This window comes from Miniopterus natalensis, chromosome 19, assembly GCF_054644295.1.
Source record: "Miniopterus natalensis isolate mMinNat1 chromosome 19, mMinNat1.hap1, whole genome shotgun sequence".
NCBI classification, from domain to species: Eukaryota; Metazoa; Chordata; class Mammalia; order Chiroptera; family Miniopteridae; genus Miniopterus; species Miniopterus natalensis.
The window spans coordinates 5,460,696-5,529,679 of record NC_142099.1 but is presented as its reverse complement, the minus strand read 5'-3'; the positions used below and the strand labels follow the sequence as shown (position 1 = coordinate 5,529,679).

The 68,984-nt window shown below is 56.5% G+C and overlaps 2 protein-coding genes across 4 annotated transcripts; both read right to left on the bottom strand.

Moving 5' to 3' along the window:
- Nucleotides 1-17,445: 17,445 nt before the first annotated feature.
- On the bottom strand, nucleotides 17,446-36,565 carry KCNC4 (potassium voltage-gated channel subfamily C member 4). Of its 2 annotated transcripts, none has more exons than XM_087828271.1 (4): nucleotides 35,101-36,565; nucleotides 25,004-25,940; nucleotides 22,946-23,149; nucleotides 17,446-17,597 (listed from the first exon to the last, which is right to left on the bottom strand). In XM_087828271.1, exons 1-4 carry the CDS (start codon nucleotides 35,776-35,778, stop codon nucleotides 17,536-17,538), a joined length of 1,881 nt encoding a protein of 626 aa, XP_087684397.1. In that variant the 5' UTR covers nucleotides 35,779-36,565; the 3' UTR covers nucleotides 17,446-17,535. The 2 variants fall into 2 exon arrangements, with proteins under 2 accessions (XP_087684397.1, XP_016078926.2); XM_016223440.2 differs by having other exon boundaries at nucleotides 17,520-17,656.
- A 9,688-nt stretch (nucleotides 36,566-46,253) lies between these two features.
- Nucleotides 46,254-61,309, bottom strand: SLC6A17 (solute carrier family 6 member 17). 2 transcript variants are annotated; one of them, XM_016223451.2, is made up of 11 exons: nucleotides 60,991-61,309; nucleotides 58,841-58,998; nucleotides 57,790-57,916; nucleotides 56,851-57,032; nucleotides 55,264-55,374; nucleotides 49,864-50,105; nucleotides 49,422-49,614; nucleotides 49,087-49,279; nucleotides 48,677-48,836; nucleotides 47,069-47,231; nucleotides 46,254-46,622 (listed from the first exon to the last, which is right to left on the bottom strand). In XM_016223451.2, the coding sequence occupies exons 1-11, from the start codon at nucleotides 61,274-61,276 to the stop codon at nucleotides 46,254-46,256; spliced, it is 2,184 nt and encodes a 727-aa protein (XP_016078937.1). In that variant the 5' UTR covers nucleotides 61,277-61,309. The 2 variants fall into 2 exon arrangements, with proteins under 2 accessions (XP_016078937.1, XP_087684285.1); XM_087828159.1 differs by having other exon boundaries at nucleotides 49,087-49,270.
- Between the last annotated feature and the right edge of the window lie 7,675 nt (nucleotides 61,310-68,984).

Here is a 68,984-nt window from a genome sequence, read left to right as displayed (position 1 = left end):
TGGATTCTGGGATCCACCAGGGGTGTCTGACTTCATCCCCCGCATGAACTTCCTGCACTTCAATTCCATGTCGCGTAGGCTGACCCTGCTTTTTCATGACCCCCTCTCAAAAACCTTTCCTCACGACCTGGCAACACATCACTTAAGAATATTGTCAGGAAGCACTGCACCGGGAGAAAGCCCTGGCGTGGGTTCTCCGTGCCCCGGGTCACGCCGCGTGCTGGCCCGCAGTTCACTCCTTAATGATTTCCACGGAGGTGGCAGGAGTCAGGGCGTGTGGGCTCCAGCTTCGGTTTACCGTGGGGCTCCTCCACATCCGTGACCCTCCTGATGGGTCCTCGAGGACAGTCCCAGTTCCTGAATAACCCGCGCCACCTGGGGAGGCTGTGCGCAGGCTGGGCCTCCCTGGCGGCCGCAGCGTCACCCCTGCGTTCAGCAGGACTCCAGGCAAGAATGTGGCCGGCGGTCCAGCAGCCCAGGGCTGGGTTTCAGGGCGGAGGCGGCTGTGTGTGGGAGGTGCTCCCAGGCAGGACACGCTGGGGACTGGAGGCTGGCCCGGGGGCGGCTCAGGGCCGGGGAGCTGGCTTTGCATGAAGCTCTGATTTTCCCCAGCTCCTTGGATTTGCCACTCCTGCTCCCAGCCTCTGCCAGGGAGCTACCTACAGGGCCTGTAGATTCCATTCACAATGGACTGACTCGCCCTAGCAGGTGTGGCTCACTGGTTAGAGCGCCAGCCCACCCTCCAAAGGGCTGCAGGGTCGATCCTCGGCCTCAGCCGGGGCACATGCGAGAGACTAGATGCTAAGAGCTTCTTTGGGCTCTCATCCCTCTGAATCTATGGACTGGACAGACCTGAGTGCTCTTCTGGTTCCATCTCTTACTAGCTCTCTAACTATAGGTGTCTCACTTGGCCTTTTGGAGCCTCAGATTTTTCATCTCAGTCGCCTAGTGTATCAGGAGCACAGGGAATGCGGGGACCATGCCACCTGTCGTGGCTGCCTCGCTGGATGATATCAAGGATAAAAAAGGATAATCCTGCACAGAGCCATCCAGAAGAGCGGGTTACTGTAACTCCATGGCTCCAGGACTAGGCTGACCCGGGCACCTCCAGCCCCACACAGAGCCTGTGTTCTAGGCATTTGCCAGGACTGGCTTCCACTACGAAATGGCCCCGCTACCTTCCCCCCTGATTCTTGGACGGCCAAAGTCCTTGGGCAAAGGAACAGGGAGAGAACCAACCCAGTCCTGTGGCAGGTGTGTGAGGACGACATCGAATCGACCCCTCCCTGAACAAAGTCCCAGACACAGCGTCCCCCACCCCCAGCCGACCCCTTCTGAGGGCCCAGGACCTTCTGCCACCCTCTGCCTTCAGGAGGGGAAGCTGTGGCCTCGCAAGGAGCCCCTGGCTCCCCATTGGCCCAGCCATCTACCTGGGCTGCTGTTTCCCAACAGGAAGTTCGGTTGCCCTGGCACTCAATCTCCATGGCAACCCTTGCTTCTGAGACACTGAGTAGAAGCTGCTGGTGTGGGGAGGCCAGTAGCGGAATACTGATTTGCCCGGGTGTCTGTAACGACAACTGCATCTCAATACCTTTCCAGATACCCGAAGAGCTAAAAATACACCCGGCTCTGTCTAGGGCCCTCCAGCCAGGCTAAGCATCTTCAAGTGCATCTGGCTGACAGTGACCTGCTCCTATTAGTTATGTTTGGCAACTTGGGCTCGGGGAACTTGGAGTGGGGCGCTACATGTAAAATCACAGAGCACAGGTCTGGGGCGGGGATGTTGGAGAGAAGGTGGAGAAGTGAAGAGGCTCACCTGAGGGGAAACTGAGGGCCTCTGGAGGGACAGTCACATTGAACCCTGACTCCCCGCAGGACTCCGGGGAACATGCTGGTCCAACTCAGATGACCCAGGCACCTGTTCATTTACTCATTCAACAAATGATATTGAGTCCTACTCTGTTCCAGGCTGTGCCAGGTACTGGAATGACAGGTGTGACTAAGAAAGCATGTATGTTCCTTGCTCTCACCAGAGTTTACGAAATATTTGAAATTCAGCGTTATTTCTGAAAGTGCAGACATACTGAGCGTGTGCCCAGATGTCTTTTTTGCTATGCAATGAGTCCCCCAACATGATTATTTTACTTATAACCCTGGCAGTGTTTCAGCACACAGTAGGTGATGAGCTAATGCGGAATGGACAGGGACAGGACGGAGTTGAGTGACATGGCTGTTGGCAGCTGTGGCCTGTGCCAGCCCAGGACAGCGGCCCTCTCGGTAGGCCTCCTGGAGGCTCCAACCAGCCCTGCAAAGGGCGTGCTCAGGCAGTGAGGTACTGCATTTGGGATAGAAGAGGTGACTTCTCCACTGACACCTGCTCAGGGAGCTCAGTATAAAGTGACAGGTTGAATTAATTCCTAGGCTCCTTGGCAGGATCGACAGACAGCCCTTCCCCACCCCATCTCCTTCCCGTAATACTGCACATATCATTCAATTAACTCTGCATTTCCCAGAGCAGGAAGCTGTGCAAAGTGTGGAACAAGCAGTTCCTGCCAAGCTGCTCGCAAAAAGCAGGTGTCACACATTCAGCTCAGTCCCAGCTCCAACCCTGGCCTCGTCCACGAGGCAGGAGAGTGACTGCGACTCTTTGGGACTGTTCTGGGATACATGTAGGTACATGAAGATCCCACGCATGATGCACCGGGTCACTTGAGAGTGTTGTCATGACCCTGACCCCCCCCCCCCCCGAGCCTCAGGGAGGTCAGATCCTGCAGCTAACTGGTTGGCTTGGAACAGAGAGAAGGGGCTGGGCTCCTGGATGCACCCCAAATCCTTTGGGCTGCCTGACTGGGATGGGAATGGTTCCATGCAATCTAATCCTCCTTTTTGGTAAAAGATATGCCCGGTGGGGGCACCCACTGCCTGAGGGGGCACCCATTGCTCTGCTTCTGGTTCCTTCCTGCTATTCTGTGGGCAAAACAATGGCCCCTCTGTCTTCCCTGACTGTTTCCTCTTCAAGTTAGGCAGGAACAGGTCTATGAAGGTTTTCCTTTCCCCTCTGCTGGAGGAAGGATGCTGTGGCTACCTGGGGACTGATCTGTAACTGATCACCTGTCCTTACTGGTGGCTCCCTGCATGGCCATGGGGTGAGGCAGGGACCCAGGCATGAACCCTTTGGGGGGAACTGGGAGGATCAGCTCTTGGACCAGGACCTCACCTTGCCAGGTGCTGGACTCATTCAAGGCTTCACCTGAGATGCTTCTGACCACCCCACCCGTGGACTCAATCTGCCCTCAGAGCCATGTTAGGCCCAGGCCCCCAGAGTGGGCGCTGCTGAGTCCATACATCAGGCTCCTTGAGGGAGGCCGGCTGTAGGCTGGGTTGGGCAGAGGGAGGAGAGTGGAGTCGCATTCCCTCAGTGTCCACTGTGTGCCCGGCAAAGTGCTCAGCAGGTGCCAGGCACACAAATAGCACGCTTCTGCCCTCCAGGAATTTGCAATCAACTTTTACCCCTACCTGCCAGCCAACCATTCCCGCTGTGGAGGCAGCAGGCAGGGCAAGGGGAAGACACGTCGTTTTTGTAATTGTCTGCCTGGACCCAGGACCCAGAGGGGGCCCTGCAGCCCCTGAGGCCACTGCTCCTGAGGCCACTGCTGCTGAGCTTCAACACAAACTGCTTCTGGGTGATCTTGAGGGGCAGTGAGCATTGTCTGGTGGGACCTTCACAGTGTGAGGCTGGCAAGAGCCCAGCATCCTGGGGGGAGCTGGGAGGACCTCCTCTTGAACTGACTGAGGGACTTGCCTTGGCCAGCATCCCCTTGAGATTACAGGCCCCCTAAATCGGGGACTTTTCATGGGGACCACCCAAATAGTTTGGGGTCCTAAAAAGAGGTTCTCATCATTCCTACACCCCCCTGACCTCCAGGCGTATAGCAGAAAGGTATCCCACCACAAACTGTGGTTGGCAGTTTAAACATAAGGTCCTGAGAACAAGTGTTTTTAATTCATTCAATAAACATTTATCAAGCCCCTGTTAAATACAGGTACATTAATAATTCAGTCTCTGCTATCAAACTGGACAGGAGGCAGAGATCTGTCAGAGCATAATTTCCAAAAAGTTAAAAGCATGAGTCTCATACAGATACAGAATGATCATGTGTCAAACATTTTATTGAACTCATTAATTAATAAGAGAACCAATGAGACGATAAAGCTGGTTCAGAGAGCATTTAAGGAACTAGGATTTAAAAGAAAGTCACATCAAAATAATTTTTAAAAGTCCAACACATCCAATAAAACCGGAGTGATCTCTCCCACTGGACAGAAACCACTTGAATCTCTACCGGACGGAAATCTACAAGCTCACAGGTAACTTCGCAATCTGAGCCCTTCATGAATAATAGCCAGTGACAAAGTCAAACAACAAAACCATCCTCTGGAGCTGTCCAGTAGATATACAACGGGAGCTGCATGTGTAATTTAAATTATTCTAGTAGCCACGTTGAAAAGTGAACATGAACAGGCAAAATTTATTTTAATAGGGTATTTTATTAAACCCAACCTGTCCAAAATATTGTCATTTTGACATGTGGCATTTGCCACATTTCAAGTGCTCAATAGCCATATGGTGAGAGTGCAGCTCTAGGGAATTAAATAATGTTGGTGTAGGTCCGTTCAGCAAAGCTTCAGTATGACATTGAAGGAGCAGACAGCCCTCCTCTTGGCCTTATGTAAATTTTGGACCACTTTTCCTAACATATCTGCACAGGTCCCGGTGACCTAGTTGGCAGGGGCTCAGGAGAGGTGAGTCCAAGCAGTGGGTCCAAGGCAGTCAGGTACAACAAACGCTCCGGTACAGGTGTGTCAAGGACACAAGTTCTGCCGGCGGGATGGGGTGGATCAGAAAAGACTCCACAAAGGATGAGTATTTTTCACTCAGGGCAAAGGGAAGAGTGTGACCCACAGCAGGACAGCGCACAAGCTCCAAGGACACTCCTGCTTGTGTGTGTTGGGGGCTGGGGCGGAGGGACAGGGACTGAGACCAGCTGGAACCCTATGGTCAAGGGCCTTGGAAAGCTACATGGAGGCATTTTACTGTTATCGGACAGGGAGCCATAGAGGGTTTTCAGAAAAGGAGGGACATGGTCAAACCTGTCTCTTAGGAAGACCCGTCAAGGAGCTTTCGGCCCTGTGGCCGGTGAAGCCTTCCAGTCTCCTATCCTCTCACCTAGTCGTGAATTGTGGATGAAGTTTGCGTCATGTTTGGGAGCTAAAAATATTATATAGGCATCAGGTTACAGATGCGATGCCCAAATCCAGAGTGAAGAAAACATGGGGGCAAGGTGGCTCCTGAGGTCAGGACGGAGCGAAGATGACTTTTATGGGTTGGTGGTTTGGTAGCTGATACCCTGGCAGCCTTGGGGCAGGTTAGCACAGGGTAAGAGAGCTCTCAGCCTGGCATGAACTCAGCTGCTGGCCGAGGGAGGCAAGAGGGAGCACGTGCTTGGACTGCTCTGATCTGTCATCTGGATGGAGATAAGAGCCGGCTTTGATTTCTCTGTCCCTTTACTTCTGAGAAGCTCGGAACACTTTGGGGCATTGCCTAAGATGCTGGTCTCACTCCCGCAAGCGGGGGGTCAAACGAGGGCAGGCAACCCTGGAACAGGCGCACAGAGTGCGAAGAACCAAGAACTCCTGAATTTGGGGAAACATCCCCTTGGCCGCCCCCTCGTCACTAACAGAAAGGAGGAACCTGACTTGCTTTACTTCTAGTTAGGCCTCCCCAACATGCACAGAACCAGCTACTTTAGGCCAAGAAGAAGGGGAGAGCCAGTGTGGCTCTCCCATCAAGCATCCCTCCGGGTGATGGGCACACGCATGTGCCAGGGGGCAGGGGAGGGGGCGGAGGAGGCTTCCATCAGCTTCCTTACGGCCGATGTGTTTCCAAGCAGCCAGTCTGGGAAGGCAGCTGACCCTAGGGTCCCATTTCCACTTGGGGGTTATATAATCACTGTACTTAGGACTAACCATCCAGTCAAAACAGGAAAACTCTGATCTAATCTCCGTGGAGATAAGACCTCCCCTAGCTTTTTGCCATGAACTGATCACCAGCTGGGGCTTCGTGTGACTCTTCTGATGAAAACTGAGGCCTAGAGTAGCAGAGGGAACCAAGTTGGAGCTTGGGGAAGGGGCCCAGGCCTGCCAGTCCCCAACCTCACGTCAGATATGTGGTTAAAGCCCAAATCCAGCCTGACATCAGGTGTGGATGTGGTCGCCTCTCCGCCAGTCGAGACCTGCTCACTCAGGTCTCCCTCTCCGGTCCTCCACCAGATCTAACCCTCCAGCCCCAGCCCCTCCTGGGGAGGCTGCGGAATGACCTGTGTTTTTTCTCTTCCCAGTTTAGGCTTCTGCAAAGGGCCTCTACCTGCCCAGCGGAGTCTACCTATCAATTTAGAAAGGGCCTTGGAGTCTCTCTGGGAAAGAAGGGAGCGAGGAAGGAAGGAAATGAGGCTTTCATGAAATGTCAGTGACTGGGCTGAGTAGCAGAGACACGGGATCTCACCTGAGCTTGAGAGAACCTGCTACGGTGGGCAGCGTTACCCCCAATTTCACAAACGGGGAACTGCCCCTCAGCCAAGTCAAGCAAGCGGCCCAAGATTCATGGCCAGCGGTGGATGCCAGGCCATAGTTCCAGCCCCTGACTCCCGTCCACCTTCAGTCCCACGTCAGAGCTGATCTGAACTCTAGGGAATCCCGTGATGAAGCAGATGTCCCAAAGTGAGGAGGACTCCTTGGGCCAGGCGAACGAGCAGCCAGGGGCCATGGGTTCCCACTACCTTCGCAGCCTGTGTGGGCCGGCCCCTAACGTCTAGACACTAGTTCTTCATATAGGAGAGGGGGTGGGGATGGGCACAAAACCCTCTGCGGGTCTGATGAGAGGGCTGGATCCTGTCTCTAGAAAGTGTATATTCACGCACACATACATAAGCTGTTGGCTGAAATTTTAGGGGTTTCATGGGCCCTGAAGTCAGTGAATTCTCTTTGCCACCCAGGAGTCTCCATGGGGGCCTCGCTGGGCAAGAAAGTGTTCGGAAGAGGGACAGGGGGAGCAAAGAGGTGTGGCCGCTGGTGGTCAGGGATGGAGGCTGTGCATGGCAGAGCCTCAGGTGGCCGGGGCACCGGCCAGGGTGAAGTTTGCTGGAGTGTGGGCATCAAAAGGTATAGAAGCCCTGGGAGGCTGAGGCGGGCAGGTCCCCCCAGGCCAGTCCCGAGCCTTCCTTCAGGGAACTGGGTTTTGTTCTAATAAGGGAGGTGATAGTCCATCACACCGCTCAGATTCCTAGTCTCCTTTCGGAAAGGGGATTAAGAGTCCTGCCCCTGAAGTCAGCAGCTTCCACAGTTAGAACAAAAACCCTGAGTGGTCTTAATTTCACAGTAACCCAAAGCTCCCACCTGCCAAGGCTGGGGTGGCACCAGGCTAATCCAGCCACCGAACCAGCCTGTTAAAAATAATAATTACATAAAGAAAACATCCTCAGAAAAAGCGACAGGCCAGTCTGGGCTGGGCTGGAAGGAATGCCCCCTGCTCTGACCCACCTCTGCGGTGAGACGATCCGTTCCTTCCTTGAATTGCGCCCCCAGTTCTGTTCACGCACATGCTCGCTCTGCAGACACCCAAACACAGTGTTCTGGGCTTGCCCAGCTGTTCTATTTCCAGCCTGTTTGGTTCATTTTAGGTCCCACTGCCCGGATGGCCCCTCCTCCTTCCCCCTCCTTCCCTCCCAGCCTTCCCCCTCCGCCTTTTTTGCTTTTTTCCCTCCTCCTGCCCGGTTTCCCCTTCCACACCTCCACCTTCCAGTCTTCCTCCTCCGTGCACGCCCCTCCCCTCTCTCCCCCCTCCCCTTCCCCCTCTTCTGAGATCCACTCTCTGTCTCTGCTTTGGCGCTTTCTTACCTCATTGCCTCCCGCTTGCTGTTCCCAGGGGCTCCCAGGTGTGTGTGGAAAAGACTTGGGGGCAGCTCCCCACCCCCAGGCCTCGGGGGAGAGAGGAGTAGAATGTGAGACGGGGGTGCCCTGAGGCAGGTGGCAGCCTGGGAAGCAGGTACACAGGTGTCAGGGCTTCTGAGTCACCAAGAGGGAAGCGACACTGCCCGTGAGTCATCTCATTCATGTCCCAGGGCCCTGCTTCGAGCAGGACACAGCCACCACCCGGTCATCCGCACAGTGAATGGCCCTAGCAAGGGCATCCTGGACAAGGCCTGCTGGCACTCTCTGCTGCGGACGTCAGGCCTGCCGACCCCACTCCCCTGGCAGTTTCCCTAAGTAGACCTGGGGAAGGACTTGCACGGTCACCATCACCCTCCTGAGTCTGCCTGGCTGCTTCATGTACTCCTCCTGGCAAAATCTGCAGGAGATGGACAATTTTCCCCGTTTTACAGATGGAGGACCAGGCTCAGAGAGGGTAAGTCTTTCACCCAATGTCACACAGCTCATAAGCGGCAAAGCCAGTGGCAGTACATCAGCGAGAGTGGCGCTAAGCGCCAGCTCCTACCTGTGCCTGTGTGTGGCCACTGAGCCAGCGCCCAGGGGCACAGGGGCCAGAGCCAGGAGGAATGGGTTCCGGTCAAATCAGGCTGTGAAATCTACTGTCTCTGAGATCTCTGTCAAGTTCATCGCTGTGCCTTGGTTTTCTCATCTGTGAAATGGGAGTGATTACAAGAGCCCTTACCTCCCAGGTTTGTTCTGAGGATGAATCCCGGCCTGCCGTAGGCACTGTGTCAGTGATTACTGCTTCCTGAGGGGCCAGCTCTCCGGCATTAGAGGTCCCTGAAGACCGGTCCACCTGCTTTCGCATTTAACCTTCATATCACCTTGGATAAGGGCCCGGGAGATTTAATCCCCATTTCCCAGATGTGGACCCTCTAGTCCAGCAGTGTCATGAGACTGGCTCGGGCCCCATGGGAACGACCCTTCCAGCCTCTCTATCTCTGCGGCCGCTTAAGCAGCAGGAATTTTGCCCAAGAGGGCAAACCTGAGCAACCACACTGGTACTTGGAGAGCTGGGGAGGGCACGAGGCTCTTAAAAGAACACCCTCGTGGAGACAGAGGAGGAGAAAGATGGAGAAGAACCCAGGACATGAGCCCCTGGTGTTCCGGGTGGACTCCGATGCAAGTCTGGAGCGATTAACATGAGGAAAGAAAGACCCAGCCTGTTAGGGCCTGGGAAGCTGAGGGGAGTGCCAGGCTGTGGATGGGAATGCTGATGGTGGGGGGTAGATTGGCTGGCACACGCTGGCCAGGTGGTAGAGGGAAAGGCCCAGCAGCCCAGGGATTGTTTTGGACAAATGAGACCCAGACATGGGCTGAAATGACAGGTATGAATGACAGGTATTTTATTCCTAGAAAATAAAATATACATGGGCCCTAATTTATACTAGAGTGTGGTTGACTGATATGAGATACTTTCCTATGCATGGATTAAAAAATGAAGGGGGGGAAAGAGAACAGAAGGACCCTGGAAATGGGTGTATTTAAGGGTCAGTAAGGTGGTGGCAGTTAGTGAGAACCCCCGGCAAGGGGAGAGAAAAACCAAGGAAGAGAGATGAAGAATACTAGAGACCAATTTCCCAGTCCTGTCCAAGGAAGTTCATTATGTCACAATCCAGCACACTGAGGTTAGAGGGAGAGTGGTACCACTGAAGCCTTCTTACCTGCCCCCTACCCTCAGCATTCCACCCCTAGGACCCCTGGGAGCTGGCTGCCACCTCTAATGTGGTCCTGAGAGAACCAAGGTCCCTGATTAATTTGCCGGGACTACAAACAGAATTGCCCTCAGAGGTGGGGACAGTCCTGAGGCATAAGGCTGGATGCAGCTGGGGTGCTGGGGCAGCTGGGGCTGGTTCTGACTCCTGTTCCTTGGTTCTGTGGTCACCTGGTGCTCTGAGAGGATGTCACAGGCTGGTGACCAAGCATCTGATCATCCAGACGCCTAAGAAAGGGTTAAGCTTCTCTGGGGGGGGGGGGGTGACAATGGCACAACTTTGCTCTCCATAGCAACTTGGGAGCCACCACTCCAGGGAGGGCCACCATGGTTACAGCTAGTCCTGGAGCAGCACCTCTGGGCCTTGGGGCCTCCTGGGCCCGCCCTGGTCTTCCAGCGGGGCGTCTGGCCCGGCCTAGGCACTGAGGATGGGGCTGAGCATTTTTGTTTGTTTCCCTTTGTTTGCTCTGAACTTAGATCGCTGATACTGAATTTGAACTAATTGTCCTTAGACCTGGGGCCTAAATATGAAGAATTGGAAGGAGGTGCTATAGGGGAGTCTCTAGGGACATTAGGGATGGAGTTGTGCCTGGGGTTAAGGAATCTCAGCTCTGGTCCCAGCAGAGGTCTCCTCAGGGGCAGTCACACCCCAGAGGCCCCAGGGTCTGTGTGCTGAGGGTTCAGGATGCCACTGGAGGAGCCTCAGGGTCCCACCTGGAGGCCTGCGCAGGATCAGGAGGCTCTGAGTTCGGGAAACACTACATGGGTGTGTGTGCGCACACCTATGTGGATTGAGGGGCTGGCTTGAGGGCCAGGCTGGACCAGTGAAGTCCTGGCTCCAGGTTTTCCTTCCTTCTTTCCCACACTCCAGCCTCGCTGCCCTCCATCCTTTCCTTCATCACTCCCTTCATTGTCCCTCGCTTTCTGCCTCATCTCTTCCTTTTCCAGCACTTTCTTCATTCCCTTGGACATTTCTCTGAGCACCTACTGTGCTTGTAGCTGCGGGGCCCTGAGGGGGAGCAGGATGAATCAGCTCCCTGGGGAGCTCACCGTGGGGGAGGGGGCTCTAAAAGTACCCAACCTGCCAGGTACAAATGCTAAGTTCCAAAGGAAGGGAAGGGAAGGGCCATGGGAACTCCCCCCACCCCTCCTCCTTCTGACAGTTTCTCAGGCAGATGCACAGTGGGTAGAGGGGCTTTCACGTGGTTCCCCAAGGGCTCCCAGGAATGCCCTAGGAGCGAGGTGCAAAAGCCAGCTGGAGGCAGAGCTGCAGAGGGAGAAGGGAGGCTGAGTTCAGCAGGGCCATCTCTGCCTGGTCATTCATTCATAAAAGATTGATGGGGCCCTGAGCGCTATGCTAGCCCGGGTTCTTCCAGGGAGGCAGGCAATAAACAAATATGCCATTAGGAGGGGTCTAAGTACCAAGGAGAAAATGAGCCAGCTGCAGGGACAGAAAGCGGGGAAAGCGAGGAGCCTCACCAAGGAAGTGACATTCAAGGCCAGGCCTGAAGGGTGAGAATTGAACCAAGTGAAGGAGTCAGGGGGAGCTGGGGTTTGGTGGTCCGCATGGGGGATCAGTAAAGGTGGAAGAGACGCTGAGAAAACCGCTCAAAAGGCTGGGGGCTGAGGGAGGGGGCAGGAGTGCTTTGCCTGGGTCGGAAGGGCCCTGCTGAGCCTGCTTGGGTTTTATTTGAAATGCAGTGGAGATCCAGCCACAAAGGGTTTCAGCTGGGGTAACACGATCCGGGTTCTGTTTTAAGAAGCTCTCTGGCTGCTGGGTAGAGGCTGGGTGATATAAGGGCAGATGGGACCCAGGGAGACCAGGTGAGAGGCCGGGTTGGAGTGAGAACAGGAGATGAAGGTTATGTGAATGTATTTCAGAGCTAGGAATGAAAGAACTTGTTAATGGGTTGGAATGTGGGTAGATGTTATGGGTTCTTTTTTAATCGACTCATCTTTTGGCCTATCTGTCCCATTAGACTGTAAGCTCCATGAGGGCAGGGAGGATCCTGTTGGTCTTGTTCACTATTGGTTCCCCAGGACACAGTACCGGCATTTAATAAAGACTTAACATGTGGTGAGTGAGTTAATGAATGAGAGAGAAGGCTTAATGACGACACCCCAGTTTCTGGCTCAGCCTTGGGAAGGACGGTGGTAGGACATGGAGAAGGAAGGACTGGGGCAGTGTCAGGGAAGTGGTGGAGGTGCCAGTGAGGGGCCAAGCAGGCAGTGTGAGTGGGCATGGGGAGCAGGGAGGGGAAGGGGTTGGCTATTTGGGTCACTATTGTACCCCTAGCTTGGAAAGCAGTATCTGGAATAAAGAAGAAGACCAATTATGTGTTTGCTGAATGAATGAATGAATGAATGAGTGAGTGAATGAGTGAGTGAATGAATGAATGAATGAAGTTGAGAGGAGAGCTCTGGGCTGGAACTATAAATGTGGTTGTCACCAGAGCCTGGAAGATGTTTAAGGCTGTAGGAATGAATGAAGTGACCTAGGAGAGTGTAGAGAGAGAAAGGAAGGGACCCCTGCTAGCCACCCATCTCTCCAAGCCAGGTATTGGTTTAGGAAGCAGAGCCCTGCAGTTCTGGAGATTTTTATGGAGTAGCCCTTAGAGGCAGGCAAATATAGCAGAGAGTGGGCCTGGCCCCACAGCCCGATAGAGAAACAAGTAGCTTCCAGCACCAGCAGAGAAGGCCTCTGACCCCTCTGACCCCTCTGACCTGGAGCCATAGGCCTCCTCCTGGCTCCCTCTCCTCAGATTACGATGCCTAACCGAGGTTGCCCAGGAGACAGCAGGTCTTAGTCCCCGGCAGCCCTTGCTGGCCTCCAGAGCAACGCATGCTGTCAGGGGCACAGATGTGGCTACCACAGGCCCAGGTGGCTGAGCCAGCTCATGTGTCACCTACCTTGCAGATACTAGAGTGTGCACACACAGAGGCCTGGAGCTGGGACATGAAGGCAGGTGCTCACTGTGATGAGACTGTAGGGGGAGGTGCGCTGGGTACAGGTCGTCAATCCAGGCCCGGGGTATCCAAGTCCCTCGGCACTAGACATACCATCAATGCCAGCCTCCACGCGAGCATACACCAGAGCCTGGCTGGGACGAGGCCAACGGGGAGTCCAGCAGGGAATTCAGCCTAGAGTTAAAGACTCAGGAAAATCCTGCTGGGAAAGACCTCATCGGAGTCCTGCTCACACCTGGGTTCTTGGCCTGCCTCCACCGCTAACCGGCTGGGCGGCCCCCACTGGAAGAGGTCATCTAACTCTACCTTCCAGGCTGAGCAGAAATTCTCACAACCCCCTGGCAAAGGATCATCCAGCGTCTCTCCAAACTTCCAGGGACTGGAACTTCTCTACCCACAGGGCAGCCTGTTCCTATTTGTTAAAAAGCATCTTTGCCCGGCCGGAGTGGCTCAGTTGATTGAGCATTGTAATGTACACCAAAGGGTTGCTGGTTCGATTCCCAGTTGCACTAGGTCTGGATATTTCTTTCTCTCTCTCCCTTCCTCTCTCTACGCATATCCTCGGGTAAGGATTGAAAAAGAATAAAAAAGAAAGCATCTCTTTCCCTAAAGGCCTGGAAGGACCCCACACCAGATATCAACAGTGTCACCTCTGGGGAGGAGAGTGGGACTGAGGGACGATGGTGGGGGCTGCCCTGTTAATTTGGTATAGACGCTTTTGATAGCATGTGTTAAATTCACAGTGGCAAGGAAAACAGAAAGTAAGGTTCTTTATAGAACCCAGTCTGCCTGCTTAACATTTCCACCTGGGCCCAGGTCTGCTCTCTGGGCCCAGAGAATAATCTAAACCCACTTCCCCTCGATGCCCTCCGAGTACCTGAAGGTGAGCATCACGTTTCCACCGAGTTTCTAACTTGGTTTCCAGTCAGGTCCCCACCGGTCATCCCCTTCGGAGCACAGACAATAGAACTCAGAGGGCTGCAGGAGGAAGCAACCAATCGCTCCTTGAGTTGAGTGTTACCACCTGATAATTAATTACGGAAGCCTGAGAAGACATCCTCGCCTTTCTTTTTTTTTAAAGTACTACTTTCTTTTAAATACATCTTCATTGATTTCAGAGAGAGGAAGGGAGAGGGAGGGAGAGATAGAAACATCAGTGATGAGAGAGTCATCATTGATCGGCTGCCTCCTGCCGCCCCCGACTGGGGATCGAGCCCGCAACCCGGGCATGTGCCCTGACCGGGAATCGAACCAGGATCTCCTGGATCCTAGGTCAGTGCTCAACCACTGAGCCATGCCCTGCCGGGCGACATGTCCTCACTTTTATGTGTATGTGGGGGGGAGGGGAACAACATGATCAGATCGCTCACTTTCTCAATCCTTGGTTTCTTATCTATAAAAGGGGAAAACAGTACCTTTGCTATGACAATCACCTGATAGGAAGAACATAAAAACATTAAAAAGCACACATCCCTACCCTAGGGGGTTATATCTTAGGTACCCCGTTCCATTCAGACAGCAGCTTAGCATTGGGCCCGTAGAGCCAGACTCCTTGGGCTCAATCCCACTTATCGGCTGTGTGACCTTGGAGAAGTGACTTGACGTTGCTGTGCTATTTACTCTGTGGAACAAGGATGATGACACCTCCACCCTTGGAATGCATTTTCAGGAGCATCAGTGGTATTGCCCAGCACCCAATGTTAGCTGCTTGGTATCACCCTGAGTCTTAGTCGTTCACCAGGAGAAGAGGCAAAGTCATAGCATCTACATGAAAGGTGAGGCCATCCCACCGCACTGGCCAGTTGTTATTGGGGTGAGCTGTCCCACGCCAGCCCCCCTATTTGTAAGCAGCGATGATGAGACAGGCGCTGTGCTCAGGGCTCTACAATCCGGCCTCACTGCTCTCCCAACAGCTCCAGGACATCGACAGCATCGTTACTCCCATTTCACAGACGAGGAAATAGAGGCTCACAGCTTCAGTAATTTGTCCAAGGTCACACAAGTGGTGGAGCCAGCACTCGAACCCGAGTCTCTCTCACTGCCGGTCAGTCTCCATCACCACTGTCCAGCTTCGGGGACCAGAGGAAGCAGCACCTGGTCCTCCTGGACAGAAATGCCTGGTTTCCAGTCAGGTCCCCACCGGTCATCCCCTTCAGAGTGTGGTGGGAGGAGGGGCGCTCTCCTGCTTCTCACTGAACTCTCCCCTCCAGGGGTCACGGGGACCCCAGCTGCATCTCCTTGGGTCCCCTCTGGACCACCCTGGCAGCTGGTACCCCACACTGTTTGTTGGGCCCTCTGCCCCTGATCATGAAATGGTTCCACATGATCTACAAAACACACACACAAAAACAGAAAACGGGAAAAAAAAACCAGCCATTTTGGACGTGGGCCCTGGTGCGTAACATCATTACGGAGCCGGCAGTGCGTCCCACCCCATTATCGCCTGGCCAAGCTTCTCCAGGCGAGCTGGCTGCAAATGGCTTTCTCCTGTCTGCGGGGGAGGGTCGCGGCCCCCACTTGCCCTGCGCCGCCGGAGGAGAGGCTTTATCTGTAATTGACAACTGGCAGCCTGCCACGCCGGCCTCTGCGGGCCCAGGCTCCAAGCCCAATTTTCCCTTCCGCTTCAGGAACAGGCTTCCCCTTGCATCTTCCCTCCCCTCGGCCCTGCGGTCCTCACCCCTGCTCCCCGGTGTGCTCTGTCCTCTCTCAGTGTGGCTGGGCCCAGAGATGGCAGAAATCTGGAGAGCTACAGGAAAAGGGTGGGGCAGGAACACAACGGTGCATTTACCGCAGGTCCGCATCGAGACACAGGACACGGCCAGGTCTTTACACCCTGTCTCTGAAGTAGGAGCTACCATTAACCCCATTGTACCCATAGGGAAACTGAGGTTTGGTGAGTTGTCCCAAGTGACCCACCTAGTAAGTGGCAGGTCCAGACTTTAAACTGAGGCCCTTATGACTCTATGATACCTGGAGTAGGAGTAAGACGAGAGTAAGAACAAACATGCACCCAGACCTGGCTACGTAACTCACAGGGCCCAGTGCAAAATGCAAGCCTAGGGCGCCTTCGTCAATAATCATCAGTCGTTTGGAGACGGCGACAGCTGAGCTTAAGTCAAGTGTGAGGACCTTTTGAGCAACTGCCCAGGCCGCATGCCCGTGAAGCCAGCCCTGCATGTGTGCCATGTGAATGACAGTGAGGGACCACAGCTGACTGTCACTTCCCACTACCCCACCCTCTCTGGGCCCTGGAGGCGTTTATTCCCCAGCCCTAAGTGGTCCCGGTTGTGCCACCAGTCCCTTGTAGGCCTCGGTTCGTCAGCCATCCAGGCATCGCATGACTCGGGCATCCCCAGGGCCCTGGCCCACATAGAAGTGGTGCGACTTCAGGAGGAGGGAGGCCCCTGCACAAACAAGCAGGAACACAGTGACTTCCCTAAACAAACAAGTCTCTTCTTCCATGTGATGGTGGGGGGTCACCTGGCACAGGAGCTCAGAACACTGCCTGGGAGGGGTCCCGGTTAGTGTGTGGACTTGGGGCAGATCACTCTTGCTCTCCGAGCATCAGTGTCTAGCTCCAAACGCACACTTCCTGGTGGTGGTGGTGGGGGGGTTATGATAGGAGGGTGTTTTGTTTCTCAGGTGTTGGGATGGAGGCCCAGGGAGGTCCCCACAGACGCAGAGCTGGAAAGGAGAGGCGAGGCAGTCACTCACACAGCAGGAGCAGCTAGACGCTCCAGATGTCTTTATTGAGGGTCGAGCACAGCATGACAGTCGAAGGCATGCAGACAGGGTGACAGGGCCCTGGCCTAGCCTTGCCTCAGACACACGAGAGGGGGACAGCTTTAGAAAAGGACTGACCAACACCAGGACCGACAAACACCAGGGAGGGGCAGGGCTGGGCTGGGAGTGGGGAGGAAGGGCCGAGGGAGGGGCAGAGGCCAAGGTTGAAGGGGTCACCCGGCCTCCGCTATTGCACGCGTCCTCTGGCCACCGGCCAGGAAGTACAGTATTGCAACTGGTCTCCACTCGCCCGAGGCTTCCCCTTCTCAGACCCCTGAGCCTGGTGGGCAGACAGACCCCCTTCCCTGCTCGTCTGCCCAGCAGCATCTTTGAAAACAAACGGACAAGGGAGACAGAAAAACCAAAAAGAAAAAAAAGGCAAAACACTCCCTCAGTCAAGGACACAGGTAAGGTGGGGGCGGGGGCGGAAGAAGCTGCAGAGAAGCCCCTGGAAATCCCCCCACAACTGGGGCGTGGGGTGGGAGGTAGAACCCCAATCTGGGGTGGGATGGGGCTAGTGGAGCAGTGACCCCGGGGGGCAATGTGGCCCTTCACAGGCCACCAGCCCACAGGGGAAACACCCCCTGGAGAGTCTAGCCTGGGACCACCCAGCTGGATGGGTAGTTCCAGGTACACTTTTCTTGGAACATTCCACACGCTGCACGTACAACACAGACAAGGAATCGGTGAAGGGAAGGGAACAGGGGCCTGGGGGAGGGGCAAGGGCTTGGGGAGACAGCCTCACGAAGACAGACCACCAATAGCACGTGCACTACACACAAGAGTATAGTATGTATGAATATAGATACTATATGTGCATATATATCTCTTCAATGTACAACAGAACAAAATGTCAGGCCCAGATGGCCCCAGGCCCCGAGGGTCGCACGGGAGGTTTTCCGTCAGTCCCGCGCCAACAAGGATCTCTGAGTCTTGCCCAGCGAAAATTCTTGCCTGGGTTCCAGAGTTCCCCTAAGCCTTTGGCTTTCTGTCTGTCTGCCTGTCTCTCTCGCGTTGGTGCCGCTTTAAGAGAGGGTGAGGACTTCAGCCTGGGCATAGTTGGACGAGAGGGCGTCTTGGCAGGTCTCTGTGTTTAAAGAGCACAGGTGTGAGACACTGGGACGCGCGCTTTCGGCTCAACATTGCCTTCGGGGGGTGGAGGACAGGAGTTCAGCAAAAGAAAGGGAGACACAAAGAACGAGACGTTAGAAGGAAGGCAGCTGCTGACTGGCAGGCTGTGGGGTAGAGAGCAGGCCAGGAGCAGAGCTGGACAGCATGAGCCCCGGGGCTGAGACCAGGAAGGGCAGGGATGGGGCAGGGGATGGGGTGAGCCCCTTCATCACCCCTCTGCCAACCCAGCTCTGGGCCAAGGTGACTCCCAGGTGACGTTACAGCTCATCTCTGTACCTGCTCAGGTAATGAGCCCCAGGAACCACCAGCCCAGGAGAGAGGGACCCAGCTCTGCAGCATGCATGAGGCAGTGGGGCTTCCTGCCTGGTAACCCCCGAGCCATCACCCGGGCTGCTGCCTGCCCCCTTGGGATCCCCCCACAAGGCTCCATCTGCTACTGCCACCTGCGGCGCTCCCACTGTTCCGCAGGGCTGAGATTGCTGCATGGCCTGCCCGGCCCCCATTCCTCAATGGGGCAGGAGCAGAGTCCCAGGGGCTGGAGGGGTGAAAGCTGCCGACCAGGAGGGTTGGGGAGCATGAATAAGCTCATCTCAGAACAAAAGGCCGGAAAGCTGCATCTTATTGAGAAATCAAACCCCTCTGGCTCCAGCTCACAGCCACTCCTCTCAGAAGCCCTGGGGGCTGAGAAGCGGCCACTAGGGTTGCCTGTAGGCCTGGTACAAACAGGAAGGTAAGGTTAACAACTCCTACCAGGCTTCTTCCCTGCTCTGCAGGGAGAGGCTGGGCCCCACCAATGGAGGGAAGGCTTCTAGGAGCCAAGTACAGGCCCAAGTCAAGATCCAAGGTGAAGTGAACTGTGCTTTCAGATTGCGGGGGAAGGGAGAGTCTTCCCAGAGGAGGGAGGCCCAAGGCTGGGCCAGCCTGAGGCCCTGCAGGCAGCTGCCTCCCCAGGCAGATCTGGGGTGTCTGTAAGCTCAGAACATGTTTTGCTTTTCCCCAGGGCCCCAGGGAGGCCGAGTTCCTGAGACGTTGTGGGGGAGCTCTCCCATTAGCTAGGTGCTGGTTCTCCCCTACAGAAGCCAAGGGGTTGGGAGGGCCATGTGGGAGCCCCTCTCCCAAGGCACCAAGGGCTCCAGCCTGGCACTGCTGCATCATGTCGCCCAGAGACATCTGTGCCCACCGCAGGGGTGCCATGAGCAGGCCCATCCCTGTGGGCGGGAAGGAGGCGGTGGGTGCCGTGGAAACTTGGGCTCCTGACAACTCGAAGGCTGCCACAGAAATAGCCGCCTCAGTTCCCTGAACCAGAAACGCAGTCAGAGGAGAAAATAGCTGTGGCGCCCGTGCTAAACTGGACACCTAGGTCATCATGTCCCCATCAGGGCCAGGGCCCTGGTGCCAGGGAGCCCCGCAAGGGCAGGACTGAGCTTGTCCTCTCGAAGAAGCAGCTGGGCCCTCGCACTCAGCTGCGAGGCGAGAAGGGAGAAGGTGCCTGGCATCTCCATCCTGATCCCAGGGCTTTCCCCTCCCTGTCTCTTAAAGGGACCTGTTCCCTCTGCAGGGTGGCAACATGGATACCCCTGTATCTTCTCAACTCTGAGGAGGACATTTCATTCTGAGAAAGTGGGAGACAGGCCCCAGAGACCACAGCAGGGCTGGGCTCTCCCAGCTCCCACCTGGAATAGATGCTTCTGGAAGGCACATTCCGGGTCAGCCCAAGGCTGAGGAAGACACTGACATGGATGCTCCCAGCACACCCGGAGATGCCCTGGCCTTTCTTCCCAGTCTGCCTCTCAGGGTGTTTTCCCAGCATCCTCCCGAATACTGTCCTGCCATACCTCTCTCTGCCCACCCTGGAGGAAGCAGATCCGGCCCTTCCTTAGTCATTCCCTCAACAAAGTTGCATAATCTGACTCTAAAAATTGCCAGGCGCACGGCTCCACTGTCAGGTCTCATTCCCATCAGGTGAAACAGGGAAGGACTGGCCTGGTGCTCTGTGGCCCTGGGCCCTGGGCTGCGGACGGCCCCCCTGAAGAGCCCTGCTCTGTGCGCTGCTGGGGGAGGGCCCCTGCGGCTCGGCCCTCCCCAGGGGTGGCCGTGTGCCCTGCCAGTGGCGGGGGCAGGATGGCTCTGTCCTCACACTACCCCTCCGCTGCCCCTGCCCAAGGTGCAGCCTTGCTCACACAGTGACTCACAAACCTGTTGTGCTCCTGGGCTCGTTAGGTAAATGAATACACTTAATTATAGAAATTAGATGAGTCTCCGGTTCTGGCAGCAACACAGTGCAGAGGCTGGGTGGGAGCAGCAGGGCCTCAGGCTGGGTGGGAGTGTGAGGCAGCGGAGAGGGAAGGAAAAAGCAGCATGGAGAGAGGTGCTGAGGCTCAAGGCGCAGATGGGATGCTGGGCCCCGCAGATGGGTGTCACCGGGAGAAGAGGGCCTCCCTGCACCCAGGCGACCAATCCTGGGGCTCGACTCTAGGAACGCCACCTGCACCCCAGGCCACAGCTGGAGAACAGCAGGCCTCTTCTCCTAGAGTGGCACTGCTCCCCTCGGGAGAGAAGCCCCACAGGACAGACTTAGTCTTTGCTGGTCTGGGCGTGGGAGGGACAGACAGACAGACATTAGTTGCAGGCTGTTTGGTTACTGGTTGAAGACCACAAGGAATGGAAGTATATTTGCTGTGATTAAGGCGGGACTCTGTAGGGGAAGCAGGGCTCAGAGACACAGGTCCCGGGGGTGCGGGCCCCTGAGAGTAATCCCCTCTGCTCTCAGGCCCAAACCTGAGCATTGTGGGGATCTGGGTCCTGTGGAGGAGAGGCTCAGGGGGCCTGAATTCTCCTGCACCCCACCAGGCTCCCTCAGGCCCCAGGAGGAACAGGGGCTGGCGGACATGAGCGTGCCTGCTTGTGTGTGCGGCCCAGAGCAGGAGGGCTGAGGTGCAGCTAAGGGGCCAAGTGTCTGGGAGGCGGGCTGGGGAGGGGGAGCAGAAGCTTTCTCGGAGGGTAGGGTGAGCTGTATCGGGACGCCAGTGGAGACAGCCCCAGACTGGTTCCGGCCACTCCGGCTATGTTGTTTAGACTCCTGGACTTTTCACGGCCTTGGTAAAGAAAAGGCACAGGGGTCAGAGGGCGTGCTTCTCACCTGAGGGGCTCGCTCCAGGACATCTGTGCTCCAGGGGACCATGCAGGGCAGGTGGTCCAGGTTGGGTGGAGGGTTGGCCTACCTGGGAAAAGCTCCCTGCGTCACCTGGGCTCCTGAAGACGGACTCCAGGGCCACACACCCAGCTGACCTCTGCCCTGCCATTCGCTGTCCCCAAATTCCCCTCCAGCTGCACAAAGATCCCAGCACCCTCCTTTCTCAACCCTAAGAAGTCCTAGTTAGCATCTGCCACCTTCCCTGGCTAACAACGGGGTCTGCACTGGTGACAGGAGGAGGCCTGTGCCCACTCACTCCTATCCTAAATGAACCCAAGTGCAGACACATGAGTGCAGCAGGGCCTGGCACAGGGAAAAGTTGCCGAGAGCACACCGCATGGCCTGTTTCCCGGCAACCCACCTGTTCCCTCTCGAAGGTCACTCTAATTGGCTGAGTTACACGCTTGTTGCCAAGAAGCAGTGTGGAGGCATCTTGAAAATAGAGCAGCCGGTCCTCATGAGCACCCAGAGAATGGTGGTGGGACGCAGGCCCCATGCACGCACACGTGTGACTCCTTCCCCCGGAGCCACCTGCTTCCCACACCTCATGGGCCTTCCCGACCTGCACCCTCAACCCTCTTCCACTGAGCTCCTCACCACACTGGAATGAAAGCAGGGGGCTCAAGTCCTATAGGAGGGTGGGGTCCCCTCCTCATATTCTGGGCTGGCCACTTAGTAAGCTCCAGCCAGAATAGGGTCTGGGTCTGACCAGGACACAGTGGAAGTCACAGAGGATTGGGGCACACAGAAGCCAGGGGTGACCAGAGGGGCACAGAAGAGGGGCAGAGGTCAGAGCACAGCCATCTGCAGCCCTTTGGCTGGCGCCTCTGGGCTATTTCCTTCCAGCTGCCAGATCATAGCTCCTGCTTCTGACACCCAACAGGACTTATGCTGACATATGCCTCTCAGGGCCTGGTTAGGGCCAGGGCACCTGGGGATCCTGTGGGAACAGTGGCACTGAGAGGGCCAGGAACAAGGCCTGAGCAGGTGGCTCTGGAGGCTGCATGGGCTGGACAGGTAGGGAGACATCCTTGGGGGGACTGAGGCATCACAGGCTATTCCTGCAGCAGCCACTGCCCCTGCCTCATTCAACCCAGACTTGTTCTGGGGTTTGGGGACAGTGGGAAGTGGCAGGAGGGATTGGGCTGAGGGAGGGCTGGTTAAGAAGTGGCCCAAGAACCAGGGCAAGGCTTTGTTTGCAGGGAGTCACGGTTGATTCTGAAACTAGGCAGGGTGTTTAAGGAGGTTAGGTCACAGGACAGGGCAAGAAAGACCAAAAAAAAAGTCATTAGGGATTGGGCAGAAGAAGCATCTGGTCCTGAGGTCCCTGGTCCCCAGCCACACTGGCCTGCAGCCACCACTGATCATTCCTGCCGCCCTCCCAGGCCAGGAACCCTAGCTCCACCGCCCACTGATGCTGGGGCCTGTGCAGGTCTGAGGTCTGCTGATGGCATTGCAGCCTTCCATGACCAGAGGCCATGAGCTGCCTCTCTGCACTCTCCAAACCCTTCAGAACCCAGCTTAGAGGGGACCCACTCTCCCAGCCCACCCTTCCCTGTCACCTCTAGCTTTACTCAAGTCACACCCCAGGGGCTTGCAGAGCTGGGTAAGCCCCTCCTGGGCTCCAGGCTCCCCCGGAGGTGGTAGGCCTGCACCAGGGGACCTCACACCAGCACCCCATTCGTACCCTGACTCCTGAGTGCTGTTGGGACTGCTTACTTGGGAAGCCTTAGCCATGTTTAAGGAGGCCAAAAGAAAGATAGGCAGTGACCCTGGGAAGCCAGGCCTGAAGGTCACAGCAGGAACCAGAGGAGAAGGTGACAAAATGGAGGAGAGGGGCAGAGACCCCTGATCCTACGTCTCCTCTTAGTCAGCACTTGTCTTCCCTGTGGGCACCTGCAGAGTGGTCTGTGTGTACCTTCTCTGGGCCTTTCTAAGGAAATCAGGGGCTGGGAGATCAGGGTACACATCCTAAAAGTGGGGGCGTGTCCAAGGCAGAGGAGATGATGGCCACGGCCTCAGGGGATGAGAGGACTTCAAACTTTGTGGGGGACACTGGGGAGACCCAGCTCTGCGGGGGCTCCCCGCCTGCCCAGCCCGGGGAGCCATACCTTTCCGGACACTACCGTCGGCACAGGCATAGTCCCCGGCGCTGAGCAGGAAGCAGGCGGCTGCCTTCTTGTTTCTGTCGCGGGTGCCGGAACGTCGCAGGGCCCGGCGCTCCTCTGGGGTGGGGGCGGAGGCCAGGGGCTGGGTGAGGCCAGCTCCCTCCTCGTCAGACAGCATCGCATTGGCATCTCCGTTCTGCTTGGAATCTAAGGGGTCAGACAGGAAGGACGCATGTGAGGGCTGCCCAGGCCTTCCTCACTGGGTCACCTGGGGCTGTCCAGATCCCAGACCTAGCATGTCACTTCTCCAAGGGGACGCAGGGAATGGGCCTCAGAGACTGACTGCCTTGTTGGGGTGACAGGTGCACTGCCAGGGTTACACCAACAGTGGCTCTTACAGCTATCTGCCAGGACCACCCAAAGGCAGTTCCTCTGGTCCACCAGGCATCCAAGCTAGAGTTGAGTGCCTGAAGGATTCAGAGCTCTCTGTGCCTGGGGCTAACCTGTGTCTGGGGGACCCTGGCAGGGAAAGAGGCTCCAATTCAGCTCCTAAAGCAGCGGGCTCTTCGCCCCAAGCTCTGCTCCATTAGGCAGCAGCCCAGGTGAAGCTGGTCCCTTGGATCTGGAGAAGGGGGGCTGCTCGGTCTGAAGGCAATGGCCCTGGCAGTGGCCAGTAATGCCCTCACTGTGGCCAAGCAGTGAGGGGCATGGCTGACGGCCCCAGGTTAGTGTGTGCTGAGCGGCTGGCCTACAGACTTGCACACTGTGATATTAGGTTCCCTCTGAGCCCTGGATGGGCCTCGGGGTACAGCTGCCATTCCCTCAGGCACCGGCTGGGAGATTTATACTCAGGGATGGGGATGGGGGTACCACTTTGGTGGGGGAGAGAAGAGACCATAATGGGTGCTGTTTCACCAAGGTCTATGGAAGACCCGGGCCCCTGAATGGCCCCAGGCAATGAGTGGCTTCAGCATGTACGCTGGGCACCCACCAACAGGCCATAGGTGAGTGTCCCAAGTCAGGCACCTGCCGAGGAGGACAAGTCCCACTTTGCCCACAGAGCCTAGCCAGCTGCTACCTTAGTGTCCTGGCCTACCTCCAACTCCCTGATGGCCTGGCACCCAACGGCCAGGAATCCCAACTTCCCTTAGAAGCCCGTCCCATACGCAACAGTTAGGCTCCCATTCTCTGGCCTAACTCCACCGTGCCAAGGGTTAAGCCAATCTCCTTTCCATCTCCTGACTCAGGTGGCAGCAGCTTTCCTGGTGGCCTTTCCCATCCTTGAAGAATGGGGTTCAGACCCTCAGATCCTCCCCTTCCAGGACGCAGACACCAGCTGCTGCAACCTTTCCCAACACTGCCGGGCCACTGCCTCTGGGTTCCCTCCCATCCGTGTCAAGCCCTAAGCCCAGGACTCAATCCAGCTTGTGCTGACAGAAGGCAGCCTCCCACTGCTGTTACGTTATCACATTTATTAAGCCAAGAGGCAGCAGCCTCAAAGGTTTGGAGAAATGATTCATGTGTTGATGCACCTTGGAAGAACAGCTGCCCTGCTCTCCAGCTAATCATGGCAGCGCCTGATATTTGTAAAGTGGCTTTAACGTCTCAAAGGACTTTTATTTGTCATTTGTTTGGGTCCCATCAAAATCCTGGGAGTAGGAGATTAATGTCATTCCCATTTTACAAGTGAGGAATCTAGACCCATGGAGGGTGAGTGACTGGCCTCAGGGCACACCAGAGTGGTCAAGACCAGATTAGAAACCTAGAAACCTAGGCTTCTAACTTACAGCCCCATGCACGCCCCCCCCCCCCCCCCCCCCCCCCCCGCAGCCTAAGTTCACAGGGATAGTCACTCCACAGACCCTGCTGCTCAGGACGCTGTCAGAGAACCAAAGGATAGAGAGATTCGGCCTCAGTACTTTGCCCTCATAAAGGCACGTGCCACACTTAGGGGAGCCCAGAGCAGTAAAGCACAATCCCCGGTTCTGAGGGCTGAGGAACACCTGGGGCTCCCTGGGCCACTGCAGGGAGGTGGCCTTCTTTCCCAAACTCCAATCTCACCTGCCCGTTTCCTCTCGACCATGCCCTCCTCCTGGGCATGGGGGCTGGTGTCACTGTAGGTGCTGTCCCGGGGCGAGGTCTCCTCAGACTTGCAGTAAATGGGCGACTCCAGCTGGGGTGGCCGTGGCACGTGCTTCTTCCGTTTCTTGGGCAGCTTCTGCTTGGCCATGGCCAGGGAGTAGTACATGCCGAAGTTGTTGACAATGACGGGCACGGGCATGGCGATGGTGAGCACCCCGGCCAGCGCACACAGCGCCCCCACCAGCATGCCCGACCACGTCTTGGGGTACATGTCCCCGTAGCCCAGCGTCGTCATGGTGACCACGGCCCACCAGAAGCCGATGGGGATGTTCTTGAAGTCGGTGTGGTCGTTGCCCCGCGGGTCGGAGGGCCGGGCGCCAATGCGCTCGGCGTAGTAGATCATGGTGGCGAAGATGAGCACGCCCAGCGCCAGGAAGATGATGAGCAGCAGGAACTCGTTGGTGCTGGCCCGCAGCGTGTGGCCCAGCACGCGCAGCCCCACGAAGTGGCGCGTGAGCTTGAAGATGCGCAGGATGCGCACGAAGCGCACCACCCGCAGGAAGCCCAGCACGTCGCGCGCCGCCTTGGACGACAGGCCGCTCAGCCCCACCTCCAGGTAGAAGGGCAGGATGGCCACGAAGTCGATGATGTTCAGCAGGTTCTTGACGAAGTCCAGCGTGTCCGGGCAGCACACGATGCGCACCAGGAACTCCAGCGTGAACCACAGCACGCACACGCCCTCGATGTAGGTCAGGATGGGCTCCGTCTCCACCTCGCGCCGGAAGCGCACGCTGGTGGTGTTCCCCACGCGGTGGATCTCCGTCACGTTGCGGTCGATGTTGAAGGCCTCGTGGGTCTCCAGGCAGAAGGTGGTGATGGAGACCAGGATGAAGAAGAGAGAGGCAAAGGCCACCACCTGTGGGTGGGGGAGGGGGGGGCAACTGTCAGATAGGGACCTCTGCTTGTAGGGGGGGGGACAGGGGCCACCAGGCAGTCCAAGAAATACATGGCGACAGGTGGGGTTCAAGGACGCAGTCAGGAGCTAGAATTCCCTCCTCACAGGGTCTTTACCCATCTCCTCAGGTGCTTTAAGGCAATACTTCCCGCCCGGCCGGGCGTGGCTCAGCGGTTGAGCGTCGACCTAGGATCCAGGCAATCGGGGTTCGATTCCCGGTCAGGGCACATGCCCGGGTTGCGGGCTCGATCAATGACTCTCTCATCATTGATGTTTCTATCTCTCTCTCTCCCTCTCCCTTCCTCTCTCTGAAATCAATGAAAATATATTTTTCAAAAAAAAAAAGAAAGAAAGGCAATACTTCCCAATCTTTGTCACACTGCCTAGAAGTTCAAGGCTGCTCTTGGCTGGAAGCAACTGACTGTGGCTGCCCCACTCTGCTCGCTGCCTAGCTCTGCCCATCTCTAATCCAGCTGTGTTTTAAGGCTTCTCAAACTGGCATGGGTGTGTCGATCATTGGGGAATTTGTTAAAATGCCACTGCTTCTGGCGCTTGGGGCAGGGCCTGGGATTCTGCATTTCTAACAAGCTCTCAGGCCTGGCTGCCTGTCCACTGGCCGTGCTCTGAGCAATGAAGCTTTTCAGCAGTCACTGCTCCTCCAAGTGGGGTGCAGGACCAGCAGCACAGCATCACCTGGGAATGCATTAGAAATGCAGATTCTCAGGCCCCACTCAAACCTGCTGAATGAGAAATGCTAGGGGGAGGGCTCAGCAATGTTTTAACACACTTTCCAGATAATTCTGAGGCACACTAAATTTTGAGGCCCACTGTACTGTGGGATAAGCCGAGGCAGGGGGCTGGAGGGGATGACCCTGGACCCTTTCTGTTGCCTGAGCCTATTAAGCTCCAGCCATGACCCACATCAGGAAGCCCCAAGCCCAAACCCCTCTTTCTTGCCTCTCACCTTAGGATGTCCCAGCTGACTGCCCCGACAGTGAGAAGAGCCTGAAGGAAGACGGCACAGTCCACAGCAGGAGACAGGGTGGTCTGCTCAGAATAACCACCCGCCCCCTCCCCAGAACTGACATTGCCTGAACCCTGAGCTCCAAAGAAAAATGAACTGCACCCACTAGGATCAGAGCGTGCCAGCGGCTGGTCGAGACAGCTGCTGGGATCACGGCTGGAGCGACGACAGCGGCACTCGGCAGAGGATCGGCTGGGTTTAAGTGTCCCGTCATTATGAATGGAGATGAAATGCATGTGTAATAACACCAATTAGGGAGCCTTCGTCGGTTATTCATGCGCTGCCACTCACCACTGTCTGGGTGCCCGTCGCTGGGGTCCAGGGCCCATGACGCGGCCTGTTCTGCTTGCTGGGTGAGGGTGGGCTTCCTCCCTGAGCACGGGGCTGAGCCAAAATCAGTGGGTGAGAGAGGACCACGGCCCCACGACCACTTGGCAACTGCATCTGCCTCCATGCCTGATTTCCACCTGCCCTGTCTAATGATGCCTCTCGGAGCTGCTCCCCTCCCTGCGAGTCTGCACCAGGATAGGGGAAAGGGGGCCACATTAAAACACATTAAATCCCCTTGTGGAGAACACAGGGGGATCTGGGAAAATGAAGCCAGCAGGAGCAGGAGCCAGTCTGAGGAGGGAACTTGGAGAATGAAAATTCATCAGCTGCCTATTCTGTGCCTCGCACAGCGGGGCACTCTGTCCTCCCAGGGACCCTGTGAAGCAGGCCTCGATATCCCATTTTATGAAGGAGGAACTGAGGACCAGAGAGGTTCTATACTTGCCAAATGTCACACAGCCTGCAAGGGGTGGAAACAACTTGAACCCAGTACTGCTTAGCTTCAGAGACTGTACCGTCTCTTCACGTCAGTCTGCACCACCTCCCAGCCAGGGTCAATTCACAAGCCCGGGAAGTTTTCTCTGAATTGTCAGTATTGCTCCCAGCCAGCTCCCTAATGACTATGTCACCCTTAGGGATGTGGTCCTATGGCTTAGGACAGACACCCATTACACACTAAGAATTATTTAACGATTTTAGAGAGGGAGGAGAGAGAAACATCAGTGTGAGAGAGATAAATTGATTAGTTGCCTCCCATACGCACCCTGACCTGGGATCGAACCCGAAACTTAGGTACATGCCCTGACCGGGAATCGGATCCTTGACCTTGGGGTGCATGGAACGACACTCCAACCGAGCCACACCAGCCAGGGCAAGACTTACCTGATTTACACTTGGATATGGACGGGCTGATCAGACAGAGCAGGGAAGGACACGGCGGGTAGCCGACCACAGACACACTTCCCCACCTAACAACTTTGCTGGAGCTTCTCCTGCCTGCTTTTTCCCCACGAAGGTAAATTTCAAGTTCCTTTCCTGACCTCAGTGTTCTTCCCCTGAAGAAATGGGATGTCAGGGTGACACAAGCTGGTTGTGGGCATGGCATTTGGCAAATGGCTCCAACCTATGAGCTCTCTGTGGCCATCCAGAGATGAGCTGTCCAGTGGCCATGGTGATGTTGGGAGCCCACAGTCCTGGTGCACCCCTAACCCCAGAAGCAAAGGATGTTGAGGTAAGGGGTGGGGACAGCACATCTCAGCCCTGCCAAGAAGCATGGGAAGCAGGAGCTTGCTCTCTGAGGGAAAGTGAGCCAGGAGGATTGGCCCACCTGGGAGCCCAGTGTGAAGGTAATTAGTGATTTGGAAAAACAAGTTTAGGAAGAGCTGCCAAGGGGCGGAGCAGAGGGAGCAGAGAAGAGGAAGGGGAGGGAGGACCCTGTGGCCTAGGCCACGCTTACCTCACAGGGCCAAGGAGCCTGCCTGGTGCCTCCTCCCCTGCTGCCCCAAGGTCCTTCTGCAGCAGGCCCAGTGAGTGCAAAGCACCCCTCCTGCATCGGGAACTGCCCCCTGAATTCCTGCAGTGTGCACTCACTTTAGCTTTTTTTTTTTTTTAACACAAAACTATCCCATGTAGTCACTTCTACCCCTCACCTTCACTTTTCAGAAGATGAGGGCAGGTAAAGGGTAGCCACATGTGCCCATTTCTCAGGCAAGGCCTCAATGTCAAGGTGACATCTAAGCAGAGACTGAAGGAGTAAGTTATGAGATGATCCAAAAAGGCTGAAAGGCAGAGGGGACAGGCAGTGCAAAGGTCCTGAGGCTATTGCATGCTTGATGTGTTAAGGGGGATGAGAGTAGTACTTACCTTATAGGGTTGTTTTGAGGATTAAAAGAAATATTGGTAAAACTCAGCACAGAGCCTAGAGTGTCTCAGGAATCTGGCAGAGGCCAGGGGGTGGTTGGGAGGTGACAGACACCAGTCATTGGGAACTGAATACAACCAGTTAGGGCAGGGGAGTGGAGCCTAAGGAGGAAGGGCCAAGGAGACAGATGGACAGATAAACATAAGGAGATTCATGCCCAAATACCTATATTAAGGATGAAGTGTAGAAGAGAAATTTGAGAACACAGCCCAAGAGACTTGCAGAGGAAGATCTGTGGGGATGAGATGAAGAGCTGAGCCTTTTGGGGAAGCAAGAGCCTAGTACCCAGGAAGTGCTGGGAAAGGAGTGGGAAGCCCTGAGGGCTAAGAGGAGGCAAGTAGCTACAGCCTGCAAGGTAAGGCACCTAAGCCATCCCTGGGCTCCTGGGGACGGGCTTGCACTATGAGGCCCAGGTTTTAGCCAAGAGACCCTCACTCCCCTAGGAGCAGAACCTGGCCCTGGGCCCTCCCATCCTGGCCCAGGAGCCACTGGTTCCAGTGTCCACAGCCAGCCTCTACCTGATCCCACCCTCTGCCAAGCCAGCACTTGGGGCCCCTCAGGGCCATTGAGCTGCCTACAGCCAATGAGTCCCTGCCCCAGAAGGAATTCAGTCCAACCCGGACCACTGGCCCAGAACTTATCCAGCCAAATATTGCCCATTGTGTCCCAAGCTGTCCTATCTCTGCTCCAGCTGGTCCCCTGGCCAGGAAGTTCCCCTCTTCCCTAGCTTTGCATGGGTAAACACTACCCACATTGAAGACTTACTTATTTATAACCTGCCTCCTTCTAGAATTTATTTCAGGGAGTTAAGTCATTACCCTGCAGGGCCTCCCCAGGGTACCTTCTATTTCCTCGTAGAAGCTTTCTTGCACACACACCCCACGTGGCCCATGTAGAGGTAGAACTTACCACTTCCTCCTCTTACCTCCACTGAACTTTGATTTTTAAGATTACTGGACACCTCTCCTGACCTATCTTGTATTACATTACTATTTCTTGTCACCTAATTTCCCCCAACTGCCACCTACTGTACCTAACCAGGCTCTTTTCAGGAATAAATACTACCTCTGACTCGTCTTTATATTCATAGAGCCTAGCTTGGTGTTGGGCTCGTAATAAGTGCTCAATAAATGTTTTCTGAACGAATGGAGCCAAGGGGTCTGCCTGCTCCCTTTCCAGATCCTGGGAGCCTGTCACAAGATGGTCAGCCCCACTAACTGGTGCTGCATGGGACCCAGGTGTGCCCAGGAACGCCTCCAGGCCCCTAGGCTCTCAGACTCTGGCTCTCCGAGTTGGGCCAAGTTTACTGACTGATGGGGACCCTGCCAGGGGCAAGGTAACCATCAGCAGCCTAAAATCTCCCCCAGCAGGGAGCTGGGCAGAGGTCGTGGCAGGCGGGCTACCCAGGCACAAGGATGGTATGAGAGCCCTGGTGCCCAGCATCCCAGGCCGACACTGTTCATGTGGAGGGGAGGGGCCTGGGGGCTCCCTGTTCCCGAGGCCCAGCTGCCTGACTGTTCTTGCCTGCTCTTCCCCCAACTCCCCAAAATAGCCCGACTTTATTTAATCCCCTCCCCCACTTTACACCCAACCCCAAACAGTGACAGAAACACCTCATCACCCAGAGACAAGATGTTCAAGTGGCAACTGTTAGGCTGTGAGAACCAGCAAGGAAAACACAAAACCAACCCAGGAGGACATGGAGGCTACCTCGGGGCTGAAGGTGGGGGCTGTGGCCCTGGGCCTGACATCACTCTTCTTCCTGGAGGAGGCAGAGGGGCTGCCCTGAGGCCTGGAGCACTGCCCTCCTGGGGGGCTGGGGAAGGCAGGGCAGCCAGCACCCAGGCTCGGGCTCGGCTGGCTGGCTCTCCTAGCCCAGAGGGCGAGGGACCAGTGAGTCCTGCCCTCATTCTAAAGCTTGTCACGTCCACTGACCAGTTGGTCCCAGGCAATGCCTGGGCTGAGAAGCTGGGAACCTCAGCAGGGGCGAGAGAACCGAGCTCTGTTTCCTCTCTAGAAGGCCTCGGTTTCAGTCCTCTGCCTGGACCAGGGACACCTAGTCTCCTTTCTTTTTGTCCTATGAACGCCCTACAGTGAGAGAAAAGAGAGTGAGCAAGCTCAGAGGCGAGGAATTCTGGGGATGGAGGGAGAAGTGAGGGAAGGGGTAGGGGACAGCAGAGGGGCCCCTCTGAGCCCTCCTAAGTCCAATGCCCAGAGGAAGCCCCAGGAAGAGCTGAGGCCCTGGTATGAGCAGGCGGATTCATGAGGTCTGGCTTTGGATCCTAGTTTACCACCAGCTGCGTGACCTTGAGCAAGCCGGTCAGGGCCTCAGTTTCCTTCTCTGTAAACTGATAATAATTCCTGCCTCACAAGGGCCAGATGAGACATTAGAAGAAAGCAGAAGTGACAACACCTGACACAGGATGCTTAATCGATGTGAAAACGCAGCTCCAGCTGCCTTCCTGGGCAGCGGGGGTCCTGTGCGTCATGTCCTCCACTTAGGAGGGAAACATCCTGGGAAAACTCAATCCAGGTCCTGACTTAGCCCAAGGGCTAAGTGAGCTAAGCCAGCCCAGCCCCTGGCACCTCTGCAGACCGGGGCGAGGGAGAGGAGTGTCCGGGTCCCATTCATCGGGCGTCAGGTCTGCCCTGGGAAAAGGAGGAAGGCCCGATTCTACCGCTCCAGATGCTGCCAAAACCGCCACTGGTCCCTCTCAGTCTGAGAAGCCACCCTGGCTGTTGCTGAGCCCCACTCTACCTGGGACTGAGGGCAATGAGCAGGTGGGGACAGGACCAGCTTGCCCCTTGTGCCCCGTTCCTAGGTCAGGCCAGAGAAACAGAACCATAAGACAGCTGCCCATGGGCCTGGCCACAGTGAAGGGAGCAGGGTGCACACCCCCGGCCTGGACTCAAAGGCTGCCCGGGCCAGGCCCGAAGCTGAGGAACAGGCTCCCACAATCAGCTCAGTTTGCTGTTCCAGTTGGTATCTGGTTTGCTCCTGTCATATGCACCACTCAAACCAGATGCTGGTGCAGAGATGCCTGGGGCAGAGTCCTGCTCCTGGGCCCTGTTGGCCCTCAGTGAGGAGCCCAAGGCCACTGCAGGGCATGGTGCTGCAGGCCCCTGCCAGGGAAGGTATGCACACAGACCCAGGTGTCAGAGTGGGGAGGGCAGAGCCCCAGCACCCCTACACCTCAGGCTCTCAGGCCTAGAGCGGTATGATAATAAGAGTCACTTCTGATGTCACCGTCCACCCCGGGGAGTTCTGATGTCATCCACAGGAGGTGCAGACCCTCAGAACGCCTCCCAAGCCAGAGTAAGAAAGGGGCCACCTCTCTACCTTGAAAACAGCCTCCTCCAGTGGAGAAAAGATGTTGTAATGGGAGGAGCTGGGCTTGAGGGTCGGGAGCCCTGGCTGATTCACAGCCCGCCGCTATCTGGCTGTGTGATCTCAAGCAAGGTGTTTACCCTCTCACAGCCTCAAGCTATTAAGCTGGGATAATACTGCCACTGTAAATTCATTGGGGGATTAGAGATTAGTGCAGAGGATATGCATGGAGCGTTCAATAAATAGCAGTTGTTTAATTTTTAAATTATTATTAATTTTTAAAAATTTTGTATTTTCATTTGAGTCCCAGGAACAGCTGATGGTTTGCCTTTGCCTGGGCTCCCTCACAGGAGGCACGTGCTCTCTGGCAGGGCTGCCACCAAAGCCCCAGACAGCTGTGTACATCAGTCTCCAAGACCAGAAGGCTGGAAACCGAATGCAGGGTGGGTTGCTGGCTCAGCTATTGGTTCAGTGTCTTTGAGGAGACACGGCTCTGAATCCTGGTTCTGTATTGCTTCAATGGGGAGACTGAACCCTGCCTGGCCCCAAATGTCCACCCTCAACTGGATGCCCTGCTGATGTGGCTCTATACCAAAAAGGCAAAGGATGTTGGGCTCCTGGAGGACTTTAAGGGGCTGACCAGGCTCTGAGCTTACACACAGCTCCCTGGCTGGGCCACTCTTCAGTGAGTTGAAGAGGAAATAAACTCACTGATGGCACGGACCCTTGGAATCCAAAAGGGAAGAACCTGAGGATGTGGAAAGTCTCCAGAATGCTCAGGAATAGGGCCTAGCTCCCCTAACCTCCATCCCATCCCCGCCTCCTTGGCTTGTCCCGCCTCTATCAAGCTAAATCTGCCTCCAGCTCCCCCGCCCCTCACTTTGGAGCCTGAATTTTCTGTACTTGTCATCTCAGCGAACAGATGACACTAGCAGGGTCAGGGAACTGCATCGAGAGGCCCACAGAAATCACAGCAGACCCAGGCTGGGTCATGGCTGTGCCCTCACCTTCTGAGTTGGTCTCGGGGCTCCAGGGGAAGAAACAAGGGCAGCTGCCCCTAGCTTCACTCTCAGTCCCGAAGAAGGTCCCTGCCTTCCAGGGGCTGCCCTGGGACACCTACAGCCCCAGCCTGGCATGCCATGGCCACTGAGACCTCTGCTCCTCCCTCCTCTTCCAGGCAGAAGAGCCATCTGGCCTGGTCTAGCAGGCCAGCCTGGCCCCTCCCTGTACCCCACTCCCCATCTCCTGCCCTCCCCTGGAAGGGGTGTGGAAGGGAACTTTTCCCTCCATGACCAGGTTGAGGCCCAGCACAGGAGGTGCTAGGGAGGGCAGCAGAGCGCTGAGGCTCATCAGCACCACAACTTGGGATGCCAGAGCTGACAGAACCAGCTTCCACAGCAGTAGGCAGTCCCCGGACCCAACACACTGTGTCCCAGACAGACCCGGGCATGCTTCAGGATGACAGCCATAAGATCACATGCCAGCCCCCAGGGATCCCTCTTTCAAAGAATCTAAAGCCATCCTTTATGGTTGTTTTTTAGCTGCCCAAGCATATCTCTCCCCCCACCACCCCCTTCCACCTAAGGGGGTTTGGGGAAACTGGATTGACTTGGGGAGGGTATGGTGGGAAGGGACTAAGCTGCCCCCCACCCACGCCATACACCCATCTCAAGCAGAACCCTGAACTAGGCCTTTCTGGGAAACCAAGCGGGGCTGCGGCAGGAATTCGCGTCAACAAACCTGGGCTCATCACCAGGCAGCCTGTGGCTGGCCAGGGGCCGTGGGAGCCTGCAGGGCCCAGCCATCAGGCCCTTCCTGTCTGACTCTCCGCTCACCCCACCTGAGGCCAGGACAGCCCAGGTGTCCAGGAGGCCTTAGGGGCTTGGTGTGGGACAGGCATCCTGTCACCCTGAAAAGAGGCCTCTCCTAAACCTGGACCATAGGCGGGAGTTTTGGTCCCAGCTCTGCCTTTTCTGAGCAGAAGAGGCCGAAGCTGGTGTCCGCCTCTCTCAAACTCCTAGTTCCCAGCACTCTGAGTTGCTGGAGCATTTAAGTGAGGTGGCCCACCTGGAGGCGGCTGACCAAGGGCCTGCCACAGGGTTATTAACACTCTAGTTTTCTTCCCCTAGACCCTGCCTGACCCTGGCAGAAGGCCTAACTGCAGCTCTCCAGGACTTTGACCCTGTGGAGAAGTGGGGGTAGATGAAGGTAGGGAGCCTGTGCAGAAAGAAGGGGCTGGAAGAGCTCAGCTAAGGGCACCCTATTTGCTAGGAGGGGGTGCAGCAAAGCAGGCTGGCCCAAGTAGTAAGTCAAGTGTGTGCAATCTCCTGATGAGTTATGCAGGGGAGACAGGGGTGGGGTGATATCCCTGGGGGCCCACGGAAGGCAGGGGAAACTGGGAGGGAAATGGGGGGGGGCAGGAAGGTCAGTTTTGCTCAGGCTCCTCCCTGCGCCTACCCTACCACCGCCACGCGCCCCCTTGCAGACCCGAGAGTTGACCTAGGCTCCTGCCACTCACCCTGGCCGCTCGGGAGGAGTAGGGATCCTCGAAGAGTGCCCACATGCGGGGTTGCCAGCCGCGGCAGCCCCCGGACCCAGCGCCGGAGCCCGCGCCTCCCTCGTGGGGCCCCAGGCGCTGCAGGGCCAGCTCCCGCTCGTCGTCGCCAGCCTCGTCACCGGGCCCCGCGCCGCCGCCGCCTCCGTCCGGGTTCTCGAAGATGTCCAGCGCCTCCTCGGCGTCGCGGTGCTGCCGGTAGGTCATCCAGCAGCAGGGCTCCACGTCGGTCTCGTCGATGCCCCAGAAGGTGAGCTCCTCCTCGAAGAGCGGCCCGCACACGTCCGCAGGGCAGTGCAGCTTGCCCGTGCGGTAGTAGTTGAGCACGTAGGCGAAGACGCCCGGGTGCCGGTCGAAGAAGAACTCGCTGCCCCCGCCGCCGCTGCTGCCGCTGCTGCCCGCGCCGCCGCCATCGGACTCGGGCCGGCCCCCGCCGTCCGGATCGGCCAGCCAGGCGAGGCGGGTGCCCGGCAGGGTGCGCAGGGTGCTGCGGTAGGTCTCATGTCGCGTGCCGCCCACGTTGATGATGATCTTCTCCGACGCCTCGCCCTTGGCCATCTCCTCCTTCAGACATGTTTTGGATGGAGGCTTGTTCCCCGACTTGCGCCCGCGGTAGGAGGAGACACACACCGAGCTGATCATAAGAAGCGCTGCGGGGCTTCGGCTTGGGGCGGCCGCTGCCCTCCAAACACCCTTCCCGAGGAGGCAGCGTCAGACCGGGGAGGGGGAGGAGACGGCGAGGAGGCAGGAGGCGGCAGCGGCCCCCTCTGCGGCTTGGCCCTGCCCCTGCCTTCCCCCGGGGCGCGGAGCGGGAGGAGTTGGGTTTCTCGGGTGCACAGGTGGTTGGGGTTTGGGCACGCAGAGCCGGGAGGGAGGCAGGGGGGGAAGGAGAGCCGAGAACCCCAGCGAGGGGCCGAGGGGGCGGAGGGGCAGCAGGGGCCAGCACACACACGCTCTCCCGCTAGGACTGGACACTCGGGCACTCCGCGCCCGGGACACTCCCCCCTGCACCCCCCGGGAGAGGAGGCGGCGCACGGTCCAGGCGCACGGCGAGGCTCCGGGGCGCGCGCGCGCTCACACTCACTCGCACGGGCCACGCTCCGGCTCTCCGACCGCGCCGAGCCCTGGGCGCAGCGGCTTCCCCGCGGTGGCAGCGGCAGCGCAGTAGCAACAAGTCCTCCGAGCGGCTGCAGGGGCCGGGAAGACGCTCTCACGGCAGCCGGAGCTCCGCGGGCCCGGGCTCGGTGCGGTCAACACGAGGCGGCGGCGGCGGCATGTGGCCTCTTCCCCCCATTCATAAATCCAGCGCAGGGCCCCGAGGCCGGGCGGGGCCGAGCGGAGAGCCGCGACCGGGCGGGCGGGGGCTGCCCAGGGCCAGGCGGCGGCAGGAAAACAAGCGCGCCCGCAGGAGCGAGCCTCGGGTCCGGCGTCCGCGGCTCGGCGGCGGCTGCGAGCGGCGCTGGGCTGGGCGCCGCGCGGCGGGGGCCGCGCTGGGGCAGAGGGGGCCTCCGACGGGGCGTCCTGAGCTGCGCCGATCCCGGGGGGCAGGGGTGCTTCGGGGAGCGGGGCTCTGGGCACCGGCGAAGGAGTCTCCCGGGCGGCGGCCGGGCGTCCAAGGACACCTGCAGGCTTCCCGGGCTGCGCCGAGCCTGAGTCTCAGCGCAGCGCCCCGGCACCGGGCTCCTGCGATCTGGCGGCGCTGGGAGCCACGCCATCCACGCGTCTGCCCATCTCCGGGCGGGGCGCCGGCCTTGGCTCGCGGCAGGGGGCGGGCGAGAGGTGGCCTAAGGCGGGGGGAGGGGGCGCCGCGGCGCCGGGGGGCTGGGGCTCCAGGGGCTCTGGGTCTCCCTCCCGTACAGCTAGCAGACACCCCTCTCCCGTGGCGCCTTTTCCTCTCGGCCCCGCCTCGCCCGGGCGCGCCCTCCTCTGGGCGGGGTGGGCGGGGCGCGGCGCCCGGCCGACCGGGCCCACCCGGGCGGCCCAGACCTCAGCCTTTCTCCGCGGAGCCGAGCCCGGCAGAGGCGCGTAACCCCCTCGCCGCCAGCGCCCAGCCGAGCGCGCCCCCTGCGCGCCTCCGCCGCCTTCCCCTCTCGCCCCCTCCGCTCTCGGCCCCCCTTCTCCGAGCCCGCAGCTCCTCCCACTGCAGCCCGGGTGACAGCGAAGCGCTCTCCACCCCTGACCTCTAACCTCCGCTCGCCCCTCTGGCTGCTTCGGTCGCCCCCTCCCCGCCTAGCTGGTCGCTTTGTTGCGGTTTCATTGCGGCTGCCTGGAGGCGGGGGGAAGAAAGCGAATGGAGAGAGTGTGTCGAGGAGGAAGCAGCCCCCTCCTGCTCCAGACGCGGTGTTGGGGCTTCCTGACCACCCCGCCCCCATCCTGGGCCTTCCAGGCCCATCCAGGCCCAAGAGGCCCTTGGTATTGACGCTTAGCTCGCCTGTCACATTCACCGAAGCCCCCCGTGGTGGAACGGGTGACCTAGCCAGCTCCTGATGGTGGGTGGGCCTGAAAGATTATGAAGTTAAGCCAGGGTTCATTGTTGCCTGGGACACACAGAAGTGCCCTCTCCTGCCTTGTGACCTGCTCCTGGTTCCACTGTTGTTTCACTCATTGCAATTGGACTTTGCCCTTTTTTATGTCTTATGCACCTCTCTGACCCTGAGCTCTTCCAGGCACTGCTTTTTCATCTTGATAGCTCCCACAGTGCCTGCCTCTGAGAACTTGTTTGCTAAGTGATTGAGAAGCTGCCATGCCCAAAACATTAGGTACTGACCGACTTTACTGGCCTCATCCCAAGAGCAATGTCCAGATTCATTTGTTTTTATTTGTTTTTAAGTCCAGAACCTCTTCTACATCTTTAAATTAAGCCTCATTTTTTTTTTTAGCAGTTTCAGGCAGCTTCCATATCCGTCAGATGATGTGAGGAGGATCATAAGGCAGAAATGCAAGGTGACTGGCACACCTGCCCTGGACACCTGTGCGCCATCGATTTCCAGATCAGGAGTACCTGGCGATGCTGGGACAAATGAGACAGGGGCCTGGGCGTGCTCTGAGGAAGGGTCAAAAGCCCAGTGCCAATCCAAGGGATTCTTATAAGCAAAAGTCTTACCTAATAATGAGGTCAGAAAACCAAAATGACAATGATCTTTGATAATCTATACTAATGTGCAGAGGAGGTGGGTACCATCTGGACTGTAGTCAGAAACACATTTACTGGCACCCCTTTTGTATCTAGTCCCCCCACCTCTTGGACCGGATGTCTGCATTTGAGTTTGCTGCAGCAAAAAAAAAAATTCCAAATATGACTGGAAAGAGAAGACCCAGGCGTGGCCAGAAGCTGGAGTGAGGAAGGAAGAACAGTAGCGAGGATATTAATGAACCGACTAATGAATAGCTGTAAATTCCTACCTGGTCAGATACTGGCAAACTCCCTCGGGATCTCTCCCGGATTTCAGTTCTTCAGGCTGCCTGAACTCAGTCATCCTAAGAAAAGGAGAGGTGGGCGGGAGAGGTGAAAACCCATCCTACTCCTGAGTCATTTGTTCATTCAATTAGTATTTCTTGAGTGCCTACTAAGTGCCAGAAGCTGTTCCGGGCACTGGAAATCAATCAATAAAACAGAGCCCCAGCCCCATCCTTGCCCTAGGAAATCTCTGCCCTCTTGGTCCTTTCATTCTGCGAGGTTTGCAGGTGGTGATAGACACGTGGGGAGATGGGTAGAGGGAGAAAGCTGCCAGTGAAAAAGGAAGCCTGAAGGGGAGGTCAGAAAGCTGGGGCTGAGGGTAAGGGAGCCCAGGAAGAGCCAAGGAAATCAGAGGGCCCCGCCTGGAAGACACAGCCGGATAAAGGTGCCCTGGGTCGGAGGGCCCCTGACTCAGGGCACTGAAGAGCTCCTGGGTTGGGGAGCTCAGCCTCAGGTCACAGGCCCCAGAAAAGGCCTCAGCACTTGCTGAATGTTTTTTCTGGGCTAACCTGTTACCTGGGCCTTTCTGGAGTTTTCGGGGGGTTGGGTATATCGCAGCTGGCGTCAGAGGGCTTGTCCCCATCAGTTCTGTGTATCTGAGGTCATGCTATTTCCTCAAAGCCCGAGACCCAGGAAGGGGAGGAGGGCCCGGTCTGCCTGGGGTGAGAGTCTACTGTGGATGTGCGGGTGCTGCCCCCTGGTGGTGCTAGGAGGCCCTGCGCCAGATCTCACCTCGGCTCTGGGCTGTGGCGGTGAGAAAAAGAAGCTAATTGGCGGGGGTGACAACTGATTCTGGACTTCCTGTCATTGCCAGGGCCTCCTGTATCTCTGGCAGCATAATTCTCCCATCTGGGACTCTGCCTGCTGAGTTCATCCCTCCTGCCTTCCATTCCTCCAAGACCTCGATAACCAACAGGCTTAAGCAAGACTGAAGCAATTACAGTTGGAAATTCCTAAATCTGCAAGTTTCTTTTCCTCCGCTATCACCTCTTCTCCATCATTGTCCCCTGGGTGTCGTGGCATCTTCTGGCTGTCAGGAACATCTGTCTTGGAGCCAGTTCAGGCTGAAGTGTCAGCCACAGCTGGCTTCCCTGGCCAGGAAAAAAAAAGTCTGACCAAAGGCTAGGAAAAGGTTTGATTCCAGAGTGACACTGATGGGGGCTTTTAGCACCTGTAGCTTCTATAGAGCCCTTCAGATAAGACCCTTGTTCTCAGAGCTGAGGCTGATCCCCTGGGGGGTGGGGGCTTGAGAACCTGACATCAAAGCCATTTCCCCTCCCCCTTTCCCCATGGGAGCTTGGTGTGGGGTTCAGCTGCTATGGGGTGACAGGAGCCATCCAATCTCTTCTTTAGACTCTGCTTGTTTTGAGGGGCTCCAGGCCTAGGAGCAGTCCCCACGGCTGCCAAGGCAAGGTCCTATCCATTGCTGCTCATGCCTCCCCCTACTGGCATTCTAGCTCCTGCCAGGAACCAACCCCTTCTTCCTCGGGTCGGGTCAAGGAGCCAGCATCCTTTGTAGGCCTGCCCTGCTCCCCAGCTGGTTAATTGAATTGCTTTATCGGTCATCATCACTGAGGGGAAGAGATAGGGCCTTTACCCTCACAGAAGGAGAAGGGAAGGGGGGGTGAGAGGAGGCTGCAAGCCTCCAGTTTGCTTATCAGTGGATTTAACCCTGCATCCCACCCCCACCCCCAGGCAGCCTGCAGAGACAGGTGGACTCCAAATCAGATGCTGAGAGGTTTCCCAAGAGGGGCCTGGGGAGGGCCCTGCATAGAGAACAGCCCATGGCCCGTGGAGGTCAGCCTAGAGTCAGGGTTTGGGTTGCTGTGAAAATCCTAGTGAGGGTGCATCTGGGGCTCTGGGGAACTCCAAAGATGGCCTTTGATGGCCCAACTCTTCAAGGGAAAGGACCAGAAGGGTGCAGGCCACAAGCTCAGGCCTGGCCAGGACTCAGAGCCTCAAGAACCATGGACCTGGAATCCAAGGACTGTAAGGGACCTGAGTGCCAGCTCACAGGCACGTTCTCCTCAAGAGATTTCAGCTGAAGGAGCAGCAGCAAGCTCTGGGAGACAGAGCTGGGCTTGGGATTGGGCCATGGGCAGAGAATGATGCGGGGCCCATGTGGCTTCTGCATGTAGAACAGTGTTCGTGGGAATCACAGAGCCAGGGCCAGCTAAGTGGACCCCCAAAGCCCTCTTGCTCAGGGCTGCTGGGGTAGACTACGTCCAGAGAGCATGCGCACACACTTACGTTAGCTCAGGGCCCAGCTGGCAAGACTGGTTGGCACTCAGCGTGTCTCCATCTAGAGCTGTACAGATTCCTCCCACCTGGGCTAAATTCCAGCAAAACTGGTTCATTGCATTAGAATAGTTAATTAGTCCCGATGGACCCGGGCCCCTCCAGCACTGTCCTGGGGAAGGGGAAGCCACGGTCTGGAGGGGAAGGCAGGGCTCTGGCTCCTCTGAGTGCGCGTGAGGTCCAGGGACTCTGCCCGGCTGGGTCAGCCTGGGAACAAGGGAGACTCAGCACCCACCAGCTCCCACCCAGGGAGCCACGCGTGGATCAGCACTGTCTTCCGGCTCCACGGCTGGCACTGTGCCCGGCATGGAGTAACCTTAATGGTGTGCTTGGTGTTGAGGGACAGATGTAGTCTTCCCCTCATTTCCCAGGTTTCTTCCTACGTAAGACAGTGTAAGTAAAGGCGACAGTGTGCCTAGCACCCGTGGGCGTGAGAGTGGCAGGTTTTGATGTCAGGTCACGACGGCCTCTGCAGGGCAGGGGCCCCTGCCTGATCTTTGTATATTCTAAGAGATTCGCACAATCCTGGGCACTCGGAACAGGAGGGTTGACATTGCAACCAAAAGCATTACCTTCAGCCAAAGGGTTGAAGAAATTTTCAACAAGTGACATTTCCAGCACCAAGATACTCCCGTTTGAGAGCTAGATGAGGAGATTTGGGGTCAGGGTAGGGGGGTGGGGGGAGGAGGGGTTGCTCCCTTTCCCATTCTCAGGACAGTGGGGGATGGTTTACTTATCTTTGTATATCCATCGCTGCCACAGAGCCTGTCACGGTGGATGCTTAATAAATGTTTGTTCAGCCCTGGCCGGGTAGCTCAGTTGGTTAGAGTGTCGTCCTGAAAAGCCAAGGTTGTGAGTTCGATCCCTGGTCAGGGCAAATCCCAGAATCAACAAATAAATGCATAAATAAGTGGAACAATAAGTGGATAGGTCTCTCTCCCTCTCTCCTTCTCTCCTCTCCTTTTCTCCCTCTCTCTCTAAAAAAATAACCAATTAAAAAAATAAAGTTCCGTTCAACAAACTAACTCACAAAGGAGCAAGTAGAGGGCACAGGGACCAAGATCTGGATAGACGGGGTTTCCTGCCACCTGCTGGCCATTCCTGAAACAACACTGTCTCCTCTGGCAGGAGAAGGAAATAGAAAGTTCTTTGGGGGACCTTGGGAGCAGCATCTTTCCAGGCTGAGGAAGGGTGCGGTGGGGGTGGGGCCTCTCCCCTTCCCCAGAAGCCAGTGTCTGTGCTCCTTGAGGGTAAGGTGAGAGGAAGCACTTCCCCCTACCACCAGCTCCTTAGGTGCTTAATAAACATTTGAGATTGAAATTTGAGAAAATAGGTAATAACAAACCCCATATTTCTTCTTTACAAGTTAGAACATGGCTGGTTCCTGCGAACCCTTGAGTCCCCTGCTGTCCCCTGCCTGGCTCTCAGGCCTCCCCAGTCCCCAGCCCTTCCCAGAGGTGGGCCTCCCCTCCCCACCCCGGCAGAGCTGACAGGTAAAGCTCTTCCAGGCAGTAAGGCAGGGCAGGAACTTCCCCCTTAAGGCCCGGCAAGTGGACACCAAACATCGTCCTCACATCAATGGAGCCTCATGTTCCTCAAATAGAAAACCTGGACAAAAATCTGGACGCCAAGCTGACCCTTGAACAACGCAGTCAAAAGCTCCTGAATGGTCGGTTCCCTCATAGAAAATGGCATAGGCCAGTGCAGGCTTCCCAGCAGATGGAATATTCTGTCTTTGACCATGGTTGGTTGAATTCATAGATGTGAAACCCACGGATATGGAAGGCTATTTATTGGAAAAAATCCATGTATAAGTGGTGCCTGCCGTCCAGTTCAAACCCACGTCGTTCAAGGGCCCACTGTACCTTCCTCAGAGAGCTGCTGAAACCCTCACGAGATTGAATGTGTAGAGGACTTGGAGCCCAGTGACGCCTGCTACAAGGACCAGACAATGCCTAAGAGAATACACGTCCCTCCTCATACTCCCAAGTCCCCAGCCAGCCAGCCACTCCCACAGCTCCCAGAGCACCCCAGCCAAGCTTTCACCCCCACACTTCCCCCACGCCCTCTCCCTGATCCCGGCCGCTCAGAAAGGCAAGAGGGGTTGGTAAGAACAGACGCTTTATTGCACACCATGGGGGGAGTAGAGAGGAAGAAGGGGCTCCAGGGTGACAGTGCCTCCTCCCCTCCTCTGGGCTGAGTGGTCTTGACCTCCCCAGGGCTCTGGCTGGTCATGAGCACATGGATTTGAATTGCTCTGAACTTGCGCCAGAGCTCACTGTGTGCACCCGGGTCCACACAGAGCAGTGCTTGGGATGAGGGGGACCCTGGGCCCTCCTCCCCAGCCCCAGTCCTTAGGCCCCAGGGAAGGGGCAGCAGACCCCCAGTTTCAGGGCCGAGTGGACGCTCAGGGAGTCAGGTGCCTTCCAGTCTACTGAGTCTTTTCTTCCACTGGGGGGAGTCTTCTGAGGGGCAGTGGCGGGGGGCAGCTGTGAGGACACGCAGAAGGGCAGCCCCTGCCCAGAATGCTGCAGGCCTGGCTGGCCTGGGACCACGTGGCTTCTGGCACCCAGCCTCACGGCCTGTGGCAGGCTGGCTCAGGAGGGCGTCTCCTGGCACTAGGAAAGCAACAGTCTCTGCAGATTTATTGCTGGAGGGCAAAGCTAACCTCACTGGCATCAACTTGTGTGCCCCACTGTCTGGCCCCATCAGGCCTCAGGCTTCAAGTCGCCTCAGTGGAGACGGCTCCCTGAGCAGGAAGCTGGTGATCGGGCTGGAGGGCAGGGACCCGGGGACTCTCAGGCACACCCCTGCCCTGGAGTCCGCTGTCTCCTATGGCGCTGGACGTAGGCCACCTCCTGCTCCCCCAGGAAAGCTGGGGCTGGATCTTACCTGTCTGAGGCCCCACCTGCCCTGGCCTCGCCCCACTTCCAGCTCCCAAGGAGTAAGCGAAGGCGAGTGTGTCAGAAGCACATGCGAGGACAGTGGTTCCCTCTGAGCACTGTCAGAACTGTCTCAAATCTCAAAGACAAGTGCAGGCCACGGCCCTGGGAGGGATCCTATAGGGGGGCCTCAACATCTTAAGAAGCCCCGGACTTTCCTCAGGATGGAGAGCTTGTGACTCCAGCGGAGACAGCAAGAAGGTGCCTGGAAAATAAATTTGGGGGCTTCCCGTAGGCCCTGCCCTGAGACCTGGCAGAGAGGAGGGGGAGGCAGGGAGGATCGAGGTCTTCAGGAACAAGGTGAGCACTGGGGTTCACAAATCAGCACCCTACACACACCCACGTATGTGCACACACCACATACATACACGCACACACGAACACCAAGCTCTGGGCCCTACGACTAATAGCAGAGACAGAGCCGGGACAGGCCCGGCCTATGGCAAAAGGCTCAGAGCACACCCCAGCCTGCGGGGACCAAGAGGACACCCTGCTCAGGCCCTGTTGCAGGCTGTCAGGCTGGGGCCTGGCCTGACCACAAGCTACAAAATTAAAAATATATCAAATATACAATGAAAATAGATCTGTGCAGCACTGAGGATGAAAATAGTCCAGCAGCCACAGTGTAATATTGGGCTTGTCATTTAACAGCATTTACACTCACATGTACAGATTGAATATACAATAGAAGTAGAATACACAGAAGAGTATATAGTAGAGTCTCTCCTGGGGCCTTGCCCTCCTCTTGCTAAATCAGTGGGACTAGGCATGGGGCCCAGCAGGAGGTGTTCTCAGGTGAGGGGGCCTGTGCTCCAGAGGCTCGTGTCTCTGGGGAGACGTGGGCCTCCCTCTCCCCTCACACTCAAAAGGGCTGATAGGGCCGAGAGGGCCAGGAATGGGAGGCGTGAGGAGGGGCAAGTGAGAGAGATTGTGAGGTGGGGGATGGATCCCCAGGTAAGGGGGGCAAGGGACTAAGGGGTGAAGGAGGGAACCCTGGGCCTAGTCTACCCCTACCCCAGTGCTGAGTGCAGTCAGAGTCACAAGTGACTCAGGACCCTCTGTCAGGGTACGAGGCCTAGCCCTGTGCCCTCCCCGCCCACTACAGCTCTCAGAAAGGTTTGCTGTCCCAGCCAGTCCCCCTCCCTCCCTTCCTTCCTTCCTTCCATCCATCCATCCATCCATCCATCCATCCATCCATCCATCCTCCATTTACCCACCATCCATCCACCCACCCTCCATCCATCCATCCACCCATCCCTCCCTCCCTCCCTCCCTCCCTCATTGGTGTGTCCAACCACCCATCCTTCCATTGGCCCATCCATCACTGCAGACGTTTGTTCTCTGGTCAGGTTCTAAGCCTCCCAGCCTGTTCTGAGGGCAGCCCTATTCCAGGGTAGGCCGGAAAGTAAGAGTGGGGGTGGGGGCGCAGAGACTCAGTCCATCCCTTTGGCAATCTCCAGTGTCCACAGCACTGCTGTGACCCCGACCACCATGGGCCGGATAGCTGGGCTTACACAACAGAGGGTGAGTGGCGGCCCAAAAGGGCAGTGGAATTATCTCTTTCCCCAGGTATGAGGCTTCCTGCGCAAGGGCCCCTGAACTCCAGGGACCCTGTTCCAGGGGAGAAGCTGCCGCTAGAGAGAAATTGGGTCCAGGTGAGAGGAGGGGGATGTGCTTTGCAATTGTGCTCCAAATCATCCAAATTGTGCTGTGGACAGTGTGCTCTGGAAATCTCAAGAAAGGGGCGGAGGCCACCACTCTGGGCTCCAGGATGGACTGGGGATGGGGAGAGGACAGTGGGGAGACTAAGCCCTAATGGAGGCAGGAAGGGTTCAAGCCTAGTCATTGCCCTCCCAAGCAAGATGCAGGAGCAAACCCCACCCACATGGGCAGGGCCTAGGACAGAGGAGGTCCCACTTAGAGCCGAGGTGGAGGAGCTCCCCTCCCCTCTGCTGCCGGGGCACCATCTGCCTCTCACAGCAGAACTTCACCCCAAGCCTGAGCCCTGGGGCCTGGCACATCTGTCCCATCCTCAGCCTTAAATCAGGCAGCCTCTGGGATACCCCACCCCGTTCCGCCCCAGTGGCTGTCACCACCACCACCTGGCAGCACAGAGGGACCTAAGAACTGCAGGTAACAGGTAGGGGAAGAGGAAAAGGGTGGGGTGACCCCGAAAGTGGCCACTTGGAGTCTCCCTTGTGCTGGGAATCAGAACTTCTAGATTGTTCCAGTTATTTGGCTGCCATTTGCTGAGACGATCTCGGAGGGTTAGACGGCTCGGCCCCACTCAGGTCTGGGGAGCAGACCGGCTGGGACTGGGGTGGAGGCTGAGGCAGGGCAGACCCCTCTCTGGAGGAGTGGCCAGGCTGGGACGGGGGCTGGCTGGGTGTGGGAGAGGCTGGCAGGGGTGGGGACGGTGGTCACAGCTCCGACTCCGGGGTGCTGGCCAGGAGGTAGCCGCTCCCATAGCGTCCATTGGGGTTGCCACTGGGCTCCAGCGGCGACGTGCCGCCGGGCCCCAGGTAGGAGCGGTGGGTGGGCATGGGGGAGGGCGCCTCGCTGGGCACCTTGCTGAGGATGAAGCGGGTCTCGTCATTGTCCTCCAGGTTGGAGATGTCCTTCATCATGCGCCCTTTCTTGTAGGACACGGAGAGGGTGTTGGAGCCGTCGGAGAGCAGGTGGCAGTGCCTCAGGAAGAACACCACCGGGATGGGCAGGATGGCGACCACGATGAGCGTGACCAGGAGCGCCATGGCCCAGTTAGGGAAATACAGGTAGCGCTCGGCAGCCTGGGGACGGACAGGGGTGAGCGCTGCCGGCCCCCGCCACGGCCCCGCCCACTCAGGGCCACCGCTCCCGCCCTCTCCCCAGCCCGCCCACCGTCCTGGCACTGGCAGAGCCGAGGGGCAGCAGGGGTCGCTATTTGAGTTAGCTGTCACCTGCGTCCCAGTTTCTACACTTGCAAAAAGGGTGGGTGATTCCACTCCGTACACGGAGAGAAAACATGGGTTAGGAAGACTGGACAAATGTGTTAGCCCTTCTGACTGTTTCCCTGTCTGTACGACAGGGCTAGTGCCACCTCTCTTAGCTGTAAAGGTTACAGGTCAGGTGTGCAATGCCCCCAGCAGGGCCTGGCCCATAGCAGGTGCCCCATAAGGGTTTATGTCTATCACTTGTTGCATTAAAGGCCTGGGAAGGTGCCAGTCCCTGGGCCTCCGGGGCTGCCACCCCTCACCTCCTCTTTGATCCAGGCGCTGTAGCCCGGGGGCGTGACCCCCAGCTGGATGATGCTGGCCGTGGTGAGCACGGCCATGCACAGTGGAGACACGAACTTCCACATGTAGTAATAGAAGCGGTAGGGTCGGAAGCCCAGCATCTCCGTCAGCTCCTGCATGAACCTGCCAGGTGCAGCAGAGGGCCCAGAAGTTGGCACCCCGACTGTGCCTGCGCATTGCCCATAGCCGCCTCCACCAGGAAGCCTCCCCTGACCATTCCATCCCTCCCAGGCTCTTCCATTCTTCATGTTCAATGCTCCTGATGTTATCTGTGGACCTGCCGGCCTCCCCTCCGCTCGCACCGGCCTGGCTCTAGACTCCCCCTGCTGGAAATGAGCTGGAAGTGCACCTCCCGGGCGTCCAGAAGGCGGCCCTGACTGGGGGGTTTCTAACTACCCCGCCTGGGGGTGGAGTTCTGGCTGTGTCCATAAAAATCATCTTTACCTCAACACCTAACTGAAATCTTGCATTTCTTCCTATTATAAATGCAAACCACCACAGTAGTACCTGTGACTGCCGGCAACTGATTAAATCTCAGATATATTCCCATCACATTACAACTGAAGATACCTACAAGCATCGTTTATGCTCACAGCTACTTTGAAATTACCATTGTTATTAGGCCCATAGCTAGATCTTGTAACCGAATGCAGTAAAAATAAAGTACACAGATATTACCACATCTCAGATTTGAAACATAATTTTGCTAACTTTCAATATAATGCGTTGCCTGTACAATGCTATATATTTTATCATATGCATTTAAAAATAATATTCTGAGAAGGGGCCCAGGGGCCTCACTAGACTGCCAGAGAGTCAGCACCGAGTTCCAACCCTGGCTCCGCAGGCTGCTCTGCCTTGTCACCTGTCCGTCCCGCACTCTCCCAGGAAGGAGGACCAGGGACAGTGAGAGCCTGATTCTAAGGCCAGGTGCAGACATCAGGGGAGGGACAGGCTGAGCGGGTCAGTGGAGCCCTGGCCTTGCTGAGCGAGTGAGGACCTAGTCCCGGGGCTTTCTGGGGATACAGAGTGGTTCTCAAATGAGGACTGAGACCAGGGGCTGACAATCAGTATAGTTCTGCCCTAGGGCTCAGGCCAAGGGACCCGATCGTTTCTTATTGCTGAATTCTCTGACGCAAACCACACCCTGCCTACGCCCCTATGTAAATAGCCTTAACGCTGTGAGTTAGGCTGCTGAAGTCTCTGAGTGCTTGGAAGGCTGGGGCCTTTGTACACCCACTAGGTGCTGAAGCTCCACAGAATTCAAGGAGTTGGTGCCCAGGGAAGGTGTGATAATTCAAGGCAGTTTAGGGTGAGGTGGGGACCTGAACCCAGGAGACTTGTGTCCTCAGCCTGGCTCTTCCTCTCACCAGCCGAGCATTCCTGAGCAGTGATATCCTCTCTGTGAGCCTCAGTTTCTCTAAAGGACCTATGAGAGTACTTCCGGCTGACATTCTGACTCCGTGATCCCAGCCCCCCTGGCAGCAGGCTTGGGAGTACAGCACTCTGGGGGCAGTCAGCTGGGACAGGCTCCTCCTCTCCCCACCTCTCCCCAACAGCCCCCTTACTTCTTGGTCCCATAGATCCAGGCCACAGCGATATTCTCAAGGATGACGATGACCGTGAGCGGCAGGGTGGCCGAGTAGTCATCAAACATGGTGACAAAGTAGTTTCCGGAACGCTGGACGAACAACAGCCCCACGAAGAATGCAAAGACACAGCAGCCCACTACAGAGAGCCGGAGGCCGGTGTGGGGGCAGGGGTGCAGGTGGGCGGGGCCCGGGGCTCTTGGGGGCACCCAGGCCCCTTCCATCCCACCCCTCCCCCGCCAGCAGGCCTACAACCCACCCTCCAGCGGCCCGACCCTGGGGGTCAGGAATGACGCCAGCAGAACCCAGTGTTTCTAAGTCAGAGCCACAGCCCTGTCGCCATCCCCAAGGGCAGCCCACAGGCAGGCGGAGGTGGCAGGAGGCGTTACCTGTGAACATCTCCTTGGGCACCTTGAAGGTGTCTATGATAGGCGTGGTGATGCCCGCCATGGTCCCGATCATGCTGCCCAGGCCCAGGTTGATGAGCATCAGGAAGAACATGACGGACCAGAACGGGGAGGCGGGGAAGTGGGTCATGGCCTCGGTGAAGGCGATGAAGGCCAGGCCTGTGCCCTGCACGGACTGCGGGTGGGGGCGGAGGTCAAGGGCTCAGCGAGGGCCCACAGCCACCCCAGGAGCCCCTTCCTTCGTTATCTCTGCCTTCAGGGCTTTAGAATCGACCGCCTGCCCCCCAGCCGGCCCGGGAAGGGCAGCCTGTCCCCACCTTGTCCAGCTCGTCCTCCAGCAGGCAGGGGTCGAGGCCCAGGGCTGAGAAGTGGCCCTCCTTCACCGTCCGGATGACCTTGTACATCTCCGAGTAGTCCTTGGTGGTCAGGTGGGAGAAATTCACGTGGGGAGGGATGAGGTCCTGGCTCAGGACGTTGGTGTGGAGGTACCCCAGGATCTTCTCCGCATTCCTGCAGCATAAAGCGGAGAGGACCAGGTAAAAAGGCAGGGAGGGGCGAGCACGATCGTGGGGGCACCTCCCTGGCACCCAGGCAGGACCCCCCTGGCCATCAACACAGACATCTGTGAACCTGTCCTTGTGCTTCAGGGCTGACTCCCATCCTTCAGCCTGGGGAGACAGGGATGCCCCATGCACGGCCCGCCTGCCCCCCTGGGTGGGGTGCGCAAGGAGCAGAAAGGACAGGAGGAGAGGCACCTACTCAACCACACATTTCTCATTCATGATGTTGGCCTTGAAGCCCAGCACAGCGAACACCACGAGCGTGGCCAGCACCGAGGTGAAGAAGTTGATCAAGGACACCAGGGCGGCATCGAAGTGGCAGTTGTTGTCCTGCTTGTTGTAGCTGGAGAAGGCGATCACGCCCCCGAAACCCAGCCCCAGCGCAAAGAAGACCTGCGTGGCCGCCTCCCGCCACACCTGCGGGTCCAGCATCTTGTCCAGCTATGCGGGAGGGCGCCGCGGCAGGGGGGAGAAAAGAGACACACAGTGATAGTATTATCCAAGTGCCATGGGGTTCCCACCTACCCCCTCTCCTCAGCCTCACCAGGGCTCAGAGGCACCGTGGCACAGTGGCAAAGTGCTGTGGCTGTGTGACCTTGGGCATGTCCCCTAACCCCTCTGTAACTGTTTCCCCACGTGTAAAACACACATACCAAGAATACCAACTTCAGAGGATCATGGTCGGGCTTCAGAAAGATAAACACTGCAGGCTCGCATAGTAAGTTCTCAGTTAATTTTAACTGCTACCATTGCTTACCACGGAGCTACCATACAAGGAACATCTCCAAGGCCATCAAGTATGATGCGTAGGGCACAGCTCTAGGGAGTGCCGTTCACTTAGACTAGAGTGTGAATGGTGCCTCCTAAAGTTGTCCAGTGTACAGGCTGCACAATAGTACAAGAGAATTGAGAACATCCAGGTCTCCCAGAGACCTCATCCACAGAGGAGCCCCACCTCGCCCCACCCAACCAGACCCATCCTTACTTAGCTGAGAAGACTTAGGCAAGTGGTAGTGTCTGTTTTACGAACCTCAGTTTTCTCATCTGAAAAGTGGGAATGATAATAGAGCCCCTCCCAGAGTCGCTGTGAGAATCAAATGTACAGCCAGCAGTCAGGCCCGCACATAGGAACATTTAATCCTGACAAAATGCTTCTGCCCTAGTCGGGACAGAGGAGTTTTGGTGGGAGCATGGTTTACGATTCACATTTTGAAAGAGCAGACTGAGGTGCAAAGGTGAGATGAGTTGCCCAAAGCAACGGAGCTCGCTAGTCAGGGCAGAGCAGTTTCTAAAATATCGATCGTCTCCCGCCAGGCCATGGCGCCTTCCTACCACCGGCTCCTGATTCGGGTGGCCTAGGGAGCAGGCCACAAAATCACCTGCCGGGGTCCAGTTGTGCTGGGAGGGGTGGTCTGAACGTTCAGACAGGTGGATGCGGTTTAAAATGGTCCCAGGGGAGCAAGGGGAGCGAGGCCACCAGAGACACGGAGCAGGTCACCTTCATCCCCAAAGCAACACAGGCCCACATTTCCTCACTGAAGCGCTCCAGGGCCAGTCTGGAAATCGGGCTTTCATTTCTAATTTTATTGTTGAAAGGTAACATGGTGTGTATGCCACATAGTGACATGGCACCCCGAGCGGGGTCTGGGACAAACCTGTCACCAAACACATTCGTGTTTCTGCCGCAGAGTATGACTGTTCACAGCAAGTGACTCAGTGAGGACTATAAATAGGCTCACAGCTGCTCAGGTCATTTTGCCTCAAAATGAATTCCCGGAGAAAGAAAGAAAAAAAAATCACTCTTTTTTGCTTTCTGATTCAGGCTTTGAGAATTAGGAAGCCAGCCCGGCCTAGGGCGCTTGCTCCTATACGGGCTCCTAATAGAAAACTGAAGATTAGAAAAAAGAGAAAGACACAGTAGGCCTCACTTATCCATGGTTTTGCTTTCCATGGTTTCAGTTACCTACGGTCAACTGCGGTCTGAAAATATTAAATGGAAAATTCCAGAAATAAACGATTCATGTTTTAAACTGTGCGCCACGCTGAGCAGCGTGATGAAATTTCAAGCCGTCTGGCCTGGGATGTGAATCACCCTTCACCCAGCGGATCCACACTGGGCACATCACCTGATGGTTAGCCGTCTCAGTTACCAGGTCGACCGTCACAGTATCACATATTCGTGTTCGAATCACCTTCATTTTGCTTAATAATTGCTCCAAGGGCAAGAGTAGTGATGCTGGCAATTCGGATGTGCCAAAAAGCAGCCATAAAGGACTTCTTGTAAGTGCAAAGGTATGTATGTACGGGGGAAACTATGGTATAGACAGGCTTTGGTACTATCCACGGTTTCAGGCATCCACGGGGGGTCTTGGAGCGTGTCCCCTACAGATATGGGGGGACAACTGTAATCATAGTCCCACTGGTAAAGGACTCAGCACCTTCCCTCTCCTGGGTGAATTTTTTTTAAAGATCCTCCCGGAAGGTTCCAGAAATGGGAAAAGGGCATTCACTGACGTAACAGATGTCAATCATGACAGTTCTACCAGTCTGGAGCCTGGGTACTTCTCTCAGGCTGGACACCTGGACCTGATGGGAGGGCTCTGGGTGGTTTCGTGAGTTCCAACCAGAAAGAAGCAAAAGGTTTTGTAACAGAGGGTAGGCTGAGGTGGACATCTCTCTGATCATGTCATTTGCATGTTGAAAAATCTTTGTTGGTTGCCTACTGTTGGCTGGGAAATCTTTTCCCTCTGTTTTGAACACTCTAACTGCCATGCACTTACTATTCTTCAAAAGCACCGTGATCTCCTACCTGTGGTCTTTGCCCAGCTATTCCCTCTGCCTAGAATTTGTTTCCTCCTACTCACTGTCTGGTGAACTCCTACTTATATCTCAAAACCCAGCACAAATATCACCTCCTCTCTGACGCTTTTCCTGACTGCCTCTAGCAGAGCTAGTCATGGTCCTGGGCTCTCACAGCTCTTGTCAATACCCAAATTACTGTTGTATGTGTCATCTTCCTTCCAACGCTTAGTGCTTTTTAGGGATGGAGCCCACCTGCTGTCATCTTTGTATGAGCAGTGCCTGGCACATGGAAGAGAAGGAAAGAGTGGAGCGAGGGACAAGAGACAGACCTACAGGCAAAGTCTGACCTGTGTCCTCAGGTCACATGTGAGTCGGGCACCTTCAGTCTTAACGCTTGCTGTTCCTTGAACTTAAAGGGGCTCTTTCAGGATTTGGGGGGTGTTGGTGCATGATTTCAACAAGATCCCAATCACAGTGCCAACAGAGAATGAACCCACAGCCAGACCTTAGGAAGCTCAGTGTCCTTTCCAGACATCAGAATGTGTCTGCAAAGGGTGAGGTGGGAAATAGGCTTTTCTACCAAAGACGAGGCTCCAACCCTTCTTGGGGTGCCCCCCACAAACAGAGCAATGGCTTCCTGTCACTTCCTCAGCACAGTGGCTGAGTCACTGCCTCATGCAGGGAACAAGGTTGTTCCGTGGCATCTGACTCGGTGGCATGAAGATGCTCTTTGAATTCACAAGCAGCTATTGAGCGCCCAGCCCGAGAGGGTTCGTGACAGGAGCACACACCCTGTTCCCTGGCACCGCTCAGCATCTGCCTGTGCAAGAGCCAGACGGGACCTCGGGACACCAGGTGGCACTGGAGCGCCGGGTTCCCACTGCCTAGGAGCGGTGTCACCTTCACGAGGGACGAGAGGAATAACAGCTAACGCTTTCAGTGCGCCCCCTGCATGGCAACAGCAGTCCTACGCCCTCTCCTGTGACAACTGCGGCGGAGCCACCACAGTTCACCCCATCTTACAGCTGAGGAACCTGAGGCCCTGAGGGGCCAAGGGACTTGTCCTCCGACTGCTGAGCTGGGATCTGGACTCAATCATCTGGCTCCAGAGCTCCCCCTGATGACAGGCTGGGCTGCCCTTTCCTCCTGTTCAGAAGCCTTGTCCTAACTGTGGGAACCAAGAAGTCCCACCACGAACCTCCACACTGGGCCTTCGGGGCCCTCAGGGAGCCCACCTCTCTCCTCGAAGGGCCCACGCACCCCCTCGACCCTGTGGCCAGTCTGGCGCACTGTCGGGGCTGCCCACTTGTCTGGCCCCAGCGGCAGCTATGCTGAGCTGTGCCCCATGCAGCTGCTCGGTGCACAGGTCTCAAGATGGGCCTCACAGAGCCCCCTCCAGAACACATCGTCTGCTCCCAAAGCTCAGGAAAGCGCAACTGGGCGACTCAAGCATAAGCATTAGGCCGACTCTAGAAATACACTTGAAGTCATTCATAAAACAGTTGGCTTTCTTCTCGCGGCTGGTTTCCCCCAAAGAAACCAGCTTTGCATTTTACTCCTGTCAGACACCACGTGTTCCCCAACCCTGCGCCAGCCACGTGGCCCAAGTCACACTCATGCCTCCAGAGATTCACTAAGTGCTTCATAAAGTGGACCTCCGCCGTGGTTCCCATAGGAACCTCAGAAGTGGCTTCCCAGCATGCCGAGGGCTGGCTCCTGTGGCTGGTGTGTGTGGAGCCCTGTGTCCTGCTCGTTGCCAGGCGGGGAGTCGGGAGGGGGTGGGGACTGCAAAGCCCACTGGATCGGGACTCTTCTCCCTGTGGCATCTGTATGAACTTCCTGTGTGTGAGTGTGTGTGTGTATGTGAACACACATGTGACATGGCACTAGTGAGGGCCAATGTTAGAGCCTCAAGCTGGCGGGGTTCTGACCAGGCCCCTGCTGGCTGCTGACTGGTCAGCTGGCATTTGGAGGTGACTTCCCAGCCTGCCCACCGGGGTTACTCATTACATTGCTTGGGGCACCTTGAAGGACATCCCAGCAGGCATTTGAAATCCTCTTACTCGTCAGGGGACCAGCTCACGCCAGCTGTGCCCAGTGGTCTAAAAGGGAATAGAGGCAGGGGCACGAGGTGGGCAGAGACCGCCGGCAGGAAACCTGGGTGACCATCTTCAGGATGCCTGCGCGGCGTGTGAAGCAGGCACAGTGGTCCTGCTTGGCCCCCTCACTGGGCTACTGAGATGATGAAATGAGCGGAGATGTGAATGGATTCGGTGAGGGAAAAATCACTGTCCAGGTGGCCTATTATCTTTAACAAAATAGTAACGTTGTTCCCCTGATTTGGGTACAAGCTGGGATTCCAGGGGGAGCGTCCGTCTCTTGGACATCTTCTTGGTTCCTGCTGTCGCAGACACACCCATGAAACCCACCCACCACTCTCTGTCCCCATGCCCCAGCCAAGCCTGACTTCCCACCATTCTCCTCAAGCACTCCCAGTGCTTCTCACTTTTGCTCATGTGGTCCCTTTGACCGCAAATGTCCTCTTGCCGCTCACTGAAATCCTATCTGCTCACGGAGGCTCAGTTCACATGTCACCTCCTCCCTGAAGCCTCTTCTGATTTCACCCAAATTAATGTGGTGTCCCTCGCCTTGGGACCCTGAGGGCAGGGTCCATGCTCCGTCCCCAGTGCATCCCTCCAGGGCCTGACACAACACCTGACACACAGCAGGTCCTCCATGAGTGTCACGCTGCATGTGGCTGACCGGCTGGTGGAGCTGTGGGTGCCCCAGGCCCTACCTTGGGAGTGAACATGTGCAGGATGCCATCCACGGCCCCTCGCAGCAGCAGCCCCCGGACCAGGAAGCAGGCCAACACCACGTAGGGGAAGAGGGAGCTGAAGTACATCACCTGCAGAGAAGACAGGGACCCACCGTGGGGCAGGGCCCTCCTGCAGCTGGCACCTCCCTCCCTGCTCACAGCTGGGGCACATGAGCCTCCTCTGATAGCTGCCGAAAGCAGAGCCCTGGGACCCCTGGGCACAGGGCCAACACCACCGCATGTCTGGCCTGGAGCCAAGGCAGAAACAGGAGCCCAGAAAAGCTGGAGTCAGCATGGCTGGGCCTGGGGCTGCTTTTCTCCTTTCAAGGGCTGGCAGGGCTGGGCCCGCAGCCTCCCCACCCCCAAGGGCCGCCAAGGGGGCGAGGAACCCTTTGCTCTCCCTTCCTCATTTTTTTTCATGTCTCCAGCCTGCGTTTCTGTCCCTGGCTCCAGCAGACCCCCTGGGGATCTCCCCTGTCCTTAGAGGCCTCTGACAGAAGGCATACAGGAGGTTATAGTCACGGCTCCCAAGCAGAAACATCAGAAGAAGGTCCTGCCTCTTGTGATTATAAATCACGTCCTATTTTCTAGCATGTGTGTTTCTTGTGCATTTCCACATCCCCATGTGCCTGGCACAGAGCCTCACGCGAACAAGATGCTCACACAGCGTTTGCTGCACTGAAACAAGTCAGGAGGGCTGCTTGGGCAGCGTGGGGTGAAGGTCAAGAGCGCCCGTGTCTGCAGCTGGACTGCTTGTGCTCTCATCCTCGCTCTACCGCTTACGAAGCACGTGACCCTGGGCTGTCTACTTAGCCTGGGCGTGCCTCCATCTCCTCATCTATAAAATGGGCACAATAGCTCCTAACTCATAAGGTTGCTGTGGATCAAATGCATTCATACACGGATAGGTGCCACACAGTGTCAGCTGCAATGCTGGCCTTCAGAGAGGGAAGGGGAGGTGGCTGAGGCCACGCTACTGTTCCAAGGCTCAGCTTCCTTGCTTGTCAAGTCTGGGAAAGAACCTGGGGCCTCGGACAGACAGACAGTGCTCTAATTCCAGCTCTAATTCCAGCAACTGGCCTCTGGTTCCTTAGGAAGGTCCTGAGCTGGGGGATGAAGACCTGGATTCCCTCCCTCGGTTAAATTAGACTGGCTGCGTGATCTCAGGAGGTGCTTTTCCCTCTCTCGGCCTCAGTTTCCTCATCTGAAAAATGAGTCGATTGGGCTACAGGATCCCAAACGCCCTTTCCAGCCCTGGCAGTCCATGAATACTGACACGTGACAGAATGAGCCTGTTTGGAGGGGATCTGAACTGTGGGGAGGAGGTGTGTGGGACTCGGCTGGTCTGCACCCGCAGAGACCTGTGTGGAGCGTCTCCGAGGGGTGTCCACCAGGACACTAGCAGTGACACGCCATTGCCTCCTCAGGGGCCTGCGTCCTTGACCTGTGTGATCCAGGGACCACGGCCACCCACAGGACCCTGCATGGGGCAACCCAGATTTCTCAGCCCCCTGCCCTCCATCATTTTCTCAGACTGTGGGGTCTGAATGCCCCCTCCCGACTCACCTTCCCCGAGGATTGGATCCCCTTGACAACAGCCATGCCCACGACGGTCCAGGCCACGAGGAGGCACAGGGTCATCTTCCAGTTGAGGCCTCCGCTCTCCGAGATGGAGTTGGAGATGTCCAAGGCCTCCCGGTACCAGAAGTAGGTAGTGGCCGAGCTCTTTTCACACTCCGCCTCCACCACTGCAACAGCAGCACAGGCCTCAGGGGCCGGGCCGCCGGGACACCCCCGCTGCTGGACGCCCACCCAGGCAGCAGTGGGCAAGGGGACAGCCGAGCGTGGGCAGCAGGGAGGGGCTGTCCCTGTTCTGGGTTACCCAGGATCTGGCAGATCCTGAGGACTCCTGGGTTCCCGGCAAGGCCTGGGAGGCTTCAGCACATACTGATCTACAGTCCCACTCGTGCTACCCCGCCCACGTCCACCCGTGGGGGGCAGGAAGAAGGATAAGTCAGAACTGGCCTCTGGTTCCTGAGGAAGGCCCTGAGCTGGGGGCTGAAGACCCGGATTCCCTCCCTCGGTTAAATTAGTGGTGTGACCAGGGAAAGTTGTTTCTGACCTCAGTTTGCCCATCTGTGAGGTGGGAGAAATCACCCAGCCCTTTATGGAAACAGCATGCAAATTAAGGCTGTTTCCGGAGAGGACTGCACTTGAGTAACACAGGGAAGTTGGTAACAACTAAGGAAAAGATCCCATTGCCAGAGTTTTTCCCTATACTCACTAGTTCATTCAGCCCCCATAAGAACTCGTGGGACAGGCTGGCGAGAGGGCATCGGAAGGGGAAATGAGGCTCAGGGAGGGCAGGAGTCTTATTTAAGGTGACACAGCAAGTCAATAAAATTCCAATTCTGTGCCTAAGCCCCTTAGGCTCATTGGACTCCTTCCCGGGACAGGGCTGGCTGGGGTCCCCAGCTGGTCATACACAGTCGGTCTCGTACTTGCCTGCCACGGTCCCATTCCTCACAACAGGACACTCGCTCCAGGGCAGTGGGTACTGGAAGGACTTGAAGAAGTAGAAGATGCTCCACCCAATGATCACATTATAATACAGTCCAACAAAGAGGCAGACCTGAGGACAAGGGTCCGGGTGCGGGGGTCACAGAGGTGGCAGGGAATCCCCCCTTCCCCCACCCCGCCCCGCTTAGCACTGGACAGACTGTACGCAGCACGGAGCACAGAGCATGGCCTTGGGGGGGCTGAGATCTGGCAGCTGAAGGCCCCTCCCAACCTCCATTCATCTGGTATTCAAAGAATCCACAGAGGAATGTTTCCCATATTAAAGTTCTCTCCTTTAAGCAATAAACTCTTAACATGTTAATCCTTCCCAGTTTGAAATTCTCCTACGATGCTTAAAGCACTCCTCCATCGTTTCCTGATGTCTCAGCGTCACAATTCCAGAGCTGCCCCCTGGACAGGGGGACACCCGCAGCTTTGGCCTCCGGGACAACTATGCCCAGATCTCAGTGCCTACTGAGATTTTCTGGATGCTTCTTGTTAGTTTCCTGTGTCCACTCTTCTCTTAGGACACTCCTCTCCCTTGGTAATGTCTACAGTCACCTCTAGAGAGATGTCAGTTCTCATTTCTCATCTCTGGGAAGATGTCACTTCTGGTTTCTGGGAAGCACCATAACTAATTTCGGTAGAACTGACCGAGGGTCCCAGGTGCTGCTTTGAAAGCAGAGCTTCCTCCTGCACAGATCTGTTGTGTGGAGGGTGACAAGTCCCTCCTATCTCCCGGGGCCCGGTTATATTACGCATCAGTGACACTGCAGGTAGGTGCGACAGCCAAGAGCTCCTCACTCATCGATGTCACCTGAGCCCTAGCATGCAGGAGCCGACACTCCCACAGCACACCTTACAGGGGATGTGGAGGGAGAGGGACACCCACTTCCCTTTACTTGGGTGCTTCCAGCCCAAGGGGACTCCACTCACACGCATGGCCATGGCCAGCCCCAGCACTTCACAGGAAGTGCCCAGTGCCAGCCCGACTCACGATGCAGCTGGAGAAGCCGATGCCCCCGAGGCGGGGACACACGTAGTGCCACACGCCAATGCTGCCCCGGCGGATCCTCTGGCCCACGGCCAGCTCCAGGAAGAAGAGCGGGATCCCGATGATGATCAGCAGCACCAGGTAGGGCACCAGGTAGGCACCTGGGGAGGAAGGAGAGACGTTTGAAGTGTGGCACCAGGGTAAGGGAGGGCTGGCAGCCAGCTCCTGCAGTCCCGCCCACATCTCTGATCATCTCAAACTGTCACTGGTCCTCATGCTCCTCCAGGAATGATCTGGCTCATACATGTGACCTACCACGCACTGGTCACCTAGACCCTCCTTCCCCTTGATTCCCCTGACCTGAAACACCAAGCGAGGTCCCAAGCATGCTTCAATGCCTCCCGCTTACAAGGCTAGACCTAAAGACAGACAGACAAATCCTGTGCCTCCTGGAATCCATACATCAAGTCACACGCCGTGTGACACACTGACTTCATGATGTACTCTGTGGACACCCCCTGCTCACAACCCCCTGCCCACAGAGCGGCAGCCCAGATGGAGTGGGCCCCCCGGAGGCGCAGACCCCAGGCACAGCTTCCCCGAGTCCCAGCCAGATGCTGACGCAGCAGACTGGGCAGCTCCAGGGAAGCGGAGCTTGGACGCTCTCCAGAGAGAGGTTCTGACCAGCATGGCCATTAATCTACAGCTAATTGGGAGGAATGGGAGAGAAATTAGCAGTCCGGGAAAGTGTAGCTGGGAGGATCGAGGATAGAATGGGTATTGCCAAAGATTCCAGATGATAAATTAAACCCGCTGTCCTGGGCATCACTGCAGACACAATCTCGTTTCCCAGTGACAGGGCGTTTAGCAGGAGAATTAAAACCATGTCTGGACACAGACGAGCGAGCCCATCGAGAGCTGTGCCAATGACCTAGTCCTGTTAGCAATGCCGTTGGCATAGCCCTGCCTGTTGTCTAATGGTGTCAGACCAGCACTGGTCACCAGTGCCCTGATGGTCACCCAGCACCACCAGACCAAGCCCTGTGAGCTGGGAGTCTCCAGAAGGCCCTTCAGTCACACCACTCTGCCCCCATAACATGACATCCCACATGCTCCCCAATATGTGCTCAATCTGCCAATAAGCCCAGGGGATGTGCATCTCCTGGGCACAAGACCCCGCACTTGGGAGCCTTAGGCCATCAGTCTGAACAGCAGGGAGCACTGCTCAGGGTGGTGGCAGGAAATTTAGCAAACGATGGCTACAGGGATTGGATTCCAGGATCTCCGAGGTCTCCTGGGTGGCTAACAGTCTATGTCTCGGTCTACACTTTGGTTCTTATTTCTAGCCAACCCCAGGGTTATTCCTGGGATTTGAAAGACTGCCTTGGTCTGTTGAGATGCACACTGAGTAAGGGTTGAGACCCAGACTCTGAGGAGCAGAAGGAGTTTGATACCAGAGGAAGATCCTCTAGGGGGATTCAAACTCAGGGGCAGCAAGAGCCCCCTCCTACCTGGGAGGCAGTACATGTGGTAATTGCATGCACAGGCCCTGGGGCCAAGCTGTCCAGGTTTGAAACCTTACTTTATCACTAGCTGTGTGACCTTGAGCAAGTCACCTAACCTCTCTGTGCCTGAGTTTTACGGTCTCTAAAATGAGGATGAGAATAACATAGGGTTGTTGGGGGGACTCAATGGTTGGCCCATATGAAACCGGTGCTTTGAATGTTCCAAGATGTTCAAACATCAGCAGTTTCATCTATTTCAGACTAAAATGCAGTAAGTGCTTAGGACGGGCCTGGCACCTAGTGAGCATTTAATAATAACGGCCAGAAGTTCTTTACAATGTGTTAAACGTTCTACATGCAAAGCTCTTTCCATCCTCCCAACTCCTCTGGAAGGCAGGAATTGCTATTATTCCCATTTTACAGAAAAGGAACAGAGAGGCACAGAGAGATAAAGCTGCAAGCACAGAGCTGACTGGCTGAGCAGGGACTTGAACCCAGGCCGTCTTAGCAATTCCTGGGGAGTCTTACTCCACAGTCCTGAGCTCTGACCTGCAAGGGTTCCAATCCTGCCTAGGACAGGGGGTTCCTTTTCACCCCTCAGCTCAGCCCATGTGCGGGGTACCCTGGGCAAGCAGGCCTGCCTCTTACCGCCTCCATTCTTCTGGCACAGGTAGGGGAACCTCCAGATGTTGCCGAGGCCCACGGAGAAGCCGATCTGGGCCAGGATGTACTGCAGCTTGCTGTTCCAGGCCGGCCGGTCCTCGGCGTCCAGCTCCTCCTCCGCCGCCTCCTGCTTGCCGCCCGGACCTCCTGCCACATTCAGGACACTCTGCTTGTAGTCCACGGGCTCCTCGAGGGCCAGCAGGTCGGCCACCGACTCCGTGACATGCTCGCTGCTGTGCTCCCGCTGGGTCACCTTGCTGTTCTTCGGCATCTGTGCCACTGGGGCCACGCGGCCCTGCTCCCCAGCACACAGAGAAGGTGGGACCCGACCACTGTCAGCTCCTTCTCATTCAGGGCCTGTGAAGCCAGGTGAGCAGGAGAGGATTAGCCGCTGGCCAGACCACGAGGTGGGCAGCTCAGCTGGTCACCACCAAATCAACTCCTTGCCACACACACGGAGCTGACCAGTGGCATGAAATATGGAGGTGGCCTTCCTCCCCACTGGGGGTGCCCACTGAGGAACCCAGGTCTGCAGACTCAGTTTCCCCACAGGCCCTATGTAAGCATCATTAGAGGGGCAAATGTAATGAGGCAGAAGAGGCCACACCAGACACCAAACCCAAATCGAGGGTCATCCACGCAGCATTGCTCCATCACACATGCAGATCTGAGTGCTCAAAACCAAGTGGGGGGCGTCTCACAGCTGCACCCCCCCCCCCCCCAGGGTTGAGCAGGTTGTGCCAAGTCCAAGCCTTCTCTGTTTTATTGAGCCTGAACCACCTGGTGGGGCCCAGGGAAGCCAGCAGCTACCTTCTCTAAGGTCTTTCTATTCAAAACGTAGTCATGGGCCAGGGGCATCCCAGGGGCTGGTTAGAAATGCAGGATGTCAGGCCCACCCCAGACCTACTCAACCTTTCTCCGTATTTTTTTAGGATCCCCAGGTGATTCAAAGGGATAGTAACGCCTGGTGGGGGGCGAGAAGGGCTAGAGTTCTCATGGTGGCACCCTGGACACCAGCCCCTGTGGCTCCTTCATTCCCCAGGTGGGAGTGCTGACCAGGCTCAGCTAAGGATGCTGGCACCAGAGCCCTGGAGGTGTTTGCTCAGTGCCAACAAATCCTGGGTCATCGCTCACCAGTGACATTATCTGAGGGCCACAGCAGCCAAGAGCTGGTTCTCCATCCTTCAGCAACCTTTTTACAGCAGATAATGTCTGCACAGGGGGCGGGGGAGGCAACACCCTCCCTGCCATTCCTCATCCGTCTTTCCTGCTTCCCCTTAGAGACATAAAGCACCAAGGAAGCGAGTGCTTTGAAGGATCCCAGCATTCGGCTGTATTTCAAAGCACTTCCTCATTAAGGGAGGTCGGAGAATTTAAAATTAAACACATGTACACCTGGCCTGCAGTTGCCCCGCATCTTGCCAGGGATGTAAATTACCCAGCTCTGTAATTACTTAACTAAAAGAGGAGCTGCCTCTGGATCCGGCTCCCGTCTGTTCTCCTCGGATGTGCCACCTGAACGGCTGGGCAAGGTCACTGCACAGCAGGAGCATGCCCGGCTGCCCTCCCTGCTGGCCTTGACCCACACTTTCTGACTGACTCCTGCAAAGACCAACCTTTGAGTAGACCTGGCCAGACAGATCCCACTAATGAAGCTAGGAGGCCTGGCAGATGGGGACAACTGTCCATGCAGGTCTGCAGGGTTAGCCAACCCTCCCAGGCCAGGCCTTGGACCACATCAGCGGCTGACACGTCCCTGCCCTCTTCATCCAAGGGGGACAGTGAGTCTTTAATGACTGCCCCCTGCCACCCCAGGAACAGTCAGGGTCTTGGGCTTTGGAGAGACTGGGACAGAGCCAGCTTGCCTAGAAGACCCAAGAATTCTCTAGAAGAAATGCAGCTCTCTGCTGGGACTCCACAGTGGGTCAGATGAATATCCCATTGTGTCCTGGAGGTGTCCCAAGGTGGGCCTGTATGTCTGTGGACCCTTCAGTCCTCAACCTCTCCGGGTTGCTACCCTGCCCACCCTACACAAGCAAATGGTACCCAGAGCACGGTGCAGTGGGGAGGCCTGAGTTCTTGCCTGGGCTTCCAGGGTGAGCCCCTCCCCCTTCCTTGGCAGCAGGTCCCCAGCCCCAGGGCACTTAACTGGAGTGAACCTAAGGCACAGGCAATGGCTGCTTGTCTAGCTGCCCCACCTCCCCTACAGCTGACATGGAGAATTTTTATTAAAACTAGAGCTGGGAAGAGGGCCGGGGTCCTGCTGGAGACGCAGCCGGCAGGGTGCCTCAGCTCCGAGCCGTCTCCAGGGCCGCCTGCAGCAGGATCTGATCAGCACGATCTGCAACGCATTAGGTTTGATTTACTGCACATCCTGCCACAACTGAAGAAAAGCAAGGGGGATTCCGCAAGTCTGCAGAATTTATCTTAGTGCTGACCCATTGGAGGACATGCTTCCCCATAAATAGCCTGGTGAGTGGCAGCTCTGGTCACCAACATGAGAAAGGCCTGGGGGGATGGGGACCATTTTAAACTAGGACTCAAGGGCGAAATTAGCACATTGTGGTAAAGCCAGAGAAAGATACCACGGCAGCATCACAGAAACCACAGGAAACAGCTCAAGATGAGCTGAGCCTCTCCTTCTTCTCAGGACACCACTGCCTACGAGCACCCTGCATTGCAGGAGGGCGCCAGGGGCCTCCCGGGCCGCCGGGTCTGCAGGGTGCAAAGTGCCAGCGTAAATGCGAGTGAGCCGCGGGGCTGGGCTGCAATCACGACCAGAACCTTCGTGCCCAGTGAATGTGCTCAGGTGACAATGCCTGAGTCTGACGCTTAAAATACAGAAGTTTGGGGGACCCTATCACCATTCTCATTTTATAGATGAGGAAACTGAGGCCCAGAGAGAGGGAGTGAACAGCTCAAAGCCACCAGGCCAGACTCCTTGGGGATGGGCACAGGGAGACAATGGTGGGGCTTTGTAGTCAGACAGGCTGGGTTTGAGGGCTCCCATTTCACTCCATTCATTCATTCATTCATTCATTCCTCCGTCAAATGTGCCCTGAGGGATATCTTTCAGGACCCTAAAATAGCAGCCCTCCAGGTTGCAACCCCCACATCCCACCCCATGTTCCTTCTCTTTATAGCAAGTATCACCACTGGCCCTTGTATGTCTGTTTCTTTCTTTAGAACCTAGCCCTTCTACAAGAAATCTATAAATTCCACAGGAAGAAACATCTGGCTTATTTTGTTCGCTGCTGTATCCCTCGCACCTGGAATAAAGGAAAGACGGCACTGCTCACACTCCGCAGCCGTCAGCTCCCAGGTCTCCTCACTCCTGTGCTCTGTGTTTTTAAAAGGGAGGTGGTACCAGCAGCAACTTGGAACAACCCTCCCTCCCCTCCACCCCCTACCTGAGTCCCTGTGCTGGTGAAGGTCAGCCTTCAGGCCAGAACATACGAATCCAACGTGCACCTATCCAATGACCATGAAGCATGGCCTGGGATAAGCACCAGGATCAGAGAAGGACCCAGGAGGGGCAGGTTCCTCTCTGGTCCTCCCTTTGCTGGCTGGGGAGCCAGCCATGATCCAGGTATCAGGAGGCCAGTGAGGTGCAGGGCTGGACCCACCACCAACCAGCTGTGCACACTGGCACCACTGCCCTGAGCTCTCAGGGTCTCAGTCTCCCTGTGTGTAAAATGGGTTGGTTGGGATGATCTCTGAGGCCCTGTCAACTCTGCACATATCCTGGGAGTGCCCCTTGTGTACGCTGGTGGGAGCGAGGCCTGCCACGCCCCAGGCTCTAGCCGCTGCAGGTGCTTGGGCCTGTCATGCCACCCTCGCCAGCTGAGAGCTTGTAAAGTTGCAAGCTCGTGAGCAGCACACAAGATGCGGTCCCACAGTTCTCTGAAAGCAACGCCTCCATGACCTAAAGCACAATGTGGAGGGCTCAGGGTCCAGGCAGCCACATGCCACATCTGTCACCTAGCAACTGTGCAGCTCACAGCTCAGAACAGCACGCATGACAGTGGCAGGACTGAGCCACTAAACTGTGCATCTTCCTAAAAAGAGAAAAAAACCACTGACTAGGAGGCAGACAGGTAAAAATATCTCCTGCCCAGGGGCGAGGGCTCCACAGCTTTTTAAACACAGTACTCAGCAGTTACCTCGAGGGGTGCTGGATGGCTGCTCACCCCAGACCAAGGCCAAGCCAGAGTCATTGGCTTGGCCCCAGCGCCATTCTTGGCCTCGCCCTCCTGCATCCAGAGTCTCCAGGTCCTGTCAATGTGTTCGGATCTTTCCTCTTTCCCACCCCTCGGGCTCTAGTCCAGACCTTCCCTGTTAGACGGCGGCAGCCGCCTCCTGGCTCACTTTCCTTCTGGGCCTTCAGAGGCAGCTTCGTGAAATACCACGTTGCCTGGCTCCGACTCGCTGTGGCTTTTACAGCTCCTCCACAGGGCCCCCCCATCTCCCGTCCCCGCCCACCCACCCACTCCCCCTGCATGAACCCCTTCCTACCCCCCCTCCCCGCCTACTCAAGCTGCCAGTCTTTGAAGGTGAGCTCGAGGTCCACCGTCTGGCCTCCGTGACGCTGTCTGCGATTCTCCAAGTGAGAACGAACATCCCTTCCTTCCCCTCCTCAGCTGCTCCTTGGAATGCTCTTTCACACTTTCTCCATCTGGCTTTCTAGTAGAGCTGCTTGTTTACACGGCTGAGTCCTTTCCTAAGCGTCGTGCCTGGCATATGCGGGACGGACCCCAGGGTCCCTGCCTTCCTGCCCTCCAAGAACAACCTGCTTCTATGTTGAAACCCTACCCACCGCCTTGGCCTTTGAAACAAAGAGGCAGGCCTGGAGAGCTAACGGATCTGACTGGGGAGCCGGTTAAACCTCCTAGGAGGTCTGCGCGCCCAGCTGGGGGGACTCAGATGGAGCGCAGCCTGCAGCACACGTGGGGAGGACCCCAGGACTTGGAAGCCAGCTTTCCATTCCTTATTCATCTGCAAAATAGGGAACAGCGCTCACTGACCAGCTGTATCTGGTTAGCACATGGGCAGGAGGGGAAAGAGAGCGAAAAGCTGATTGCGAAGCCAGACAGAGTGGTCATCTCTAACTCCATTTCACCCATTTGTGGAGCTTGACACCACCGTTGCTGCCAGCGGGCCAAATCCTGTGTTTTACCATTACATGTGCTAATGAATATATGAATGAGTGAATCGATGACCTGACGCTTCCGGTCCCCAAGTTTTCTAGAGTCTGATGTAATTTCCAGCTTTTTCTGCTGTGATATTCTGATCCCAAGAACACTGGGTGCCCACGGATGCCCCAAGCAGAAGTGCAAAGCTACGGTGCCCACGGATGCCCCAAGCGGAAGTTCAAAGCTAAGGTAAAAGACGTCTGGCCACTGCTCATTGACTTTTTGCTTCTTGTAAAGGAGCCACCCACTTTCTCCACTTTGTAGGCAGCATCCATCCTGACCTCCAGGAAAGAAACACCGCATGGGCACAGTCTTGGCACAGAGCATTCCAGGGGGTGGGGGGACCATTCCAAGCAATGGCTCAGGCAAAGGAGCCAGTGGAGCCTTCTGCAGCCTTCCTGTCACACCCTCCAAGCCTGTTCTCTGCAGGTGGTATTTTGTTTTCTCAGCCGAGGAGGAAGGGAGGCAAGAAGCCCGGCAGATGGTGGGGAGGGGCGGGAGCAGGAACCAACACGGGAAAATGTGGGCGGGGCCAGTGCAAACCAAATCTTTTGGTTCAGTTTTACCATGTCATCTAGGTTTTGAATCTGGGGAAAGGCCTTAATCCCTTCTTCCCTCATTCAGGGGAAGCCCTTGGTGGTGACAGATGGGTCCCCACAGCCTCTGCCCAAATCCTCTACCTGGATTTTTTTTTTAATGCCACTATTTTCTCTTGTCTCAGAGAGAGGCAGAGGAAACCAAGGGAGTCCAATTATCTGAGTTCCCCACCAGACTGCTGAAGAGCACTTGAAGGAATAGAGATCAGGAACCCTTAATTACAGTCCCAACATGATGCCTCTCTCCTGAGAACCAGAAGCGTTTGTCTGTTTCCTCCCCAGCCTCAGAGCAGCTATGTGGAGGGCTGTGCAGAAAAGCACTTCCATCAGGAACAGGCCGCAGGACACAGCGAATGGAGCAAGCACCTTTGAAGACCTACGATGCTTACATATGTTATATATCCCCCCCCCCAACAACTTGGGATAAAATGTAATTCTCATTTTACAAACAGAGAAGCCGAGGCTAAGGCAAGACAAATATCAGGCATGAGATGACCCAGCCACGAAGTGGAAGAATGGGGATTTGAACTGTGGTCTCCCAAATTTGGTAGCTCATGTTTTTTCCAAGACAGGAGTGCTTTCCAGTCTTTTTCATGTCTGACTCACAGGGAAGAGCCAACTTGTATGGCACACTGGGGTCAATGAAGGGGGCTCCACCACCCTAGGCTGCTCCAGGCTACTCCTAGATGAAGGCATCCTGATTACTGGGCCACATGCCACCCATCTGTGGCACTGGCTAGGAAGTTCCCCAATGTACTATGCTGAGCTGCAAAGCAATACACCTGAGTCTCATTCGGCAAGTCAACAGTGGGACAAGTCCAGCTGCCACCATTTCCCCCTGAGGTCAGGAGCCTCTTCACCTGGCCAGGTCCTTTCCCAAAGCCAATGATATAATGCAATTTAGGGAGTTGGTCAAGGGGATTTCTTCCAGCTGCTCTAAAGGAGTCCCCAAATTCCCAGCAGGCAGGTTGCCTCAGCGGTGTGCCAGGACCGTGGACAGCGCCTGCCAAGCCATTCTGGGAGCCAGTGCCGGCTGCCCGCCACAGAGCCCACTCTCTGTCCTTCAGACACCTGGGGGGGAGGAGGTCCATGTCCTCACTGAACACTCACCTGGGGACACCTGATGAAGCCACTCCCCCAGGTGACTGTCCACATCTCTTGAAGGGTAGATTTATCAAGCAGAACTCCCCACCTGGAGTGGGATTTCAAACCACAGGAGCCCAGGAGTCTCATAATTAAAGGGAAGAGGCAACCAGCAGGAATCTGGGGTGTGGACCAATGAATTGTATTTGCAACTGAAATAGGTGGCAAATTAGCGGTGCACAGAATCCAGCAGATTCTAATTAAACCGGTAATTAGAAATGATGGATGACAGTGAGAGGCGACTTGTCATCTTCCAGTGCCCTGAGTCAGCTCTGGAAGGCAGAGTGGCCGCTGGGTGGGGCCAGTGCAGCTGGGGAGATGACCCCAGGCCTGGGAGCCGGGGCATGATTTCCTCTGGCCATACGTTTGCCCCACGAGGCCCCACAAGGGCCTTAAGTCTCACCTCCCAAATTGGGGACTCAGGCTGCCGGGGACGCACCTGCCCCAGAATTATTCCCTAACGGAGACACCTGGTTCTGGACGTGAGGATAAGGCAGCCCGGTTATCCCCCTCGCACCTGAGCTCCTGTTCTCACCTGTGCGTTTCTTACACAGTGAATACCTGACTATGTTAGGTGAACGATGTTTTAATTTTTTAAATTACTCATGCTGGGGGTGGGGTACCACAGGACTGCATCTCCACACAACAGCTGCCTAAGGAGCAAGGGTGTCTGGAGAGGCCCCTTCCTGTCCTCTGGGGGTGGGGAGCCCCGATGCTGATGTTCCAATTATCCCCCCTCACTCAGAGGACCCCCCACCGAGAGCGAGGGTGGTTTGGAGGTGCCGCGCCCAGCTAGGACAGGAGGGCCTGTTCCTCCCGAATGGTGATTTCTCAGCGAGAGAAGAGATGGAGAAGCAGGAGGGAGCAGATGCCAAGTTTCCCAGAACGCCAAGGACACCAGGGGCAGAGCCCCCGAGGTGGGGGACGGGGGCGTCCAGGGGCCAGGCCTAGGGAACAGACAGCGTCCCTCTGAGCAGCCTGTGCGGTGGCTCCTGTAAGTGACCCTGGAGTGTTAGCAGTTCTGCTCTGGGTTCCCACCAGCAGCTGC

What these genes read in the sequence shown, in the direction of transcription:
- KCNC4 (XM_087828271.1), bottom strand. Translation starts at nt 35,778, where the DNA reads ATGATCAGCTCGGTGTGTGTCTCCTCCTACCGCGGGCGCAAGTCGGGG. An exon ending in ACTCCTCCCGAGCGGCCAGG is followed by an intron (nt 25,941 to 35,100) that starts GTGAGTGGCAGG and finishes CCCCACCCACAG; the next exon opens with GTGGTGGCCTTTGCCTCTCT. An exon ending in GGTCGAGAGGAAACGGGCAG is followed by an intron (nt 23,150 to 25,003) that starts GTGAGATTGGAG and finishes CTGACCCCTTAG; the next exon opens with ATTCCAAGCAGAACGGAGAT.
- SLC6A17 (XM_016223451.2), bottom strand. Translation starts at nt 61,276, where the DNA reads ATGCCGAAGAACAGCAAGGTGACCCAGCGGGAGCACAGCAGCGAGCAT. An exon ending in GTGCCAGAAGAATGGAGGCG is followed by an intron (nt 58,999 to 60,990) that starts GTAAGAGGCAGG and finishes CTTCCTCCCCAG; the next exon opens with GTGCCTACCTGGTGCCCTAC. An exon ending in AATGAGAAATGTGTGGTTGA is followed by an intron (nt 49,615 to 49,863) that starts GTAGGTGCCTCT and finishes TTTATGCTGCAG; the next exon opens with GAATGCGGAGAAGATCCTGG.